Source organism: Phyllobates terribilis, unplaced genomic scaffold (assembly GCF_046119375.1).
Source record: "Phyllobates terribilis strain yellow unplaced genomic scaffold, ASM4611937v1 Scaffold_5__5_contigs__length_657084704, whole genome shotgun sequence".
Taxonomy (NCBI): Eukaryota; Metazoa; Chordata; class Amphibia; order Anura; family Dendrobatidae; genus Phyllobates; species Phyllobates terribilis.
The window spans coordinates 382,441,761-382,513,849 of NW_027362765.1; positions in this window are offsets into that span (position 1 = coordinate 382,441,761).

Sequence of the window (72,089 nt, forward strand, 5' to 3'; positions counted from 1 at the left end):
CTTCATGTTAATTGGCGTATGAAAAACTCTGAAGCGGTTGGCCATGATACCGAAGGTATTTTCTACAACACGACGTGCCCTTGACAAACGATAATTGAAAATTCTTCTTTCCTGAGTAAGACTTTTTTGGGGGAACGGTTTAATAAGATTGGGATGAAGTGGGAAGGCTTCATCGCCGACAAAAACAAAATTAAGGTTGCCTGTAGTCTCTGAGTTGGGAGGCAAGTGTAGGTCACAGTTGTGCAATCGCTCTCCAAAATGTGTGTGCTCTAAAATACCACCATCAGAAACCCTGCCATTCATGCCAACATCTACATTTATAAATTCACAATTGGCGTTAACAAGGGCCATCAGGATGATGCTGAAATAGCCCTTATAATTATAAAAATAGGATCCGCTATTTGGTGGCTGAGTGATCCGGACATGTTTCCGGTCCAAAGCCCCACCACAGTAAGGGAACTGCCACAGCTGCTCAAAATCAGAGGCAATCTTTTTCCATTCTTCCTCCGTGTTGGGAAACTGTATGTAACTACGTAGACTGTGGAAAATGGCATCACATGTCTCCGGAATTAGAACGCTGAGCATGGGCCTTGAAATGGCTGCAGAAAAATGCAAATCTTGGAGTGAGCGTCCAGTGGCCAGGAATCTCAGCGTGACTGCCAATCTCTCATCTGCCGGGATGGCAGCACGCATCGCTGTATCCTTCCGTTGAATATGTGGTGTAACTCTTTCCAGTAACACTTTAAATGATTCCTCTGACATCCTCAGATAGTTGCGGAAATCATGAGGATTCTTCTCCTGAAGCTCTCTTACACGTTGCATGTGGGACAATTCAGACCTCTTCTGCAGCCACTCTCTGGTCCACATGCGACGCTTTCGTTTGGAACGCCTCTGTAGCTCCCTTGCCTCATCTATACGCCGAGCTTCCTCAACCAGCAATGCAGCAACCACAATAGCACGCTGCCCGTCGTTCATGATGTGCAAACTGCAAACACAAAATGAAAACATGAGAACACTTTCAACAAAACAATTAACGCAAGTATTTAAACTGTACATGCAAAATATCATGGAAAACCGTGTTCTATTCTGTTAGTGAGTGTGACAGAAAAACTCTGAAGTGGTTGGCCAGGACAGCGTGTCTGAAAACATGCTGTTGTGGGTGTGTTTGCACGAGACCCCTAAAATATCGGCCCATGCAAAAGCATATATATATACAGATAGAAGCCAAGACCTCCCTCTCTGAAGAGCAATGATAGCAGATAATTGTTAGATGTCCTATAAATGAATTAAAAATGGAAACTCATTTGAGACCCCAAACAATACCTACCTCGCTAAAGATGTCTGATTTCTTCAAAGTGGAATCCCAGCTACAACGATCCGCAAAATCAGGACTATTCCAATGAACATATATCAACAACCCGGAGAGTTCTGCTAGGATCTGCAATCCAGCACGAGGTCAGAAACAAAGGATGGAATCGCTATTCTGTTGCCTTCTTTATGCACGGCCGGAAATGAGACCGCTGTAGCGACCACCAATAGGGGACGAGGGGCGCGGAAAAGTCCAATTTATGCACGCCTACGTGTCTCAGTTCTGAATCGCTAATGAGGTCGTTGGTTAGGTGTCACATACAGCGATGCACACTGCCCAGCGGGAGCGCAACGACCCAGGAATGGTCCAGGAAGCTTTGTAACGATCAGCGATCTCACAGCAGGGGCCTGATCGTTGCTACCTGTCACACATAATGAGATCGCTAGCGGAATCGCTATTGCGTCACAAAACTCGTGACGTAATAACGATCTCGCTAGCGATCTTGTTATGTGTGACAGGGCCTTTATACAGAGCTGGGAACAACGTGACCAACAATCAGTGGATGATCAGCACGCAATGATCCACTACCTCCAGATGAACTAATCATCCAGCACATCTGTTCGAGGGGATGAGTTTATGAGGATACAAGATTTCGCTGTTGGACAAAGGTTTCAGAAAGACACTTTAGTGGAAGAGTCAGCTTCAGAGGACTGGAGGAATATTTATCTGAAATAAAAAAATCACATGCGTTTCTTACCTCTATAATGGTTGGGTATGGTATGTGCCTCCATAGCTGAAAGTGGAGTGCAGGGGAGGACAAAATAGGGTAGTTATTGTAAATTGTTCTGTAGAAATGGGCTCACTTACCCAATTAATAATGAATTGTGCACTGAGTGAATGCAATACCTTGTCCTCAATTTACACCTGCAATGTTCTTTGCTGCCACAAGATGTCACTTCAGCATTCTAGAGAATAAAAAGGGGTTAAAAATAGGAAGGGAGTGTCCTGATACCGGTACACCCAAAGTAACCGGCTTAAATAAGAAAAGTCTGGAGGATTTGAGACACAGCAGGGAAAATCTGCAGAGGAAGCAACAGAGGAAGAGCTCAAGCAAGAACCTGGAGAAATGACCGGAGTTCGTGTTATTCCGAGACTGCGTTGCCATTTGGATTACAACTTTCCTTTAATTTACAGATTTTGGACTAAGAGGCTTTTCTACATCCACATTCAGAAAGTAATATTGTATCATTTCTTTTTGTTTTCTTTCACTTCCCCTTGGCTATTGCAGCTGAGAAGAAAAAAAGGAAATGTACGTCATAAACTATATGTATATTTAGTTTTAAATGTGTATTAGGAGAATATGACATACATATAAAATGCATGCACAGAAATTGAAGGAATTGTCCAGGACTAACATAGTGATAGGCTATCCGTAGAATAAGTCATCAGATTGAGAATGAAGTAGGGAGTTCTACACCCAGCACCGACACTGATGTAGCGCCCCGAGGGCTCGGCTGCTACAGGGGTATTGCACCTCCGCCAGAGGTGTGATATTCCACTCCCGGGTAAGGATGGTGTGTGGACCAGGGCTCGGTAGGCTGCATGCATCACACACACCCCATTTCCGAGGGACAGTTCAACGGTGCTCCCACGAGACAGTAATGCAGGCATGACAGAATCTGTCCCTGGCTGGAGTGGGGAGGGGGGAGGAAAACCCAGTGGTGTAGGAGCAGATAGAGGTTGGGTCTCTGGGCATAGGTGGGTGCCCATTGGTTGCAAGTCACCTGGCCTCATGCACAGAGAGGGAGGTATATATGGTGGGCACCATCTTAGAACAGTGTTCAGTCTGAGAGAGGAAGTGACAGAGCAGGGCCTCTGTGAAGCTCTGCTCCGGGGGAGGGCCTAGCCTGTGAGGCCAGAGCCAGCAGAAAAGACAGGAACAGAAAGGAAAGGAAGAAAGGAACAGAACACCAAGAGAGGCCCAGAGACACGAGGGCAGAAGGAACCCCAAAGGCCCAGGAGATTGCGGGTGACGGGTTGGCAGAACAGGGTACCGGATCCCAAGTTGGTGGAGGCGACTAATCCTCAGCCAAGGACCGGCGATCGCGATCATATCTTGGTGCGACCCCTCACTACACCTACTAGAAAGGCATACCACATAGGGTCAGGGAGGTGAGCACGAAGTCCTCCCAAGAGAAGACCCGCGGGAGCTGGACAGACGTAGTGTCACTGGTGGGGCACGGCCAGAGAAAGGAGTAGAAGGGGGTCCTGTGATACACTCTGGGGTTGACCGAGCCCCCCTGCCTGGTGGACGCAGCACGGCTTGGGCAGTCATTGCCCGGGGAATGACTTGGGACATAAAGAACTGTGAGTAAAGAACTTGAACTGCAACCCCACGTCTCTGTGCTTCATCGCCGCACCAGCACTACTAGTGCTGGGACGCCCGCACACCATCACTCCCATCATCCACATTCTCTGCCCTGGGGCTGCACTTTTCCCGTGGGGAGTCACACTACCTCAGCTGCATACACCATCAGCCCCAGCGGTCTGCCTTGCAGTGGCGGTCCGCACTGACCGCAATCCACGGGTGGCGTAGTCGGACAATTAACCTAAAACCCATAAAAGACTGCCACTGGTTTGACCACCCTGAACCACGGGACCGGGTTGCCGCCACGGAGACTTCAACCCCCCAGAGACCTGGTTCCGGGTAGCCCACACACGTGCGCAAACGCGGCCCAGGGGGCGAGTCACTGACACCGATGACCCCCACTGACACCTAGCACCCACACTAATATCGAGTACCCCCACTGACACCCAGCACCCATGACGCGCCCTGAGGTCCGTGGGGTACTTGGCAGCCAGGCCTCTTATGGATGCCGGGGTATATGACGGTGGCTGGCCCGGCCCGTGATCCAGGCCGGTCAGTAAAAAGTGGGAATCTTCTATTTATATGGGGTTTTGAAATAATGTTACCCAGAAAGAAAAAGATCAGAACCAAATCTTACTACAAAAATATATATTTTGATCAAACTGTTTATTCCATTCACCACTTCTAGGCAATATTTTTTCAAGCAGGTCCTTACATGTCCTTTGGACATGAATATAAACAATTAAAAACAACACAAGCAGTGATTGGAAAGTCAGATAATTATTATAAACAGGACTAAAGCACAATTAAGTTAGGCAAGTAATAACTAGTAGTGACCAACGGGTAACAGGATTTTAATAACGGTATAGATTTCTCCTGCTATTCTTTGCAAGAGCTAAAGTCCATGCTAAACAGAGTCACTTTGTAGTCTGTATGAAATATACTTCAGTTTCCGCACACAATTTTTCAGTGATGATTGACTCCTGAAGAAGAATGTAAATGAATGTCATGTTTTAAAGCAGGGGTGCGCAACATTTTTTGATCAGAGGGTCATATTGTCATATTGAACCAATTCCAAGGGCAGCAAAAAATTTAAAGGGTTACTGAGATGAATACATTATCACAAACACTGTCAGTACATAAATACTCAATACTTGGTTCTGGTGATGTATTTGAGGAGGATTGAGGAGGATTTAGCAAGTTTCTGCTGCAACAAAACCAATATCAATACAGTGTAACTTACATTGAGTTTTTGGAGGAGAAACTCTCCAAATCCATCTCCGAACTCCAAGTTTTGAGGATTTTTGAGTTTTAATATAGCCACGTAGAACATCATCTAATCACTTATGAATTACTACACATGTAGAAGATTAGAACCATTATCACTACCATAATCTATCACCAGAGCCACTGTCGGTACATGAATACATCACCAGAACCACCATTAGTACATGAATTCAGCAGCAGAACCATAATCAGTATATGAACGCAGCACCAGAACCAGCATCAGTACATGAATGTATCATCAGAACCACCATCAGTACATGAATGCAGTAGCAGAACCACAGTTAGTACATGAATTTATCACCAGGACCCCGGTCAGTAGATGAATGCAGCACCAGAATCATCGTCAGTACATGAATGTATCACCAGAACTACAGTTAGTACATGAATGCAGCACCAGAACCATCTTTTCTGACTGATGTCATTCTCATCTCTTTTGTCTATATATAGTAAAGATACCATGATGAAATTTCACACCCACAGCTCATATCTACAGATTTCCATCTTCTTCGGCCTTCTGCCACACTTACTGAAACAGTGCCTTTAAAAATAAAAGTATTGTTATAATGCCTCTTATGAACTATGACCCCAACACTGTGCTCCCTCATACTGTCCCCATCTTCAGTGTCCCCCTACGTTGCTACCTCTCCATACAGCCCCCCCCACACTGTCACCACTACATACTGTACCTCCATGCTCCCACCTTTCCATACTGTCCCCTAGCGCTATCACCACTCCATACTGTCTTCCCATGCTCCCACAACACCATACTGTTCCCTCCACCACTTCATACTACCCCCTCGCAGGGCCACCACTCTATACTGTTCCACCATGCTCCTACCTCTCTCTACTGCCCAATCTCCATAACATCCACACACACTGCTTCCTCTCTATACTGTGGCCCCTTTCACAAATTTCCTCCCAGTACACTATAATGTGCCCTCATAGTAACAACCACCACTTACAATAATAGTGAGGACATTTAATCGTCAGCTTCTCCATGTAGCACTTACCATTCAACTACTTCCCCGCCATCTCCGCTGCCTCTACAGCACTGCGATGACAGCAGCTGTGTGATGAGGTCAACAACATGATGACCTCATCAGCCTGCTACACAACGGGGCTGGGAGCTTCTCTGCCCTTTCCTGGCATTCAAGTGTATTTGTGTTAAAAAGACACAAATACATTTAAATATAGGTAAGATCTCCGCAGGCCACAAGAAATCCTTTGTTGGGCTGCATGTGACTTGCAGGCCTATTTTAAAGTATGACCATTGTTTATTTATCCTTTTCATAAATAGCACAAGTGAAGATAAGAAACTTTAATACATCGTATCAGAGAAATCTGCTTCTTTCTCCTCCTAGACTGATATTTCACCCTCAATCTGCATGTAAAATCTATGTTCAGTGAGTACAGAACTTTTCATTACAAGATAAGATGCGACAGTTGCTCATAAAGTTCTATGGGAAAGAGAGGAAGGAGGAGCTAGCGGAACACACAGACATTCTAGGGAGGAGCTAGCGGAACACACAGACATTCCGCTGCAAGTTCTCCGGAAGCAAAGTTCTTTCAGACTTTTCTGTTATTGATAAGACACAGGAAATATGGAGGGAAATTAACTGTTTGCAAATAGTTTTTCAGTGCGGAGAGAGGAATTACTGTAGAAGCTGACAGAGCTCTCTGGCTAGAGCTTTTCTCCACTGAGAACAAAGACCATATTTAAAATAACTAATCTTTTCTTACTCAAATATCTACTGGGGAGGGGAACTATGGAGAGCCCCAAACACATTAGATCATTGACTAAAGGCTCGTTTATTCTGGCCTTTTGCTGATTGGTGATGGTTTATTACTTATTTAGACATTCCGCCCGAGCTTCTGATGTGCCATAAAGTGTTCTGAGTGCATAGACTGTCACAGTTCTCAACAGGACATGTTTACACAGGAGGAGGTCGAGCTGAGAATGATAATTTTTAAGCAAACTTGATCAATTAAGGACCGGGCTACTTATTAGATTTTTTTCATACATGATGTATAAAAAGCTGTCAAAATTTTTCTCATTCAGATATTCTAATAGAATTGCATATTTTTTCGTAGTACATTGGGCCTAATTTTTATGTATGTTTTGGACTTTTTTTTTTTTTACCAATATTGGGTGATATCAGTGGGAAATTAAAGAAGGAAGTGCATGTCTGTTTTTCACTTTTTTTATTGGTTACAAAGGACAAGTAAATACATTTTAGAATTTATCTTTTCCATAACAATTATTTTTATATATCATAAATGTTTTTTTAGTGATAGGGGAAGGGCTAGTAACAACAACAATTTGGACTGGCCTTCAGATTTTTATTTATTTTTTCCCTCCTGTTTATTTATTAATTTTTCACATATTGTTCCCTCCATAAGGTCATAAAAGATATTTATGGGATATTTAAATACTTTTGTAAAATCTGACATTCCTTGTAACTGGCGCTGGTATATTAGCCCCAGTAACAGGGACTGACTGGATCTCTTGTGACCCAGCAGCTCCTGCTCCCTCTCTACACCCTGAGATTACATGACCGCTTGGCTCGGAGGAGCGCTTTTTGTTCATTGCTGTGTATACTGTGATCAAGAAGATTGAGACAGAAATAAACCATCTCTACCTTCTCTAAGGCTGCGTGCCCACTATGCGTTTTTCAAGCGTTTTTGCCGTGGAATTTCCGCAGCGAAAACACTTAAAAAACGCTTGGTAATCTGTGCCCCATGGTCCCCAATGATAATCCGCATGTGCTGTGCACATGCTGCGGAAATTTCCGCTGCGGATTATCATTGCGGAAAAATACGCAGCATGTCCATTAATTTTGCGGACACGCATTGACTTGCATTGGACCGCGTGACATCCACATCACTGGACCTGTACATGCGGATATCACACGGTTCAATGTGCGGATGGTACCCAGGTCTGGAGAAGAGGAGACTCTCGTTCAGACCTGGGTACCATAGAACCTGTTAAAAAAAGAATTTAAAATAAAAAATAAAGATTATACTTACGTTCCGATGATGTCCTACCGGTATTTTCTCCCCTCCGTTTGGTCTGCTGTATGGATCGCGGTGTTGTGAAGGACCTGCCATGATGTCATTGAGTCATGTGACCCGTCACATGACTCAATGATGTCACCGCAGGTCCTTCACACCAACGCGAGCCGCCCACGACACCGGACGGAGCAGTGAAAACAGCGGGAGGACATCGGAAGGTAAGTATAATTTTTTTTTATTATTTTTTACCATTCTTATTCTTTTTTTTTTTAACTAACTTGGTCACACTACTATAAATCCATGTCGTTTGCATGGATTTATATAGTGTGAACAAGTTGTCAAGTACCGTATATTCCGGCGTATAAGACGACTTTTGAAGACTGAAAAATCTTCTGTCTAGTCTGGGGTCGTCTTATACGCCGGTAATGTTTTTGAACTTTCAGAAATTGACATGCGGGGATACTCTGGGGGTGTTAATAAGCTGCCGTGGCCGTATCCCTGCCATGTGGGAGTTAATATAAGGTGGAGGGAGTTAAAATACGGCGGCGGTAGGTCCAGACAGTCAGCGCTTCTGTGCTGAAACTGATAGCGCAGCGTATTCCCAGCAGCGGAGACAGACAGAACCTAGCGAACTTTTCTGACACATCGCAGTGTCTTCCCAGCTCCGGACACAGCGCAGGGCTTCTGTGCCGACAGCTTTCACTTGTCACAGAAGCGCTGCGCTGTGTCCGGAGCTGGGAAGTTTTAAACAATCACACAGCCCCATACTGCTTCCCCGCAGCCTCCCACCCCGATCCTCCGCTCCCCTCGCCACCTCCCATCCCGATCGTAAGTTAGGACCGGGCGGGGAGTGCAGCACAAAGGAGCGGGGAGCGAAGGACCCGGGCGGGGAAGCCGGCAGTGAAAAGACTTCACCGCCGGCTTTCCCGTTCTTTGCTGTGCTTTCCCGCCGGTTATTTCAAATGAACAGCTGAGGTATCAGGTGATGCCGATCAGCTGTTCATTTGAAGTCGCCGCGGTGCCCTCAGAGGGTTCATGTGAGTTCATGCTTGACTGCATTACATGAACTCACATGAACTTTCCCACGGTCTCACAGGTCAGCCTCACCTCCCAGGCCAGTCATGATTGGTGTGTGCGGGTGTCTGTGCGTGTGTCTGCGAGTGTGTGTGGGGTGTCTGTGCGATGTCTGCGGGTGTGTGCGGTGTCTGTGAGATGTCTGCGAGTGTGTGCGGGTGTGCGCGGTGTCTGTGCGATGTGTCTGTGCGATGTCTGCGAGTGTGTGCGGGTGTGCGCGGTGTCTGTGCGATGTCTGCGAGTGTGTGCGGGTGTGTGCGGTGTCTGTGCGATGTCTGGTTGTGTGTGCGGTGTCTGTGCGATGTCTGCGGTGTCTGTGCGATGTCTGCGGGTGTGCGCGGTGTCTGTGCGATGTGTGCGGGTGTGTGCGTGCAGGCAGACATAGGCCGATGTGACACTACTACTCCCATCGGCCTATGTCGGTCCCCCGTCCACTCCTGCCAGCAGGATCAGCTCGATGGGAGCAGTAGTTCCCATCAGCCTGATCCTGCTATATAAATTGCCCTACTGTTTCCCCAATAAATGTTAAATACATGTCATTGGTGGCCAGTGGTTACCTACAATAAATTAGTTCATACATTACCTGTCCCCGCCGATCGCCACCTAAAATAAAGTAAAAAATAAAAAACTACACCTATACTCACCTAGACACCTAATTCCCCGAAGCCATCGATCTCCTGTAATAAAATATAAAATAATAAACCACAACCTTATCCTTACCCCTCCGTAGTAGTCCACAAGTGTCCCACGAAGATCTCCAGTTTAGAGCAGCCACATAGAATGTGACCGCTCTGAACCGCTGCCGCCGCTAGAATGACGGGGCCGTAAGGCAGCCCCGTCATTGCATAAGCGGGTTCGCCGGAGTTCAGGCAGCGCTGCTCCGGTTAGCTGCTTTACGGCCCTGCTGTATCGTGAGAAATTCCCACGGTACAGCAGTGCCGTAAAGGAGGTCTCCGGAGCTGCGCTGACTGAATGCACTCCGGTGACCTCAGTCAGTGGCTCCCGCTGCCGGGAGCGGACGTGTTCCCGGCAGCGTGAGCTTACAGCAGCCATGCACAGCTGTCACGATCTCCAGATGTGACAGCTGTGCATGGGAGATCAGCACAGGAACGTGGACAGGTAACTATTTTTTTTTTAGTAAACTAAGAATTAAATAAAATGGTGTGGTTTATTTCAAATAATTTTTTTTTTTCTGGGTGTAGTGTGTTTTTTCTTTTTAACACTTTGTAGGTTAGTAATGGGGGTGTCTTATAGACGCCCATCATTACTAACCTGGGCTTCATGGCAGCTGGCGCTGACATGAACCCCAGCCCTATTACCCCCTGCCACCGCACCAGGGCAGCGTGGAAGAGCGAGGCTAAGTGCCAGAGTTGGCGCATCCTATGGATGCGCCATTTCTGGGGCGGCTGACGGCTGGTGTTTCTAGCCTGGGAGGGGGCCAATATTCATGGCACCCTTCCTGGGCTATTAATATCAGCCCCCAGCTGTCTGCCTAGCCTTTGCTAGCTATTAAAATAGGGGGGACCCCACGTCATTTTTTTGGGGGGGTCCCCCATTTTAATAGCTAGTAAAGACTAGGTATTCAGCTGGGGGCTGATATTAGCAGCCTGGGAAGCTCCGTGGGTATTACCCCCTTCCCAGGCTTCAAACATCTGCCCCAGCCGTCTGCTTAACCTCCGCTAGAGACTAAAATTAAGGGGAACCCCACGCTAATTTTTTTTTAAATAAATCCTTTATTTTAACACTAAATGACAAGTACAGTAATAAACACTGTCACTGTACTTCATATATATGTGACTGACATGTTTCTATCTATCTAATCTATGTATGATTCTCTATTCCTTCTATTCTAAATTGTCGGGTACAGATGCTGAATTGCCGGCCAGCTTTTTTAAAGAGACGGTGCATGAAAACACTATTATTTTTTTAAATAAATCCTTTACACTAAATGACAAGTACAGTAAGCAACAATGTCACTGTACTTCATATATATGTGACTGACATATTTCTATCTATCTAATCTATGTGTGAAGCTCTATTCTTTCTGTTGTAAATTGTCGGGTACCGGTGTATGCCGCTGATGAAAATGGATGATAGTAATGTTGTTGTTGTATGCCTTATGTTTATGAGTGACAGTTTTCCTGCTATATACCTGCATGTCATAAGAATTTAAATTAAAAAAGGACCATGTTAAATTCAAATCTGTTTTTTTTTAATTTTTACCGGTGTTTGGTATGCGTTGGAAAAAAGGTAGTCTTATACGGTGAATATATCCTAAACTCTATATTTTAACAGGAAAGTAGGGGTGTCGTCTTATACACCAGGTCGTCTTATACGCTGGAATATACGGTACTTTTCCAAGTGATGTTAAAATCGCTTGGAAAGTGCTTGATAACCCGCATGCAAAAACGCTTGACAAACGCTTCTACCTGGCGGGGAAAAACGCATGTAAAAACCGCATGCGTTTTTCCTGCCAGGGAGAAGCGGAAAAAATTTGCAGCATTTCTGCATCGTGGGCACATAGCCTAAGGGGAGTCCGCTTGTATCGGACAGCTGACTCCCTATTCCTGCACCAGCACAATCATGTGCAGCTGCTCGGCTATGCGACGATGTTTTAGATTGTCACTGCAGTGCATAATATGGACCACACGGACGTTTATCATCTATGGGTGGTTAAAGATCATTTATTCTGACAAACAGACACTTTACTTATTCATCAGCTGATTGACAGCCTGTTTGCTCTGGCTGATTAAATTAAATTTTAGTGTCGCTCGGAAATTTCCACCACCCACTGATGACATATGAGTAGTGATACCACAAATGATAGAAAATTCCCCTTGATGTTTCCACATTAGTAATATCATTTCCATCTTCACGTTGGAACACACCTCTAATACACATGTATTGTAATGCAGTAGAAGCATTAAAGACAATGTGGCAGCAGATTTTTTCTATGTAATCTGAGAGCAGCATGATGTAGGGGCAGAGACCCTGATTCCAGGGATGTCACTTATGAGGCTGTGTGCTGATGCTTTAGTAAAATCACTGTTTTATCAATACGAGATTATCACTACGGGACTAGGTGTCTTGTGCCATCTAGTCATTCTGCTCTGCGAAACCCCGAACCCACCACTGATTGGCAGCTTTCTGCCTATGCACAGTGTACACAGAAAGTTGCCAATCAGTAGTGTGGGTGGGTTATACACGGCTCCGCATTTGAGCAATGCTAGATCTGCAGCAGAGAAATTCTATCAAAATGACAGCCAGCAGCCCATTGAGTTTTTGGAGGAGAAACTCTCCAAATCCATCTCCGAACTCCAAGTTTTGAGGATTTTTGAGTTTTAATATAGCCACGTAGAACATCATCTAATCACTTATGAATTACTACACATGTAGAAGATTAGAACCATCATCACTACCATAATCTATCACCAGAACCACTGTCGGTACATGAATACATCACCAAAACCACCATTAGTACATGAATTCAGCAGCAGAACCATAATCAGTATATGAACGCAGCACCAGAACCAGCATCAGTACATGAATACATCATCAGAACCACCATCAGTACATGAATGCAGTAGCAGAACCACAGTTAGTACATGAATCTATCACCAGGACCCCGGTCAGTAGATGAATGCAGCACCAGAATCATCGTCAGTACATGAATGCACTACAGTTAGTACATGAATGCAGCACCAGAATCACCTTTTCTGACTGATGTCATTCTCATCTCTTTTGTCTATATATAGTAAAGATACCATGATGAAATTTCACACCCACAGCTCATATCTACAGATTTCCATCTTCTTCAACCTTCTGCCACACTTCCTGAAATAGTGCCTTTAAAAATAAAAGTATTGTTATAATGCCTCTTATGAAATATGACCTTAACACTGTGCTTCCTCATACTGTCCCCATCTTCAGTGTCCCCCCACGTTGCTACCTGTCCATACAGCCCCCCCACACTGTCACCACTACATACTGTACCTCCATGCTCCCACCTCTCCATACTGTCCCTTAGTGCTACCACCACTCCATACCGTCTATCCATGCTCCCACAACACCATACTGTTCCCTCCACCACTTCATACTACCCCTTCGCAGGGCCACCACTCTATACTGTTCCACCATGCTCCTACCTCAATCTACTGCCCAATCTCCATAACATCCACACACACTGCTTCCTCTCTATACTGTGGCCCCTTTCACAAATTTCCTCCCAGTGCACTATAATGTGCCCTCATAGTAACAACCACCACTTACAATAATAGTGAGGACATTTAATCGTCGGCTTCTCCATGTAGCACTTACCATTCAACTACTTCCCCGCCATCTCCGCTGCCTCTACAGCACTGCGATGACAGCAGCTGTGTGATGAGGTCAACAACATGATGACCTCATCAGCCTGCTACACAACGGGGCTGGGAGCTTCTCTGCCCTTTCCTGGCATTCAAGTGTATTTGTGTTTAAAAGACACAAATACATTTAAATATAGGTAAGATCTCCGCAGGCCACAAGAAATCCTTTGTTGGGCTGCATGTGACTTGCAGGCCTATTTTAAAGTATGACCATTGTTTATTTATCCTTTTCATAAATAGCACAAGTGAAGATAAGAAACTTTAATACATCGTATCAGAGAAATCTGCTTCTTTCTCCTCCTAGACTGATATTTCACCCTCAATCTGCATGTAAAATCTATGTTCAGTGAGTACAGAACTTTTCATTACAAGATAAGATGTGACAGTTGCTCATAAAGTTCTATGGAAAAGAGAGGAAGGAGGAGCTAGCGGAACACACAGACATTCTAGGGAGGAGCTAGCGGAACACACAGACATTCCGCTGCAAGTTCTCCGGAAGCAAAGTTCTTTCAGACTTTTCTCTTATTGATAAGACACAGGAAATATGGAGGGAAATTAACTGTTTGCAAATAGTTTTTCAGTGCGGAGAGAGGAATTACTGTAGAAGCTGACAGAGCTCTCTGGCTAGAGCTTTTCTCCACTGAGAACAAAGACCATATTTAAAATAACTAATCTTTTCTTACTCAAATATCTACTGGGGAGGGGAACTATGGAGAGCCCCAAACACATTAGATCATTGATTAAAGGCTCGTTTATTCTGGCCGTTTGCCGTTTGGTGATGGTTTATTACTTCTTTAGACATTCCGCCCGAGCTTCTGATGTGCAATAAATTGTTCTGAGTGCATAGACTGTCACAGTTCTCAACAGGACATGTTTACACAGGAGGAGGTTGAGCTGAGAATGATAATTTGTAAGCAAACTTGATCAATTAAGGACCGGGCTACTTATTAGATTTTTTTCATGCATGATGTATAAAAAGCTGTCAAAATATTTCTCATTCAGATATTCTAATAGAATTGCATATTTTTTCGTAGTACATTGGAACTAATTTTTATGTATGTTTTGGACTTTTTTTTTTTTTACCAATATTGGGTGATATCAGTGGGAAATTAAAGAAGGAAGTGCATGTCTGTTTTTCACTTTTTTTTATTGGTTACAAAGGACAAGTAAATACATTTTAGAATTTATCTTTTCCATAACAATTATTTTTATATATCATAAATGTTTTTTTAGTGATAGGGGAAGGGCTAGTAACAACAACAATTTGGACTGGCCTTCAGATTTTTATTTATTTTTTCCCTCCTGTTTATTTATTAATTTTTCACATATTGTTCCCTCCATAAGGTCATAAAAGATATTTATGGGATATTTAAATACTTTTGTAAAATCTGACATTCCTTGTAACTGGCGCTGGTATATTAGCCCCAGTAACAGGGACTGACTGGATCTCTTGTGACCCAGCAGCTCCTGCTCCCTTTCTACTAGTGTTGAGCCACCCCCGTAGTGTTCGAGTTCGATTCGGTTCGTCGAACACCCGTGTGTTCGCCGAAATGTTCGTCGAACTGTTCGTCGAACACCTTCGAACACCGTTAAAACCAATGGCAGGCAAACAAAAACACATAGAAACACATAGAAAACACCTTCAAAGGTGTCCAAAAGCTGACAAACTGCTCAGAAGACACAACTAACACATGGAAAAGTGACAAGTACATATAGTCATGAGAAAAGAAAAGAGGTGGAGGAGACACAGATATAGGCATGTCATGCCCTTCTAAAATCCAAAAAGTGAGAAGCCGACACGTTCAGTCCGCTCCTGCCCGTGCCACCTCCGTGTCGCCGGGTTTGTGCCAGAGCCGCGGTGAACCTTGACGGCCAGCCCCCCTCTCCCAATACTGGTGCCTGTCCGCTGGTGGGTCGAGCGAGCCCCCCTGTGGTGGAGGCAGCTCTAAGCTTTTTAATTTAAATTGTCTCTCTAATTTGAATGAATACACTTTAAATCCATTTACAAGGATCTATTGGAGGGCAAGTCTCATGCCAGCAGCCGCGTAATTCAAGCTCCAGTAGCGTCCACTAAAGCTGCTGCAGTTAAAAAGCTTTTATAAGGATCGAGCTCGGCTGTCCACCGCAAGGCATCCTACTGCCAGTCCGAGCCCCTATGCCTTGGGGTGCCTCCTGATGCTCTTCACTGAGTATCCCGGGGGCCCGAAGCATTTCCTTTGAAAAAATTAAGTGTCCAAACTACAGGTGGTGTAGCTTGCTTAACAGCCGGGATAATCCGCTGACTAGCAGACACTGCTACTAGGCACAAAGTATTTCCTGGGCTAGATGCAGTTAAAAATTTGTAATTAGATACTCTCGTTGGATGCTGAGAAAGCATTCCATAGAGTCTCCTGGCACGCCATATATGATTCTCTTAAAAAGCTTGGGGTAGGGGTCTAGGGGACCCTTTTATAGCCAAAATCACGGCCCTGTATCGCAATACGTCACCTAGGCTGAAGATAAATGGAACTGTAGCACCCTGAGGACTCGGTTGCTACAGAGGTATTGCACCTCACCCAGAGGTGTGATATCTCACTCTCAGGTAAGGATGGAGTGTGGATCAGAACCCGACACCTGCATGCATTACACCACATTGCCGTGGGGCAGGGCGACCAATATGCCCCTGAGATGGGCTCGACAGTCGCTGTCCCTGGCTGGAGTGGGGGGAGGGAACACTGAGGAAGGGGAACCCTGTAGTGCAGGAGCAGGGAGGAAGCAGTTCCTGGGTGCATTGAGAAGGGAGTATAAAAGGTGGGCACCATCTTAGTTCAGTGCAGAGAAGTCTGAGCAGAAGTGGCAGGGAGCAGGGGCTCTGCATGAGCTCTGCTCCGGAGACGGGCCTAGTAACAGAGGCCCAGGCCTGGAAGAGGGAGAAGGAAGGAAGAGGAGCGGAGAAGGCTCCAGGAACGAGGAATGAAGGGATCCCAGGGGTGCGGACGGGCGAGTCGCCACCGCACGCCCGAATCCACCTGCATGGAGGGGTCAGGCCAAAGGGGGAGACCGGTCCCCGAAACTAGTGGAGGCAGGAAACGACCCTCAGCTAGAAACCGGAGGCTGTGACATTTTATGTGGCGCAGCCCCTCGCTACACCCGCTAGGAAGGCACCACATAGGGTCAGGGAAACTGGCGCCAAGTTTACCAAGAGGAGGCCCGAGGCAGCCGGACAGAAGGGTTGGTAAGAAAGGCCAGACAAAGGACACACAAAGGTGGTCCTGTGAAGCGCTCCAAAGTTATCTGGGAGTTGTCTGAGCCCCTCACCTGGTGAGCACAGTACGACTTGGGCAGCCGTTACCTGCAGACGTGGTCTGGATAATAAGAACTGTGAGTAAAGGCCCTGGACTGCATCACTGACTCCGTGTCGTTACTGCTGCTGCCCTGCACCATCACCCCCATCCTCCGCATACACTGCCCTGAGGCTATACTCCTCCCGTGGGGAGTTATGCTACGCTCTGCTGCACCCACAACACCAGCCTCAGCGGTCTGCCCTGCAGCGGCGGTTCACTCTGACCGCAATCCACGGGTGGCGTAGTCGGACATTTAAACATCAAAACCACATAAATAGTTCCGCCACTGGTTTGACCACCCTGAGCCACGGAACCGGGTCGCCGCCACGAAGACTACAACCACCAGCATCCACCAAAAAGGGTCCGGCTCCGGGTGTCCCAAGGCCCAGGGGGTGCATCAGAACATTTTCATCACCTTTCACAATCACCAATGGGACAAGGCAAGGATGTCCTCTGTCCCCTCTCTTATACATCCTAGTGACGGAGCACCTGCTCTCATCAATTCGCCATAACCCCAATATTAGGTGGATTGAGGTGGGAGGCACCGAGTACAAGTGCTCTCTATTTGCTGATGATGTACTAGTATATATCAGTCAATCACATATATCCATCCATGCTGTTATGGCTGAAATAGATCACTTTGTTACATGGTCAAATTTTAAAATCAATGCAGCGAAGTCTGAGGCCCTCGATGTCTCCCTCCCCAAATCCATATAGGATTCCATCCAGTCCAACTTTCCCTTTGCCTGGCCCTCACAGGGTATCAAATACTTAGGAATTCCTATTCATAGAGACCTCTCCCATCTATGTTATCTTAATTTTGGGCCCTTTATTGAACAACTCCATACAGACCACGGTTGGCAAGTTAGAACTGTAAGATTCACTACGTGAACCACCGGTGTTTTGTGGAAAAGCACATGTACACTGTGTTCCAAATTATTATGCAAAAAGTGTTTAGGAGTGATAAGGGAAGAATTTGTTTGTTTGTCAGTTAAACTCATTGATGGTGATGTGTGTCAGGGCTCTTTATATCACTGTAAGCAATTGCAGACACCTGTGCTAATTAGTTTGGCAGGTGTGTCCAATGAAAGGCAAGACTACTTAAGAAGGCTGTCTCACATTATTAAGCAGCCTACATTTTCTGCCAAAATGGGAAAGAAAAAGGATGTGTCGGCTGCTGAGAAGCAAAAAATTGTGGAGTGTTTAGGTCAAGGCATGACTACAATCAACATTGTGCGATGATCAGGATGAAGTGTCTTGGCAATCAAGAAGTATGTAGCTGATTCACAGTACACACGTGTGCGTGCTGATAAGGGCAAATTGAGGACTCTTTCCTACAGGCAATTACGTCAGGTTAAAAGAGCAGCGGCAAAAAAGCCTTGTCATAGCAGCAGACAAGTTTTTGAAGCTGCTGGTGCCTCCAACGTCCCCCGAACAACAAGATGCAGGGTCCTTCAGAGGTTTGCAGCTGTGCATATGCCATCCTGTCGACCTCCTCTATCCACTTCACACAAGCAGAAACGGCTCCAGTGGGCCAAACATTACATGAAGACTGATTTCAAAACTGTTTTGTTCACGGATGAGTGCCGTGCAGCGCTCGATGGTCCAGATGGATGGAGTGGAGGATGGCTGGTTGATGGACACCCCACGCAAACACGGCTACAGCGCCAACAAGGAGGAGGTGGAGTAATGTTTTGGGCTGGAATCATGGGGAGAGAGATTGTCGGCCCCTTTAGGATCCCTGAAGGCGCTAAAGATGAACTCCATAATGTATGTGGATTTTCTCAAACAGCACTTCCTGCCATGGTTCAAGAAGAAGAACCATGTATTTCACAGCAAGATCATTTTTTTGCATGATAATGCACCATCTCATGCTGCACATAAAACATCTGCATCTCTGGCTGATATGGGCATAAAAGGGGACAAACTTATGGTGTGACCCCCATGCTCCCCTGACCTCTACCCCATTCAGAACCTCAGGAGCATCATCAAAAGGAGTGTCTATGATGGCGGGAGGCAGTTCACATCTAAGCAACAGCTCTGGGAGGGTATTCTGTCCTCATGCAAAACAATTGAAGCAGAAACCATCCAAAACCTGACAAATTCAATGGACGAGAGAGTTCAGAAGCTCCTTTCAAACAAGGGGTCCTATGTGAAAATGTAACATCACCTAGAATAAAGTTTTAAGTTGAAAACTGTTTGATTTCAGTTTCTAATAACCTGCTAATGCTTATAATTTCAAAAATGACCATTTTTTTGGTCTTTATTAAAATGAAAAGGTTGATCGAAAAGTTTGGGGGATCTAAGAGTGTGGCAACCCAGTAGTCATGATTACTTCGAATTCTGACAATATGAGGGTCATGTTGCAGGTAGTGCAGCAAGAAGGCACTTATGTGTCTTGCGCATCTCGGAGCCCCAAAATTATTTTCCGGGCTAGATGCAGCTAAAAATTATTATTAATTTTAAATCTGGTGGAGCTTAGTATAGATGGGCTAATAGGATCAGTGCTGCACACTGCTACAAAGCCCAAATTATTTTCCAGTCAAGATACAGATAAACATGATTAGTAATTTGAAAGCTTAAAACGGTTGGTGAGGTGATTTTAACCAATCATCAAGCTTTTACTCTGCCCAGGATGACACAGGGGTAGAAAAGTCGTTTCGGATCCATGATTTGTTCATCTTTATGAACGTGAGTCTGTCTACATTATCAGTGGAGAGCCGCGTGCGCTTATCTGTCAGCACACCACCAGCAGCGCTGAACACACGTTCAGACAGAACGCTGGCTGCGGGGCATGACAAGATCTCCAAGGCGTAAGTGGCTAGCTCCGGCCATTTATCCAGATTGGAAGCCCAAAAAGAGCAAGGGTCCAGTGACACAGTCATGGCTTCAATGTTTACTTGGAGATACTCCTGTACCATCGTCTCTAGGCGTTGACTATGTGTCAGACTTCTTGTCTCCTGTGGCCTTGCAAAGGATGGGCTAAAAAAGTGGTGAAATGATTCCGCAAAATTGATGTTACCAGCAGATACTGTGGTTCTGTTACGGTTTGAGTGCTGAACACTTGACGGTCCCACGGTTGGCAAGTTGGAACTGTGAGATTCACTACGTGCACCACTGGTGTTTTGTGGAAAAGCACATGTAAGATTCTGCAACAGTCTCTGCTGATACTCCTGCATGTGTGCATACCTTTCTATGGCAGGAATAATTTCTGCAAATTTACTTTTGTACCGGGGATCTAACAGTGTAGTGCAGCAAGAAGGCACTCATGTGTGTTGCGCATCCAGGAGCACCAAGTCCCTGTTGTGTTGGTGGCGAGGTAACAATCATGCTTCCTTCCTCTGTCCTCTCCCCCCAACCTCGCACAACAGAAATGTGATCAAGGTCTCCCTCATCTGATGAGTCTTCCATCAGTTCGTCCTCCACTTCTTCCTGGGCTCCTGCACCTTCCTCACTAGTTTGGTTGCTACCATGCGCCCTGGTAAAACCATCTCCCCCACCCTCACATGCCTGCCGCCTTGGTGCTGCCGACCGTCTGGACCTTGCAGATGTTAGCCCTTCCGCATACAACTCCTCCTCCTCTACTTCCTCCACCTCCTCTTGTGCCACCACCTGACTCCGAATTCTGTTTAACATGTGCTCCAGCATGTAAATCACCGGAATAGTCATGCTGATAATGGCATCGTCAGCACTAAACATCTTCGTCGCCATTTCAAAACTGTGCAGAAGGGTGCATAGGTCCCTGATCTGAGACCACTCCTCCAGCGTGATTTGCCCCACCTCCGGATCTCGTTGGCCCAGGCTATACGTCAGAACGTATTGCACCAGGGCTTGTCGGTGCTGCCACAGTCGCTGCAACATGTGCAGAGTTGAATTCCACCGGGTAGGCACATCGCATTTTAGCCGGTGAAGTGGCAGGCCCAACGACTTCTGTAGAGATGTAAGTCGCTGAGCTGCGGGATGTGAACGGCGGAAGTGAGCACACAGCGACCGTGCCCTCTGCAGAAGGCCATCTAGTCTGGGATAGTGGGCTAAAAATTGCTGGGCAACCAGGCTCAACACGTGAGCCATACAAGGCACGTGTGTGACATTGCCCCGGCGAAGGGCCGCACCCAGGTTTGCAGCATTGTCGCACACGGCCTTCCCTGGTTTCAGGTCCAGCGGAGACAACCATTCATGAAATTGGTTCTCCAGAGCTGACCACAACTCCTCAGCTGTGTGACTCACATTTCCCAGACATTTCAAAGTAAAAAAAGCCTGATGACGTTGAGCCCTACTGCCAGCATAGTAAGGAGGTGTGCAGGATCCCTTCTGCGCAGTTAGAAAGCTTGTGGCATGACCAGACAGGCTTTGAGTGCAGGTGGAAGACCGAGAGGAGGTTGAGGAGGCAGAAGCAGTGGAGAAACTTTGACATAAAGAGGATTGACGCACAACTCGTGGGGACGGCAAGACTTGGACAGCAGCCCCTTGTCCTGCTGTCACCATAGTTACCCAGTGCCCAGTCAGCGACATGTAACGCCCCTGTCCATGCCTACTCGTCCAAGTGTCTGTGGTGAAATGCACCCTGTCACACACAGAGGTTCTCAAAGAAGCGGTGATGTTGTGTGCGACATGCTGGTGGAGCGCAGGCACACCTTTCTTTGAGAAGTAGTGCCGACTGGGCATCTGGTACTGGGGCACATAAGGTCTCGAAAATCCTCTGTGTCCACCAGGCGGAAAGGCAGCATTTCTGTAGCCAAGAGCTTGCAGATGGTGAAATTCAACCTCTTAGCTTTCTCATGGCTAGGAGGAAATGGTCTTTTACTTGTCCACATCTGAGGGACCGAGGGCTGGCTATTGTGCTTAGACGGGGTTGATAAGGGTGTCCCCGGCAAACTGCCGGTCTGTGAGGAAGATGCAGGCGGACATGTTAGGTTGCCTTGATCCAAAGGTGGTGCTATCGATGTCGGACAGCGCTCAACACCAGCTGGTGTTACCACCTCCAAAGAAAATGATGACCTGCCAATCACGCTGGCTGTTGCGGGTAAAGAGGTGGCAGGTCTGTGCCCCAAAACAGGTGTGACTGCTGTCCCCCCAGTCACATAGGATGAAGAGGCCGCGGATACACAAGATATGGCAGACGGTGGTTGGCCCGGCCGGCTAGGCCGCATTGTAGCACACTGAGCTTCCCACTGCAACTTATGCTTCATGTCCATGTGCCGGTTCATGCATGAAGTACTCAAACTATGTATTTTTTGGCCTCTACTTAGCTTTTGCTGACAAATGTTACAGATAACACGAGTTGGGTCATCTTTATCGATCTGAAAAAATGCCCAGGCTATGCAAGGCTTAGCACCCATGCGACCTGAAGAGCCACCACGACTTGTGGTGAGAGGCAGAGTTGTGTTTGAGGATGCAGTTGTTGACGTGCTTCCAGTACTACGTCTCTGTCCAGGAAGGCGCAACCTGACCTTGTCGTCACTAGCATCTTCCTCCACCTCCTCTGCTGACCTCATCTCTTGGCTGACTGTGGGTTGACAGTAAGTGGGATCTCCAACCTCATCATCATCACCCTGTGCGTTATCACACCCGTCGTCCTCAGAGCCAACCTGTTCCTGCCCTGACAAAAAACTAAAGTTGTCGCTCCAATCAGGTATTTGAGTCTCATCATCGTCTTCCTCATTGTCTCCACCAACAGGAGTTACAGTTTGGGAATGAGGGTCTACATTATGGTCAGAACCTTCTGCGTCTGGTCCTGGATCCGATTCATAAAGATTCTGGGCATCAGTGCAGATCATTTCCTCGTCTGGATTCACAGAAGCGCTGGAGTCGACCTCTGATTCCCAGGCTATAGTATGAGTAAACAGCTCTGCAGACTCAACCATCTGTTCTACCTCATACTCAGACGGGCAGCTGGAGATTTGGGAGCTGTGAGGAAGCAAGTGCGATTGGGGTGACACCTTTGAGGACTGGAGTGTTTGTGATGTTGAAGTTGATGTGGAGGAGAGCCCACTTAAAGGAGCACTTGATATCCGTTGAAGCACCTGCTGTTTTTGTGCCTCATCTGGAATTTGTAGCGATTGGCGTGGCCGTAAGAAAGGGATCTTATCACATTGTCCGCTAAAAGAAGTAGACATTTTAGTTTGGCTGGAAGATGGTCTTTCTTCTGCAGATGTTACTGTTGCTTTAACACCTACCCCACGGACACAACCTTTTTTCCCCTTCCCAACACGCCTATTCCCCTTTCCACCAGCAGCAGGCCTTTTTCCACTCATTTTGGTGGTTAACTAATTCACAACTCTGGAGTTGTTTGCACAAAAAAACAATGGATGGGAACCGAGCAGAGCTGAGTGGCCAAACTGTGGTATTAGGCCAAAACTATTGGCTGGGTTAGATGCAGAAAAAAATTATATTCAATTTGCAACCTGATGGAGGTCAGTATAGATGGACTAATAGAGAAAGTCCCACACACAGCTAGAAGCCCAAATATTTTTTCAGAGGTAGATGCAGAAAAAAAATATATTCAGTTTGCAACCTGATGGAGGTCAGTATAGATGGACTAATAGAGAAAGTCCCACACACTGCTAGAAGGCCAAATATTTTTTCAGAGCTAGATGCAGACAAAAAAATTATTTTTAATTTGCAACCTGATGGAGGTCAGTATAGATGGACTAATAGAGAAAGTCCCACACACTGCTAGAAGGCCAAATATTTTTTCAGAGCTGGAGGCAGATAAAAATTATTTTTAATTTGCAACCTGATGGAGGTCAGTATAGATGGACTAATAGATAAAGTCCCACACACTGCTAGAAGGCCAAATATTTTTTTCAGAGCTAGATGCAGAAAAAAATTATATTCAGTTTGCAACCTGATGGAGGTCAGTATAGATGGACTAATAGAACAAGTCCCACACACAGCTAGAAGCCCAAATATTTTTTCAGAGGTAGATGCAGAAAAAAATTATATTCAGTTTGCAACCTGATGGAGGTCTGTATAGATGGATTAATAGAACAAGTCCCACACACAGCTAGAAGCCCAATATTTTTTCAGAGGTAGATGCAGAAAAAAAATATATTCAGTTTGCAACCTGATGGAGGTCAGTATAGATGGACTAATAGAGAAAGTCCCACACACTGCTAGAAGGCCAAATATTTTTTCAGAGCTAGATGCAGACAAAAAAATTATTTTTAATTTGCAACCTGATGGAGGTCAGTATAGATGGACTAATAGAGAAAGTCCCACACACTGCTAGAAGGCCAAATATTTTTTCAGAGCTAGATGCAGACAAAAAATTATTTTTAATTTGCAACCTGATGGAGGTCAGTATAGATGGACTAATAGAGAAAGTCCCACACACTGCTAGAAGGCCAAATATTTTTTCAGAGCTGGATGCAGATAAAAATTATTTTTAATTTGCAACCTGATGGAGGTCAGTATAGATGGACTAATAGAGAAAGTCCCACACACTGCTAGAAGGCCAAATATTTTTTCAGAGCTAGATGCAGAAAAAAATTATATTCAGTTTGCAACCTGATGGAGGTCAGTATAGATGGACTAATAGAACAAGTCCCACACACAGCTAGAAGCCCAATATTTTTTCAGAGGTAGATGCAGAAAAAAAATATATTCAGTTTGCAACCTGATGGAGGTCAGTATAGATGGACTAATAGAGAAAGTCCCACACACTGCTAGAAGGCCAAATATTTTTTCAGAGCTAGATGCAGAAAAAAATTATATTCAGTTTGCAACCTGATGGAGGTCAGTATAGATGGACTAATAGAACAAGTCCCACACACTGCTAGAAGCCCAAATATTTTTTCAGAGCTAGATGCAGAAAAAAATTATATTCAATTTGCAACCTGATGGAGGTCAGTATAGATGGACTAATAGAATGATGCTATGCCCAAAAGATTTTACTTCACTAGGTGCAGTAAAAAAATTTGTATTCTATACACAGGTGGTATATCTTGCAACACAGATAGGCTACTCCACTGACTAACACACTCTGCAATAGGCCAAAAAGGATTAGCTTTGCTAGATTCAGCCAAATGCTGTGAAAAAAACTTGCACAGCACTGGCACAGACCTGCCTGGCAAAAACTGATTGGAACTGATGTAACCTAGTCCTGAAAAGGACTGCAATTACAATTAGTCTTTACTCCCACAATCTATCTATTTAAGAGCACAGACCTGCCTGATAAAAGTCGTAGGAAATGCTGTAACCTAGTCCTTAAAAGGACTGCAATCACAACTATTCCCTACTCCCAAGCTATCTGTATATTTGTGCGAAAATTGGCTTGAAATTAACAAGGTATAGCGCACACAGCAACAGCGGTGCCGTCTAACACGCAGCTGCAGCAGTGAGAAAATGGTGGCGACGGGGAAAATGGCTGGGTCTTATAGGGCAAGGACATGTGACATATACAGCCAATGACACATGCCCTTGCTTGTGTGAAAAAAAAGCACTTCGCTCCGTGTGTGCGCTGCTGATAGGCTGACAGACTGCACCTCCCCACTGTAAATGCGGGAAAGAGAAAAAAAAATGGAGATCTTCATTGTTCCTGCAGAGATCCATCCCCTGCCCCTCCCCCCACCCCGCTGTACACTCAAACTGCGTATTAACATTAATTTTCATCATTACTGAGAAAAAATCCAGTTATGATTTTGGTGCACGAACAGTTATCGAACATAACCTTGAACAGCCGAATTTTTCTCAAATCGTTCGTGTTCGCCGACCGGCTCGAACACCGCCCAAAACAGCTCGAATTTGAGATTGGCGAACAGTTCGAGTAGAACAACGCTCATCTCTACTCTCTACACCCTGAGATTACATGACCGCTTGGCTCGGAGGAGCGCTTTTTGTTCATTGCTGTGTATACTGTGATCAAGAAGATTGAGACAGAAATAAACCATCTCTACCTTCTCTAAGGCTGCGTGCCCACTATGCGTTTTTCAAGCGTTTTTGCCGTGGAATTTCCGCAGCGAAAACACTTAAAAAACGCTTGGTAATGCGTGCCCCATGGTCCCCAATGATAATCCGTGCTGTGCACATGCTGCGGAAATTTCCGCTGTGGATTATCATTGCGGAAAAATACGCAGCATGTCCATTAATTTTGCGGACACGCATTGACTTGCATTGGACCGCGTAACATCCACATCACTGGACCTGTACATGCGGATATCACACGGTTCAATGTGCGGATGGTACCCGGGTCTGGAGAAGAGGAGACTCTCGTTCAGACCTGGGTACCATAGAACCTGTTAAAAAAAGAATTTAAAATAAAAAATAAAGATTATACTTACGTTCCGATGATGTCCTACCGGTATTTTCTCCCCTCCGTTTGGTCTGCTGTATGGGTCGCGGTGTTGTGAAGGACCTGCCATGATGTCATTGAGTCATGTGACCCGTCACATGACTCAATGATGTCACCGCAGGTCCTTCACACCAACGAGAGCCGCCCACGACACCGGACGGAGCAGTAAAAACAGCGGGAGGACATCGGAAGGTAAGTATAATTTTTTTTTATTATTTTTTACCATTCTTATTCTTTTTTTTTTAACTAACTTGGTCACACTACTATAAATCCATGTCATTTGCATGGATTTATATAGTGTGAACAAGTTGTCAAGTACTTTTCCAAGTGATGCTAAAATCGCTTGGAAAGCGCTTGATAACTCGCATGCAGAAATGCATGCAAAGACGCTTCACAAACGCTTCTACCTGGAGTGAAAAACACATGTAAAATCTGCATGTGTTTTTCCTGCCAGGGAGATGCGGAAAAAATTTGCAGCATTTCTGCATCGTGGGCACATAGCCTAAGGGGAGTCCGCTTGTGTCGGACAGCTGACTCCCTATTCCTGCACCAGCACAATCATGTGCAGCTGCTCGGCTATGCGACGATGTTTTAGATTGTCACTGCAGTGCATAATATATTCTGACAAACAGACACTTTACTTATTCATCAGCTGATTGACAGCCTGTTTGCTCTGGCTGATTAAATTAAATTTTAGTGTCGCTCGGAAATTTCCACCACCCACTGATTACATATGAGTAGTGATACCACAAATGATAGAAAATTCCCCTTGATGTTTCCACATTAGTAATATCATTTCCATCTTCACGTTGGAACACACCTCTAATACATATGTATTGTAATGCAGTAGAAGCATTAAAGACAATGTGGCAGCAGATTTTTTCTATGTAATCTGAGAGCAGCATGATGTAGGGGCAGAGACCCTGATTCCAGGGATGTCACTTATGAGGCTATGTGCTGATGTTTTAGTAAAATCACTGTTTTATCAATACGAGATTATCACTACGGGACTAGGTGCCTTGTGTCATCTAGTCATTCTGCTCTGCGAAACCCCGACCCCACCACTGATTGGCAGCTTTCTGCCTATGCACAGTGTACACAGAAAGTTGCCAATCAGTAGTGTGGGTGGGTTATACACGGCTCCGCATTTGAGCAATGCTAGATCTGCAGCAGAGAAATTCTATCAAAATGACAGCCAGCAGCCCAGTAAGTGATACATCGCTGGAATCAGGATCTCTGCCCCTACATCATGCTGCTGTCAGATTATACAGAAAAAAACGGCAGACAAATTCCCTTTAACAATGATTAACATTAATAAAGCATCTTGAATTATTTCCAAATGGAGATCTGAGGACTTTTCTTGCAATTACGAATATAGAACCAAGATGACATATAAGTGGTTAGAGATGAACGTAGAAGATGCTGGCCGTGGATGAAAAGTCCCAATTAAAATAATTCTCTAATAAATATAGTTCTTAGATCATATACAGTCTGAGCGACAGTCACCAAACTAAAGAGGAAAACACCTACAAGATCAATGAAAGAATTGGTTTTCCTTTGCCAAGACATCAGGTTGAAGAATACACAAGCCTCCATATGAAGAGGATCCCGGCCATTACATGTCCTGTCCATGCCCTGACATCTGGCAGTTCAGTGTTTTCATAGTAGCGACAATGTAGGTAAAAAGTTTTTTTTTCTTCTGCTTTTATTTTCTCCACACTGTTGTGAAGATCCAAGTCGCCAAAATTACTGGCGCCTAATGTCTTAAATTAATTACCATTCAAGTGGGCGGTTTTTGTTTTTTTCAGCTCTGTGATGCATCATAGTGGGATGAAAGGAGAAAACCACAAAGCTGAAAGAAGTGGAACATGCAGATGAATGATAAAAAAAAAGTAAAACATTAAGCGCCAGTAATTTTGGCGGTTTTTATCTCCACAACGGAGAGAAGAAAAAAAAACATAAAAAAAAGTTATATCTACATTCCTGCTACTATGAGCAAGACTGGAAAATTTATAAGGTCAAAAATTGTGAACGGTTATCTTTAAATCTTTCCTGTTTAGGGCACGGTTCCTTCCACGCAGCATCCGGACAGTATGACCAATGAACAAACAATGGCTTATTTAATTTAGCTATGAAAAAAGTCTCTTTTTTTGGTAGTAGTTCAAGGTTTCTTGTTACATTTTCAGTGTAGAGATCCTTTCTTATAGCAGCAGGACAGTTTGGACTGTGAAGAAGCAATAACTTATTTTAGTTGTCAAAACAAAAAAATCTGTTTTTTGGGGAGCAGTTTAAGGTTTGTTGTTATACGGCTTCTTCCTAGCAGCAGCGCAATATGGAACATGGTGAACTGGCAGGAGATGTCTGGCTGTATAGTGGCAGTTGCAGCAGCACAGTATGGAACATGGTGAACTGGCAGGAGATGTCTGGCTGTATAGTGGCAGCAACAGCAGCACAGTATGGAACATGGTGAACTGGCAGGAGATGTCTGGCTGTATAGTGGCAGTGGCAGCAACAGCAGCACAGTATGGAACATGATGAACTGGTAGGAAATGTCTGGCTGTATAGTGGCAGTGGCAGCAACAGCAGCACACTATGGAACATGATGAACTGGCAGGAGATGTATGGCTGTATAGTGGCAGTTGCAGCAACAGCAGCACACTATGGAACATGATGAACTGGTAGGAGATGTCTCACTGCATAGTGACAGTGGCAGCAACAGCAGCACACTATGGAACATGATGAACTGGTAGGAGATGTCTGGCTGCATAGTGACAGTGGCAGCAACAGCAGCACACTATGGAACATGATGAACTGGCAGGAGATGTCTCGCTGCATAGTGACAGTGGCAGCAACAGCAGCACACTATGGAACATGATGAACTGGTAGGAGATGTCTGGCTGCATAGTGACAGTGGCAGCAACAGCAGCACACTATGGAACATGATGAACTGGCAGGAGATGTCTGGCTGTATAGTGGCAGTTGCAGCAACAGCAGCACAGTATGGAACATGATGAACTGGCAGGAGATGTCTGGCTGCATAGTGACAGTGGCAGCAACAGCAGCACACTATGGAACATGATGAACTGACAGGAGATGTCTGGCTGTATAGTGGCAGTGGCAGCAACAGCAGCCCACTATGGAACATGATGAACTAGTAGGAGATGTCTGGCTGTATAGTGGCAGTTGCAGCAACAGCAGCACACTATGGAACATGATGAACTGGTAGGAGATGTCTGGCTGCATAGTGACAGTGACAGCAACAGCAGCACACTATGGAACATGATGAACTGGCAGGAGATGTCTGACTGTATAGTGGCAGTGGCAGCAACAGCAGCACACTATGGAACATGATGAACTGGCAGAAGATGTCTGGCTGTATAGTGGCAGTGGCAGCAACAGCAGCACACTATGGAACATGATGAACTGGTAGGAGATGTCTGGCTGTATAGTGACAGTGGCAGCAACAGCAGCACAGTATGGAACATATTGGACAGAAAGGAGATGTCCGGCTTTGTAGTTGCAGCAGTAATGATGAAGTTATACAGAATGAAACATGGTGGTCAGGCAAGACATGTTAGTCTATATAGTGATAGCAGCAGCCTAACAGTATGGAACATGATGGACAGTCAGGCAATGGAATAAATGAGCCAGTGATAAAAAAGCCAGTCCCCACTGTCCGCAATGGCAGACCTAATTATTGCCAGTAACTGGAGGTGAATACAAATCCCCACAGATCCACAGCTGGTTAATTTTCACTAATGTAATGTTTTTCATGTTTGGAGAGGACAAAGTTGTCCACTTCAGTGGGACAATAATACCTTCCATGCTGAATACTCTCTTTAAAAGTGCATTGGAGGCTGGATGAGACAGTACACTGACAGCAAACTCCGGCCAGCGGTCTAATCTGCTGATCAAATGTCTAGATGGTCAGAGTCCAAGGTATCTGCTCTGATAAAGGGTCAGCAGAACCTGCCATATTCAGGTAGTGTGTGTCTGCATTTCCTGATGTGTATCAGGTTGGCTCAGCAGATAAAAAAATCAATTGGTCAGTCATGTTCAAGAAATTGCTTTAGCTTCTGCTTTTTGGCTATGTAAGTATGTATCATAGACTGTCATGTACCTGCCCCTAAAGACAACAAATTGCCTAATGTGAATATTGAAATGCGGCTTTATTGCATTTTATGATGACACGTAAAATGCATAGAGTATGTTGTAACTAATGAAAAGTGTGATAGGTACTGATGCTGCTGTTTGGGTACCGCAAGGTAATGCCTAAGGTAACTCTGGTACATCAGCTCAGGGGTAGGGAAAGCATAGGACATAGTTTAGGGCTTAAGATAGAGATAGATAGTGACTGTAGACATAGGTTCGGTTTTAGGGCCCAGAGCAGTTACAGATAGAGCAAGATAGGCAGTGGTGGGCCTTATTAGTATATAAGTGATAGGAATTGTGTCTGATACAGTTAAATGTTTGGGCCCAGCCAAGGATGGGAGGAGGATGGGTCAAGTAAAAAGGGAAACTACTTCCTGGTTTAGTCAATTAGAGTAAGTGTAAGGTTTGTGTCAAGTTCAAAGTGCAGTGGGTTGGAGGCATATGAAGTACATATCGTTCTGGCAGCATGAGGTCATACCAAATTTCCTGCAGACCTTCCTTCAACACCCGGGGCCTATGGCCCAAACTAGGCACCGATGAGTGTGCCTTAATCCCTTCCATATAGAGGAAGCCGGATCGGGAACCGCGTGAGGGAAACGCAACGGATCTCGGGAATTCTGTGGTACTAGATGGTGAGTCCCTAGGGCTAACAGGAGCTATTAAAGTAGGTACACGCCGAGCTGAATGTGAGAGAATGCTTGAAATGTACTGTGTTGATGAAACTGGAGGATGCTGTGCCTGATACTGCATGTTAAAGTCTGATGTACTTGAACTGTCCAGTAAAGTTAAACTTGTTAAAACTAACTGTGGGTCCACTGATGTGTGTGAGCTGGTCCTGAAACTGAGGACGTGGAGACAGTGAATGTCTCTGGCCTGCAAGTACATAGCCCATATTGTTGATGTATTGTATTGTAAGATGCATGTAGCAAAGAATTAACTGAGGAGGTCTTTCTAAAGACATCTGTATGTATCAGGCCATTATCTGATACCATCAATTGACTATCCAAAAAATATATTTTTTTTGGTGATACTTATATGTGAGCTGTTGGAGTTGTTGCGGTTCAGAAATGTAGTAAAGTCTCTTAGTCCAGTTTCTATACCTTGCCAAATTATGAGCAGGTCATCAATGTATCTGTACCAGCATTGCGCAAGCAATATATATACATCCAACATACACTGGCACATTAGCCCCTTCACCCGAAAGTCATTCCGAAACGTGCGTTAGGGCACCAGGGTGGACCTCGTGGGTCAAGGTTAAGGTAGTTTAACATTCATTTCATGTTTGTTTTGTGGTCACCAGACATGCAACTATTATCTGCTGATCTTATATGGTCGCATATGGACATGCATAATACAACATAACTAACATATCCAGCATAGCTTGATTTATGTGTGTGTTTCGCCTCGTGGAAACAGTCACACCTACGCTACTAGCAACTTGACAGAGTCACTGGTAACGTACTGTAGGGAAGATATTTAACACTGAGATTAATAGCTGCTGTAATTATACATAGGAAAAAGCTTCCAGCGCACGAGTGGGTTATTCTACCATCTTAGTGCTAGGATGATTAAAGATTAGAGAGGGAGAAGGTCAGAGAATAAAATTCACAGCCTTTCAGAGCATTTACTGTGGGGTGGGCATGGAGGTGAAAGCTCTGAGCTGTTTTGGTCATAACGAAGGAAAGACAAACCTGGGATTGTTCGTTCCTGAAGTGGGCGGTTAAACGTAGCAACAAGGACTGTGCCATACGTTATGGTTATGTTTTGTTTTTCCTGTTAGGCCAAAAAGGCCATGTTTGTTGTTGCTAACATGGCTGCAATTTATGCAGTGCTCTTAATAAACTCAGCAGAAGATTTAAATAGACAGTGTTCCTGTGTATCTCTATGTGCATCCAAATGAGTCGATCTACCACAGTTGGTGTTAGACGTGCGGGCAAGATCCCCAGGAAGCAAGGGCGATGGCTGCAGTGAGCATGGAACAGCAGGCAGACAAAATGGAGGAGCTGATCAAGCACCTGGTCCAAAGCCAACACCAGCAGCAGCTGCAACAGCATCGGGAGCAGCAGCAGCTCCAACAGTAACAGCATCAGGAGCAGCTGCAGGAGCAACAGCTGGGACAACAGGAGACAAGTAAACTGCTTATGCAACAGCTGCAGCAGCAGCAACAGCAGCAGCAGCAACAGCACCAGCAACAGAGTCGTCAACAGCAGCAGCAGATTGATTTACTCACAGAGGTGGTTCGTGGCACGACAGCAACTCCATTGTCAGCTGATGATTTCTCTGTCCAGAAGGCAGTGAGGAGAGCCTTACAGAAAATGACCCCGGGTGATGACATAGAGGTGTTTTTAACCCCCGATAGAAACTCCCGGCGCCATAACTGGTAAGCCACAAAAGGCCTACTATGATTTGGCTTTACAGAACACCAAAGAAAATGGAAAATTGAAAACAGAAATTTTGGCAGGTGACAATGTCTGTCAAGACAGAACGGGTCCAACGCTGGGCACTGATATGTGACAAACCCCCTCATTCACAAATCAGTCCAAAAGTGGTTCCAGCCGGAGCCTTCTACCCCAGAGCAGGTGGTGAAATGGACCAGTTTGTGCACTCCCTTCCGAGCCCAATGCAGACTTGGGTTGCCCAGGGAGATCCCCAGAACACCGATGAATTGGTCGGACTGGTCGAAAGGTATCAGGGGATCAAAGGGTCCGTGGGGAGGCAACCCATTCCATACTGGGGGCCGAAGGTTAAAAAGGTGGTGGGGCGTCCAAAGTATAAGGGGGCGGCCCTCATCAGGGGATGTAATTTGCTGGAGATGTCACGGTCCAGGTCATATAGCTGCCCATTTACCCCTGACCACAGAGCAAATGGACTGTAGCTTGGGATGCCGGTGTTTGTTCAGCACATATTGTTAGAACCCTGCTGTTAGTTTTTTCTATTTTGCTGGTCACATGACTTTCTGCCTATATTATCCAGCTCCGCCCTTCTGGCTTTGCTGGACTTCAGTGTTACTTTTACTCTTAAGCTAGCCAGGTGCCTTGTACCTTTCTCTGTAGTTTGCTTGGTCTTTTGACCACTTGTACTTCTGTTTGTTTGTTTGTCTTTGCTCTGCTATAATTTCTGCTAGGAGGTGTCCAAGTATATCCCAGTCCTTAGTTCTTGTAGGGACCCCTCCCTTATATCTATAGGTCTACATTCAGACTAGCCGAGGACTTAGGCGGGTCTATTCACAAGGAACAGGTCCCCCGCTGCATCGTAGGGAATCAGCTTAGTCCTATTGTAGGGACAGTTTTTCTATCTTTCCTTAGTGTTTGTAGCAGATCATAATACATATCCAGCTTGTAGCGTGGACTGTCCACCCGGCAAGGGGCCCCAAACTTGTTCTGTCAAAGTGAATGGCCTGCAAATGACTGAACTACTAGACTCAGGGAGTTTGGTAACCCTCATGAGTGACACACTCCCACTCCAATTGATCCCTGGGAAGAAGGTTGGCATCCACTACATTCATGTGGATGCTAAAGACTATCCGGTGGCCAGAATGGTCATTGAGACTGCCCGAGGTACTGAGTCCCATAAGGTCGGTGTGGTCCAGAATTTGTTGCACCAAATTATCATAGGTCAGGACTTTGTATTGTTTTGGGGCTTGTGGGGGAGGGACCAAGACCCCATTTGCTCGGGTAAGAAACGGGTTGGACCTAAAGTAGTCACACCAAACTCAGAGTCTGACGAGTTTCCCTTTTGTGTAGTGGGTGAAGTGGATAAGCTAGTATACCTTGAGGCAGACATTCCTGTGATAGGGGTGAACAGAGAAAATTTAAAGTTCACCCAACATAGGAATCAAAGTCTAAAAGAGGCATTCAATAAGGTAACAGTCATAAACAGCATAGCACAGGAGTTGGGGGCTGACACCAGGTTCCAGGACCCTATAGACAAAGTGTGTTGGACAGGGCCCATTCACATGTCTTGGGTGGCCATCTGGTGCTGGACAAAACTGAACAACTGGTCATACAGAGGTACTATTGGCCCAGAAGTCACTGTGAAATCTTAAAATATTGCAAGTCCTGTCCCACCTGCCAGTTAACTGCTACCAAATCTTTATTCCAAAATCCCCTCATGCCACTATCCATCAAGGCTAGGCAAAAGAGATACCAAGTTGAAATTCCATGTGGGCTGGACAGACCAGAAGGTGACACTAAGGGTGTCCCTGTGGCAGAGACATTGTCACCAGCCCAGAAACAACAGTGCCAAGAACTTCTTAAGTGGAACCGGTACCTGTTTTTGGAGTTACCAAGACGTATGCAGGTTGGTGAACAAGGAATTCTTACTGAACCACATGTGCAGGTGAACCAAAAGCTGTATAGAATCCCCGAAGTCAGCTGCAAGGTGATTTAGAAGGAAGGGGCCAAAAATCACGCGTATCCGATACCCCGTGACGACCTCATATCGAAGCTAGGGTCAGCCAGATACATCATCTCCCTGGACCTAATGAAAGGTTACAGGCAAATCCTCTTCTCTGAAAGTGCCAAGAAGAAGACAACCTCTTTTACACCTGATGGTTGCTTCTAGTATACAAGAAGCCCATTGGGCCTGCAAAGAGACCCAGCTATCTTCCGGAGGGCCATAGACGGGATCTTAGCCTCTCACAAAAAGTGAGATGGCGCTCCAATAGTTGAAACTCAGGACTACATCTCTCATGTGAACACAGGCCTGGGAAGCGGCATAGTAACGTAGATGCCAGTTTAGACTCCCCTCTTTGGTGACTGAAGGTGCCAAAACCTACAGCTTTGGGCAGAGGGGGGGAGTATGTGACAAAGTCACTGGCAAAATACTTGGGGGAGATATGTAGCACTGAGATTAATAGCTGCAGTAGTTATACATAGGAAAAAGGTTCCAGCACATGAGTGGGTTAATCAGCCATCTTAGTGCTAGGATGATTGAACACCTGTAGAGAGGGAGGAGGTCAGACGATAAAATTCACAGCCTTTCCATATGAAGGAAAGACAAAGGTGGGATTGTTTGTTCCTGAAGTGGGCGGTTGCCTGTCGCAACAAGGACTGTGTGCTGTATATGTAGCAGAGCCATGTATAATATGCAGATGATGGAGATCGTGTGCACTGTATACATAGCAGAACCGTGTATAAAATGCTCGTGTGCGCTGTATACATACACACGTGGTCAAAATTGTTGGTACCCCTCGTTTAATGAAAGAAAAACCCACAATGGTCACAGAAATAACTTGAATCTGACAAAAGTAATAATAAATTAAAAATCTATGAAAATGAACAAACGAAAGTCAGACATTGCTTTTCTGCTTCCACTGAATTTAAAAAAAAATTAAACTCATGAAATCGGCCTGGACAGAAATGATGGTTCTTCTTAACTTAATGTTTTGTTGAACAACCTTTTGAGGCAATCACTGCAATCAAACGATTCCTGTAACTGTCAATGAGACTTCTGCGCCTCTCGACAGGTATCTTGGCCGACTCCTCATGAGCAAACTGCTCCAGTTGTCTCGTGTGTGAAGGTTGCCTTTTCCAGATGGCATGTTTCAGCTCTTTCTAAAGATGCTCAATAGGATTTAGGTCAGGGCTCATAGAAGGCCACTTCAGAATAGTCCAATGTTTTCCTCTTAGCCATTCTTGCGTGTTTTTAGCTGTGTGTTTTGGGTCATTATACTGTTGCAAGACCCATGACCTGCGACTGAAACCGAGCTTTCTGACACTGGGCAGCACATTTCTCTCTAGAATCCCTTGATAGGCTTGAGATTTCATTGTACCCTGCACAGATTCAAGACACCCTGTGCCAGATGCAGCAAAGCAGCCCCAGAACATAACAGAGCCTCCACCATGTTTCACAGTAGGGACAGTGTTCTTTTCTTGATATGCTTCATTTTTCCATCTGTGAACATAGAGCTGATGTCTCTTGCCAAAAACGTCCATTTTTGTCTCATCTGTCCATAGGACATTCTCCCAGAAGCTTCGTGGCTTGTCAACATGTAGTTTGGCAAATTCCAGTCTGGCTTTTTTATGATTTTTTTTCAACAATGGTGTTCTCCTTGGTCGTCTCCCACGAAGTCCACTTTGGATCAAGCAATGATGGATGGTGCGATCTGACAGTGATGCTTCTTAAGCTTGAAGTTCACCTTTAATCTCTTTAGAAGTTATCCTGGCCTCTTTTGTTGCCATTCGTATTATCCATCTCTTTGATTTCTCATCAATTTTCCTCCTGCGGCCACGTCCAGGGAGGTTGGCTACAGTCCCATGGATCTTCTTAAATGTCTGAATAATATGTGCAACTGTAGTCACAGAAACATCAAGCTTCTTGGAGATGGTCTTGTAACCTTTACCTTGAACATGCTAGTCTATAATTTTCTTTCTAATCTCCTGAGACAACTCTTTCCTTTGCTTCCTCTGGTCCATGTTGAGTGTGGTACACACCATGTCACCAAACAGCACAGTGAGTATCTGTAGCCCTATATACAGGCCCGCTGACTGATTACAAGATTGTAGACACCTGTGATGCTATTAGTGGACACAACTTGATTTTACATATCCCTTTTGTCACATTATTTTCAGGGGTACTATCATTTCTGTCCAGGCCTATTTCATGGGTTTCATTTTTTTAAAAATTCCGTGGAAGCAGAAAAGCAATGTCTGACTTTCATTTGTTCATTTTCATAGATTTTTAATTTATTATTACTTTTATCAGATTAAAGTTATTTCTGTGACCATTGTGAGATTTTCTTTCATTAAATGAGGTTTACCAACAATTTAGACCACATGTGTAGCATAACCGTGCATAATATGCAGATAGTGGAGCTCGTGTGCACTATATATGTAGCAGAGCCGTGTATAATATGCAGACAGTGGAGGTCGTGTCGTGTGCGCTGTACATTTACAACCCTTGGCAAAAATAATGGAATCACCAGGCTCAGAGGATGTTCATTCAGTTGTTTAATGTTGTTGAAAAAAAGCAGATCACAGACATGGCACAAAACTAAAGTAATTTCAAATGGCAACTTTATGGCTTTAAGAAACACTAAAAGAAATGAAGATTAAAAATGTGGTACTCAGTAAGGGTAATTTTTTTCAGACCAAGCAAAGGGAAAAAAAATATGGAATCACTCAATTCTGAGGAAAAAAATATGGAATCATGAAAAACAAACACACAAAAGAACACTCCAATACATCAGTAGTATTTTGTTGCACCACCTCAGGCTTTAATAACAGCTTGTAGTCTCTGAGGCATGGACTTAATGAGTGACAAACAGTACTCTTCATCAATCTAGCTCCAACTTTCTTTGATTGCTGTTGTCAGATCAGCTTTGCAGGTTGGAGCCTTGTCATGGACCATTTTCTTCAACTTCCACCAAAGATTTTCAATTGGATTGAGATCCGGACTATTTGCAGGCCATGACATTAACCTTATGTGTCTTCTTTCAAGGAATGTTTTCACAGTTTTTGCTCTATGGCAGGATGCATTATCATCTTGAAAAATTATGTCATCATCCCCAAACATCCTTTCAATTGATGGGATAAGAAAACTGTCCAAAATATCAATGTAAACTTCGGCATTTATTGAAGATGTAATGACAGCCATCTCCCCAGTGCCTTTACCTGACATGCTGCCCCATATCATCAAAGACTGTAGAAATTTGCATGTTCTCTTCATGCAGTCATCTTTATAAATCTCATTGGAACGGCACCAAACAAAAGTTCCAGCATCATCACCTTGCCCAATGCAGATTCGCGATTCATCACTGAATATGACTTTCATCCAGTCATCCACAGTCCATGATTGCTTTTCCTTATGCCCATTGTAACCTTGTTTTTTTCTGTTTAGGTGTTAATGATTACTTTTGTTTAGCTTTTATGTATGTAAATCCCATTTCCTTTAGGCGGTTTCTTACAGTTCGGTCACAGACATTGACTCCAGTTTCCTACCATTCGTTCCTCATTTGTTTTGTTGTGCATTTCCTGTTTTGGAGACATATTGCTTTAAGTTTCCGGTCTTGACGCTGTGATGTCTTCCTTGGTCTACCAGTATGTTTGCCTTTAACAACTTTCCCAAGTTGTTTGTATTTGGTCCAGATTTTAAACACAGCTGACTGTGAAAAAACCACATCTTTTGCAACATTGCGTGATGATTTACCTTCTTTTAAGGGTTTAATAATCCTCTCCTTTGTTTCAATTGACAACTCTCGTGTTGGGAGCCATGATTCATATCAGTCCACTGGGTGCAACAGCTCTCCAAGGTGTGATCACTCCATTTTAGATGCAGACTAACGAACAGATCTAATTTGATGCAGGTGTTAGTTTTGGAAATAAAAATTTACAGGGTTATTCCATAATTTTTTCCTCAGAATTGAGTGATTCCATAATTTTACCCTTACTGAGTACCACATTTTTTATCTTGATTTCTTTTAGTGTTTCTTAAAACCCTAAAGTTGCCATTTGAAATGACTTTAGTTTTGTGCCATGTCTGTGATCTGCTTTTTTTCAACAACATTAAATAACTGAATGAACATCCTCCAAGCCTGGTGATTCCATAATTTTTGGCAGGGGTTGTAGCAGAGCCGTGTATAATATGCAGAAGGTGGAGCTTGTGCACGCTGTATATGTAGCAGAGCCGTGTATAATATACAGACGGTGGATCTCGTGTGCGCTGTATATGTAGCAGAGCAGTGTAAAATATACAGACGGTGGAGCTCGTGTGCACTATATATGTAGCAGAGCCGTGCATAATATAACCAGGCTCTATCATTGTCCACAGAAGTCTGGAAAGATTGTGCAGGATAACAGCATGGCAGAATTGTGTTTCCCAATCATTTGCTTTAAATGGAAAGCTGCCAAGAAAGGAAACCTTAAAAAAATCCTGCATTATAATATGTATTCAAAAATGCTAAACAAAATATAGAAGCACGTTTTGTCCAATGAAGCGTTCGGCCTCCATGATGGAACCTAAATGCCCCAACTGTCTGCAGGTGGGAGGTCGGCACTTGCATTCATTATTGTGTTCGGCTCCTATGAACCAACCAATGGATTCAAGAAATGCAGCATTAAAGGAACTTCGGTGACAAAGAGCGTCCTATGTGGAGACGCCCCCTCTTTACCCGCCTAAACTTGTCAGTTATTGCAGGGGGAGAAAAAAGAGAAGTAATAAGTGATGAGGAGGAGGAGGCTGAGCTCCGGAAACAGAAGATCTATGTATTTTCAGTTTCAAAATTAGGGGGGAATTTTTTTTTTAGTTTCTTAGCAGATACCTCAGTTTACTGGTTTCCTCTTCACTGGTTTTCATGATCTTTTAGACAGTTTCTTAAAGTTAATACCACTTAGTTTAATTGGTATAAAGAACGTGAAAAATCCAGGGGAAAAAAAATAATTAAAATCCTTTTTATTAGAAAAATGTAAAAAATATAATGGCACTACATGTCCAGCGGGCACACTGACCGACTGACGCGTTTCAGCTTATGGACATAAGTAAAGCTTCATAAGCTGAAATGCTTCGGAGGCCGAAGACAATGTGTGTAGAGAGGGAAGGAGAAAAGAAGAGGCGCCGAGGACCGGACGGCGGGCAGTGGGGGTGCTGGAACAAATGAGCGGTGAAGTATTATTTTTTTTTTTCATCTTACACTTATTATGCTCTGGGGTCTGAAGCCTGATAAGGGACAATAAATTTGTCACCTGGGGTCACTCTTAAAAAGGGGAAAAGCAATTGGGGGATATGGAATGTTCGTGACGCCACCTGTGGTGTCTGGTGAGGATCACCAGCGGTGCGACAGTCCTCTGAGGCCGGTGTTCAGGCAGCTTAGTTGGTGCGGCTCTCCACAGGTGGAGCGGGGCCTCAGGGTAGCGTAAGTGTAGGGATGCAGGACAGAGGGGACCCAGCCGGGTCAGAGTAAAAATAGGCACGCACACCGGAGTTCACTTCAGTACCTTTACTGGTGGTGTTTCAGGCATGAGCCGGGGTACTTCAGGGTGAAGGGTGCATATCAGGACTCTCCCCAGTGAGCGGGTGTAGGGCCTCCTGTTCCTTGCCTTTCCTTGATAAGTTTCTGACCTGCCTGGAGCTAGGCCTAACTTGGTCTCTGTGTTGCACCTGCTGTCCTGGTGATAGGGCCTTCTGTTCGAGATCACACTCCCTGGTCTTAGTGCTTAGGCCTAACTCGCCTAAGCACTGCAGCAAGCACGCTGTGCTTCGCCGCTCTTTTGGCGTCGGCACGCCCTAGGCTCACTAACTTGAGCTTAATGAGTCTGAACTGACCTGACAACCTCTCTGGCTGCAGCAGACTTTGTTCATGCAGGAACTAACTGAGCTCAAGTCTAGACTCTCTCTCTAGAGGAACTGACTGCCTAGCTCCACCCTCCAGTATATATATCCCTATCTGGGCTCCCTCTGGTGGTCTGAGGTGGTAGGGTGGAGGTGTGTGAATGTTGTGAGGGCCTCTTGTGGAGAAGTCCATCCATGCACCCCTCTGGGATCTGTGGCACCATTGCACAGCAGGGCGCCACATTCCCCCCCTAGCAAAGCTCAGTACTCCCGGACTGAAGTACTTTTATAAACAGTAAACAACAATAACTCTTCCCTTTATGGGAGGCACTTTTCTTGAATGCTGCAGTATAAAACATTAGAAATAATAACTATATGTACAGTACAACAAGCAACCTCAGAATTCAAGTCTCTTCCTGTGAGGTCCCCTGACAGGGTGTCCATCTCACAGGTAAGTACAGAGTAGCTTGAGGGACCTGTCCAAAGCAAACCCTCAGCGTAGGCCCTGGGGTGACTGCAGGGTATGGCGATCCTGAGTTGGACCTCCAATTCTGCCACGTCAGACAGGTTTTTGTTCTGAGGTCACCTAAAGGGGTACTCCAGGGAGTGCAACTATTTACAGCAAACAGTTTTTGGGCTGCACGCAGTCCTCAGCCACAGAGTTCTTTAGATACCCTTACGGGTAGTTAGAGGCAAACAAGAAAAGTGTCCATATCACCTAAATTGTCCATTAGTAAGGCAAAGCACAAATTAAAATACATACATGTAAATACACAATATAATACCCCAGGGGCAACTATTTACACTGCCAGAGTTTTACTTTCTATTCTCTGTATCTGACAGGGGTCTGACCTAGCGTGCTGCATGTCGACCTACGTGGTATTGGGATGCGTGAGACACTAATGTTTGCACTACCTCCCATTCTGTCAGTTCTAAGTGTGGGGGAACTGCAGGGCTGCCTTAACCTCTCTATGGGACTGGCAAGTATACCATTGGCTGGGCCTTCTTGCTCTGCTCCAACCGGGGATCCTTCTTCTGGGGATTCTTCTTGAGCAGGCTCTTCAGAAGCACTTACAGGTTCTACTTGCTGTGGAGGGTCTTCTGGCTGTTGAAAGAAGTGGATCACAGGTATTATCACTGCTCCTCCTAGTTGAGGCCAATCTGCCGGGAAATCTCCTAAGTCAGTATGTACTACTGCTTCTTTAGGCTCCTCCGGTATGATGAGAGGCATTTCTTCTTGGGGCTTTAGCAGGTCTGGACACAACTTCAGGTGGTCTCTAGATACCGTTGCAGTCGTTCTTCCTCCATCTTTGCTAATTAAACAGGTCTTCTTGTTATCAAATCATGAATTTAACACAGTGTAGGGTTCTCTCTCCCACTGGTCATCAAGTTTGTGGTTTCTCCTCTTTCTCTTTAACACCACTTCTCCTGGTGTGAAGGGTTCTGCGGGCGCACTTTTATTGTAGTGGGCTTCCTGCTTGTCCCTTACCCGAGTGAGACTGTCGTCGACACAGGCCTGTACTCTTCTGTACTGCTCCTGTCTGGTCGTGTCCCAGTCCTCAGTGGACATATCTGCTTCTGGTTCTACTACACCAAGCTCCAGGTCCATGGGCAGCTTCCAGGGTCTTGCTCACATGAGATATGCTGGAGTACAATTGGTGGAACTCACAGGTATGTGATTGTACAGATCTACCAGGTCAGGTAGTAGGTCTGGCCACTGATTTCTCTCCTCGAGTGGTAAGGTCTTCAGCAGGTCGATGACGATGTTGTTCATCTTTTCACAGAGACCGTTGGTTTGGGGGTGGTACGGTGTAGTCCTGATCTTTTTACACCCGTACAGATGGCAGAACTCCTTGAACAGTTCGGCTTCGAAGGCTGAGCCTTGATCTGTCAGCACCTGCTCAGGGTATCCATGTGGTCTGTAGAAGTACACTTGGAACGTCTTCGCCGCAGTCTCTACCATCAGATCCTTGACGGGGGCGACCACCAACCAGGAACCGGGAGTAGTGATCCACCATGGTCAGGGCATAGGAATATCCTGAGCTGCTGGGTGACAGCTTGACATGATCCAGGGCCATGATCTCCAAGGGTCGAGTTGTCTTGATGGGTTGCAGGGGTGACTTCTGGCTGCTGTAGTCTTTTCTTCTGAGGACACAGGGTCCACAATTCCGGCACCACCTCTCAATGGAGCTGCGCATTCCCACCCAGTAAAGCCGACACTTCAGCAGGGTTTCTAGCTTTTTCCAGCCAAAGTGCCCCGCTTGGTCGTGGTAGGCCTCCAACACCATCTGCATGTCTGTCTTGGGTACCACTATCTGCCATACCATCTCATGGGTCTTCGGGTTGACGTACCTTCGGCACAGCTTCTCTCTATAGATGAACAGCCGGCTTCTCTCATTCCACAGCTGCTTGGCTTGAAGAGACGCATGCTTCTCCAGGGAGGAACCTTCTTGGGTTATCAGTTTTTTGATACAGCTGACAACTGGGTCGCTGTCCTGGGTCTCCTTCCAGCTGTGGTGAGGCAAAGGGTTTAACGTCTTACCATGATGCCTCCTGGAGGCTCGTTGCTCGTGGACCATCCCATTCCGGTGAAAGGCAGGTAGCTCAATCTCCTCCAGGTCATCCACTTCTTCTTCAGTGTCCGACTGGTGAGGCATCCTGGACAGGGCATCGGCGTTGGCGTTCTTGCGGCCCGCCCGGTACTTAATAGTGAATTGGTAGTTTGACAGCTGAACCATCCATCGTTGCTCCATGGCTCCTAGCTTGGCTGTTTCGAGATGAGTCAAGGGGATATTATCAGTGTAGGCAGTGAGCTTACTGGAGGCTAGGTAGTGCTTGAACCGTTCAGTGATGGCCCAGACCAGGGCCAGGAACTCCAACTTGAAGCTGCTATAGTTCTCTGGGTTTCTCTCGGTCGGGCGGAGCTTCCTGCTTGCATAGGTGATCACCTTCTCTCGGCCATCTTGCTTCTGACTCAGTACTGTTATGATCTGCTACAAAACTAAGGAAAGAGAGGGAATCTGTCCCTACAATAAGACTAAGCTGATTCCCTACGACGCAGCGGGCAACCTGTTCCTTGTGAACAGACCTGCCTTCGTCCTCAGCTAGTCTGAACGCAGACCTATAGATATAAGGGAGGAGTCCCTAAAAGAACTAAGGACTGAGACAAAATTGGACACCTCCTAGCAGAAGTTGTAGCGGAGCAAAAAGACAAACAGACAAAAAGTACTTAGAGGTACAAGGACCAAGCGAACTATAGAGATAGGTACAAAGCACCTGGCTAGACTAAGAGTCAAAGTAACACTGAAGTCCAGCAAAGCCAGGAGGGCGGAGCTAGAATAAATAGGCAGCCGGTCACGTGACCACAAAATAAAAAAAAACTAACAGGAGGGTTCTAACAGTACCCCCTCTTCTATGAGGATCCTCCGGATCCTCCAGGCCCAGGTCTATCGGGAAACCTCCTGTGAAACGCTCTGATGTCTAGGAGCAGAGACATCATCCGCCCTTACCCAGGAGTTATCCTCGGGACCGAAACCTTTCCAAGCGACGAGATACTGCAATCTCCCTCTATGCCTTCTGGAATTCAGGATACGAGAAATTTCATATTCACCGTCTTCCACCACCGGAGGAACTGTGACAGTGGCATCCCTATCCGATACATCAGCTTTTTTCAACAAGGAAACATGAAACACCGGATTAATCTTCCAGGAGGTGGGAACCTCCAACCTAACAGCAGACTGGTTAACCACCTGAAGCACCTTAAATGGTCCCACAAACTTCGGACCCAATTTCTTAGAGGGAATCCTCAACCGCAGATTCTTTGAGGACAACCAAACCATGTCCCCAACCGTAAACAAAACCTCTTGACGTTTCCTGTTAAAATACTTCTTGGACTTCTTGTTAGCCTCTTGAAGGTTACAACGTACATCAGTCCAAACTCTCTCCAAATCACCGGAAAAATTCTCCTCCTCCGGCACTGCCGACACCAATTTGGAGAACGAACCAAACGACGGATGTCTCCCAGTACAACAAAAAAACGGAGAACACCCAGCAGAGGAGGATGTATGGTTGTTAAGAGCAAATTCAGCAAGTGGCAGAAACTCAGACCACCCCTCTTGATTGTCTGCCACAAAACAACGTAAAAACTGTTCCACATCCTGGTTCTTTCTGTCTGTGCATTACACTCAGAATGATACCTAGATGAAAATGACAAATGGACTCCCAACCTGTCACAAAAGGCACGCCAAAAACGAGCCACAAACTGGGGTCCCCTATCAGAAACAATGTCGGTGGGAACGCCATGGAGTCTGACAATTTCCTTAACAAAAGCCTTAGCGAGTGTCTTAGCGCAAGGTAGTTTAATGAAAGGAACCAAGTGTCACATCTTGCTAAAACGGTCCACGACCACCCAGATGACAGTGAAACCCTCGGACACAGGAAGGTCAGTAATAAAATCCATAGCAAGATGCGTCCAAGGTGCACTAGGAACCTCCAGAGGGCAAAGCAACACCGCAGCAGGAGCATGTGAAGCCTTTGATCTAGCACACACCGTACATTGACACACCCACTTAATGACTTCCTTCTGCCACCCAGGCCACCAAAAACTGCGACCTACAAGTCTCTTAGTCTCAGAAATTCCTGGATGACCTGCTAACCGAGACTCATGATACTCAAACAAATCCCTCCAAAAGGTTCTAGGCACAAACAACCTCCCATGGGGAGTGTTAGATGGGGCATCCTCCTGGGCTTTCAGAATCCCATCTTCCAAAACGGAGTCCAATGCTGCTATCACAACACCATCCTGTAAAATGCTCTCCTCCTCCTCAGTACCAACCATGGGAGAAAAGCGGCGAGATAAAGCATCGGCTTTAACATTCTTAATATCCGGGATGTACGTAACAGAAAAATTAAACCGCAAAAAAAAAGTGCCCACCTAGCCTGACGGGCATTCAAGCGCTTGGCAGCATCTAGATAGATCAGATTCTTATGATCAGTGAAAACCTGAATGGGAAATTTAGCACCTTCCAAGAAATGACGCCAATGTTCAAATGCGAGTTTAATAGCCAGCAATTCCCGATTACCAACATCGTAATTAAGTTCGGTTTCAGAAAATTTTTTCGAAAAAAAGGCACAGGGATGAACTTCATCCTTGTTCTCCTGAGACAAAACTGCACCGACCCCCACAGAAGAAGCATCAACCTCAACCAAAAACGGCTTAGTCACATCAGGCTGCATAAGGATGGGAGCAGAGCTGAACCTCTCCTTGAGATACACAAAAGCTTCAATGGCCTCAGTAGTCCAGTGGACCGTATTCGTACCTTTCCTGGTGAGATCGGTCAGTGGCTTTAAAATTATAGAAAAATTCTTAATGAATTTTCTGTAATAATTGGCGAAACCCAAAAATCTCTGTATCGATTTCAAACCAATAGGCCTAGGCCATTCCAGCACAGCCTGAACCTTCACCGGGTCCATCTCAAAGCCCTCGCTGGAGATAATGTAGCCCAAAAAAACTAATTCTCTGCACAGCGAACTCACATTTCTCCAGCTTAGCAAAAAGTGAATTGTCACTTAATAACTGCAATACCTCACGTACACTCTGCCAATGAGACTCCAGATCCGGCGAATAAATCAAAATGTCATCCAAATACACAACCACATTCTTACCAATCAAAGGTCTCAGGATGTCATTAATAAGGTAAGGTTCTGAAAAAACGCTGGTGCATTGGTAAGACCAAAAGGCATAACCAGATTCTCAAAATGACCCACCGGAGTGTTAAAAGCAGTTTTCCATTCATCACCCTCCTTCATTCGCAACAAATTGTATGCCCCCCGGAGATCAATTTTAGAGAACCACTTGGCCCCCACTAACTGGTTAAACAAGTCAGGAATTAACGGCAGTGGGTAGGAATCGCGTGCGGAAATTTTATTAATTTCGCGAAAGTCCAGACATGGACGTAAACCGCCGTCCTTTTTTATTACAAAAAAAAATCCAACAGCCACAGGTGACTTAGAAGGTCTAATGTGACCAGCAGCCAGGCTAGTCTGTATGTATTCCTCCAAGGCCTTTGTCTCAGGGATAGTCAGATTAAATAAACGACTCTTGGGAAGAGTAGCTCCAGGAATAAACTCAATGATGCAATCATAATCCCTATGAGGAGGTAAAATTTGCGACTCCTCCTCCGAAAAAAACTTCCAAAAATCCTGAATAGGTACAGGTAATTCCCCTTTTTCCACAGCAGCAATGCGACCGTCAAAACATTTATCATAACACTTAGGACTCCAAGACTTAATCTCATTAGTAGACCAGTCCAGTAAAGGATTGTGCAGTTTTAACCAAGGCAAACCTAAAACTACTGGAGAAGGTAAATTATCCAATACCATCAAATCCAAATTTTCTTGGTGAATACCATTGATAGTGAGGGTAAATTCAGCAACCTTGTGAGTAATACATTTCAAAGGAGTGTTATTAACAGCAACCACAGAAATAGGAGATGACAAAGGTTTGGATTCTAATTTAAGTTTTTCCAAAAATCCCTTATCAATCACATTCAGTGTTGAACCACAATCCACAAATACCTGAAATTCAATCAACTCCTCCTGCAATGAGGAACTCCCTGAAAGAAATACTCCCTTAGAGTTCAAACAAGCAATACGGGCGTAACTGACCTTTTTTTTTCTTTGTTTATCCGAAGCTCACAATTCTTAACAAAATGGTCAGATTTACCACAATAATAACACAATCCCTTGGAAAACCTGCAGTCTTTTTCCTGAGAGCGGAGTGACATCGCCCCAATCTCCATCGGTTCTCCGTCGTCCGAGCAGACCCTCTGATGACTAGAAGCTGCCATAGCATGGAGTTTTCTCCTCATTAACTCTGGCACGCAGTCTCCTGTCCACACGTATAGCTAATTGCATGGCTTCTTGCAAGGTTCAAGGTGCAGGGAAAGCAATCAGCAGATCCTTAACCCTTTTGTGCAATAATTTTCAACATCACCTGGCCCCTGCTTCAAACGTCTCAGTTCTGTCTCAGCAGATGAGACTCGATCAAGATCGTCATACAACAACCCCATGGCAGAAAAAAATCGTCCACTGATCTAAAACACGGATCATTAGGTTGGAGAGAAAAGGCCCATCCCTGTGGTTCCTTGCGCAAAAGTGACATGATAAACCCAATGCGCTGTGATTCATTCCCAGAGGACCTGGGTCTAAAATGAAAATATAATAAACAAGAATTTTTAAAGGAAAAAAAATCTTGTTGTTTACCATAAAAAAAAATCAGGCAGTCCTACCTTCGGTTCCACAAAATGCGCTCCAGGACAGCTACTCACGTGTTGCTGGAGTTCGGCCACCTCAAGAGACAATCCCTGCAGGCGTTGAGCCAATTCCTGAACAGACACCATGCTGATCACCGGATTTCTTTCCTAGAGTTTTTTTTTTTTTTTTTTTGGGCTGGACTTACTGTTATGATCTGCTACAAAACTAAGGAAAGAGAGGGAATCTGTCCCTACAATAAGACTAAGCTGATTCCCTACGACGCAGCGGGCAACCTGTTCCTTGTGAACAGACCCGCCTTCGTCCTCAGCTAGTCTGAACGCAGACCTATAGATATAAGGGAGGGGTCCCTAAAAGAACTAAGGACTGAGACAAAATTGGACACCTCCTAGCAGAAGTTGTAGCGGAGCAAAAAGACAAACAGACAAAAAGTACTTAGAGGTACAAGGACCAAGCGAACTATAGAGATAGGTACAAAGCACCTGGCTAGACTAAGAGTCAAAGTAACACTGAAGTCCAGCTAAGCCAGGAGGGTGGAGCTGGAATAAATAGGCAGCCGGTCACGTGACCACAAAATAGAAAAAAACTAACAGGAGGGTTCTAACAAGTACAGCTCCTAATCCTTTGTTGCTGGCATCTGTGTACAGCAGGAACGGTTGGCTGTAGTCAGGGTAGGCCAGGATCTCTTCGCCGGTCAGGATCTCCTTCATCACTTTAAAGGATTCAGCTTGCTCCTTACCCCACTGGAATGGGGGATTTCTGCCTCTGGGGGACTGTCCTACCAGGAGGTCTTGCAGAGGCGCCGCTTTCTTGGTATAATCCTTCACAAGCCTCCGGTAATACCCGACTAGTCCCAGGAACTGACGTACAGTACCTCCTTGAGACTCTTCGGCTCCGGCCATTTCTGGATGGCAGTGACCTTCTCCGGGTCTGGTGCTACTCCCTCTGGACTAACGATGTGCCCCAGGTACTGTACCTTTCGCTTGAGCAGGTGGCATTTTGAGGGCTTCAGCTTCATCCCATACCGGGACAGCGACTCAAATACTTCCGTCACGTGCTTCAAGTGGTCCTCGTACATCTTGGAGTACACAATCACGTCATCCATGTATAGTAGTACAGTCTCGAAGTTGCGGTGTCCCAGGCAGCACTCCATCAATCTCTGGAACGTTCCAGGGGCGTTGCAGAGCCCAAACGACATACTGTTGAACTCGCAGAGTCCCATCGGGGTGGTGAAGGCCGTCTTCTCCCGATCCTCCTCAGCAACTGCTACTTGCCAGTACCCACTAGTGAGGTCAAGGGTGGAGAAATAATTTGCAGACTTCAAGGCAGCCAGGGATTCCTCTATACGGGGTAAAGGTTATGCATCTTTACACTGTGTTCCAAATTATTATGCAAATAATATTTTCTCAGATTTTCCCAAATTACCTATATGAATTGCAGTCATTGTAATTTTCCAGTCAAATAACTATTAGAGCACAATTGAAAGGTTTTTGTACAAACTGCCTATGATAACAGGATATTTTTAAAAAAATAAAAAACTCAAACTGCACTCAAAATGCATGTTCCAAATTATTATGCACAGCAGAGTTTTCAACCTTTTCATTTTAATAAAGAACAAAAAAATGGTCATTTTTGAAATTATAAGCATTAGCAGGTTATTACACACTGAAATCAAACAGTTTTCAACTCAAAACTTTATTCTAGGTGATGTTACATTTGCACATAGGACCGCTTGTCCGAAAGGAGCTTCTGACCTCTCTCGTCCATTGAATTTGTCAGGTTTTGGATGGTTTCTGCTTCAATTGTTTTGCATGAGGACAGAATACCCTCCCAGAGCTGTTGCTTAGATGTGAACTGCCTCCCGCCATCATAGACACTCCTTTTGATGATGCTCCAGAGGTTCTCAATGGGGTTGAGGTCAGGGGAGCATGGGGGCCACACCATAAGTTTGTCCCCTTTTATGCCCATGTCAGCCAGAGATGCAGATGTGTTATGTGCAGCATGAGACGGTGCATTATCAGGCATGAAATGATCTTGCTGCGCAATGCACGGTTCTTCTTCTTGAACCATGGAAGGAAGTGCTGTTTGAGAAACTCCACATACATTATGGAGTTCATCTTTACCCCTTCAGGGATCCTAAAAGGGCCGACAATCTCTCTTCCCATGATTCCAGCCCAAAACATTACTCCACCTCCTCCTTGTTAGCGCCGTAGCCGTGTTTGCATGGGGTATCCATCAACCAGCCATCCTCCACTCCATCCATCTGCACCATCAAGATCATTTTCATGCATGATAATGCCCCGTCTCATGCTGTACATAACACATCTGCATCTCTGGCTGCTATGGGCATAAAAGGGGACAAACTTATGGTATGGCAACCATGCTCCCCTGACCTCAACCCCACTGAGAACCTCTGGAGCATCATCAAAAGGAGTGTCTATGATGGCGGGAGGCAGTTCACATCTAAGCAACAGCTCTGGGAGGGTATTCTGTCCTCATGCAAAACAATTGAAGCAGAAACCATCCAAAACCTGACAAATTCAATGGACGAGAGAGTTCAGAAGCTCCTTTCGAACAAGGGGTCCTATGTGCAAATGTAACATCACCTAGAATAAAGTTTTGAGTTGAAAACTGTTTGATTTCAGTGTGTAATAACCTGCTAATGCTTATAATTTCAAAAATGACCATTTTTTTGTTCTTTATTAAAATGAAAAGGTTGAAGACTCTGCTGTGCATAATAATTTGGAACATGCATTTTGAGTGCAGTTTGAGTTTTTTATTTTTTAAAAAATATCCTGTTATCATAGGCAGTTTGTACAAAAACCTTTCAGTTGTACTCTAATAGTTATTTGACTGGAAAATTACAATGACTGCAATTCATATAGGTAATTTGGGAAAATCTGAGAAAATATTATTTGCATAATAATTTGGAACACAGTGTATGTGTAATGCGATTTACTTGTCTGTAATCTACACACATTCTCATGCTTCCATCCTTTTTCCTGACTAGGACCAGGGGAGCTGCCCAGGGACTACAACTATCCCTCACTACCCCTGCCTTCTTCATGTCGTGCAACATCTCCTTCGCCTTCTGGTAGTGTGCTGGTGGTATAGGCCTGTAACGTTCTTTGATGGATGGATGGTCACCTGTGGAGATATGGTGTTGTACCCCTTTAATCCTCCCAAAGTCAAGTGGGTGTTTGCTGAATACCTGCGCGTATTCCTGAACCACCCGGTGTACCCCCTGTTTCTGATGGGCAGGAGTGGAGCTGTTGACACCAATCCTCCACCTGGGTTGCCGGGTCATTATCCTCCACTTCATCTGGTGAGGTTCAGGACTCTGCCGTGTGTATGGAGTTATTATTTACTGTGTACAGTTTGGCATCAGTGGCATAGCGTGGTAATCTGACCTCGTCTTCCCCATAGTTGAGAAGACGGACGGGCACCCTCCCATTGCGTAAGTCCACTACACCTCAGGCAGTTAAGAATGTAGGTCTATGCTCTGAGCTAAAGGGCTCTACTACCGCCTGGTAGCTCCGTCCTTTGAGACCTACTGCTGCTCTACACCAGATCAGCATTTCACTCATCGGGGGAATCACAATGGGTACTGGGTCTGTCACCCGTACATTACCAATTTCACCACCTGTTAGCTTTACCTGTTGCTGATACATAAGGGCTCGGATCTCTTTCTGGAGCTCCCTTCTCTGCCCTGGTCTGGAAGTGTCAGCTATCTGTTGGAGCAAAAACAACACTTCTCCCAAACAGTTACTAACAATATTAGTGCCAAGTACCATATACAGTTCTGTATCATCAGAAGCAGTCTCTACTACATTGAGTCCTTGGTCCTTCAGCTCCACTCTCCCCACCTTCACTGCCACATCCTTAACCCCGACTAGGTTAAGGGGGAGGCCGTTTGAGGCATATACGGAAAGATTTGGATCTGGCGGGTGGAGATCGTCTATGGACCAGAACCTTTTGTAGAGGACATCAGGCATGATGGTTACCTGAGATCCAGTGTCCAGCAAGGCAGGTGTCGCGATGCCGTCCAATATAATGGACAGGAAAGGTCTTCCTCCCACAAACCTGCGGTACCAGTTGGATGGGCCTGGGGGGTCTACTCCTGGGTGTCGGCCCTCAGCCCCAGGGTTTGCTCGTTTAAAGGACAGTTCCGCACGGTGTGGCCTGCCTTCTGGCAGCGGTGGCAGATGAATCCTCCTTGAGGGTGTCGTTGGTCCTTCCATGGGGTGGCGTTGTCCTCCTCCGGGGCGGCGTTGTCCTCCTCCTCCTTCTCATCCAGGGGACGTCCTCAGGGCTGTCGGCTAGCAGGATCCTTCCTTCCGTCTCAGGCTCCGTCCGTAGCTGCAGAGCACTCATCACAGCGGTCAGGTTTTTAGTCAGCTGACGTACTTCTGAGCGCAGACTGTCCAGCTCACTAGGGGGCGCTGCTTGCACCTTGGCTTCAGCGGCCAATGGGGAAAAGGTGAATGCTGCGGGCACTGGGGTGGCCCCACCCTGGTAACATTGGATAGCAGTATCTGTTGTTTCCAGGGGTTGCAGTCCCTTTGTGGCGCCCCTGAGGGTTCGGTCGCCACAGGGGTACTGCACCTCATAAAGAGGTGTGGTATCTTCTCCTGCAGGTAAGGATGGAGCATCACACAGGACCCTAACCTCACACTCAACACTACACTACTCCAGTCCTGTAGGGGGCCAGATAGCACCATAGTGCTGCCTTGGGCCGGGATAGTGGAGACTGGGGGAACCAAAGATAGGGGGAACCATGTAGTGGATGAGGGTGGAGGAAACACTTACAGGAAGCACATAACATAATCATATAAAATAGGTGGCCATCTTAAGTTCAAGGTCTTTTGATTGTGAGGTCTTCAGCTGGAGACCAGCAAGGTCCTCGCTCTCTGGCCTTGAGGCGAGGAGCAGGCAGAGGTAACTAGAGCACTCTGTCCTGGTCAAGGTCCCTGAACTAAGAAGGCCTTGGAGGGGAGCAGAGGAGAGAGGCTCCACAGGCGAAAGGATCCCAGGGGGATACGGACGGAGCGGAGTCGCCACCTGTATTCTTCACTCTGGCCTAGTAAGAGGGACTCCTGCCGCAAAAGGGGTGACCGGCCCCAGATATCTGACTTTGCACTTTATGTCACTGTTGGAGAAGTTCGGAGGCTGAGAGGTTTCCCAGGGGGATTCAGATGAAGCGGAGTCGCCACCTGTCCCTCATCACCTGCGTTTATCCAGTGGAACCCAGCCTTACACCACGTTCACACCACATACAGTCAGGAAAGGACTCAGTGGGAGAACTTACTACCAACAAAGGAACACTCTGGAGTGGGGTCTTGACAGGTGCTCCTGATCTGCCTGTGGAGTGCCGAACCCCAACCTGGTGGCCGCGGCGCGCCACGAGAGGCAGAGAGAAGCTTTGCAGCTGCCCCGTTATTAACGTGAGTAAAGACCTGGATGACTTCATCTACTGCCTCCGTCTGTCTTTATTGAGCGGCACCACACCCACCATACCTCCACACCGCTCCCCATACTCTGCCCTGTGTGGAGCCATACCAACACAGCTGCCATAACACCGGCCTCAGAGGACTGCAGCAGCACTGGTGGCCTTCACCAGACACCACAGGTCGAACTTTACCACTCAAACCACAAAGCCCATTTTTTATGTGATAGCCCTGGGCACGGACCGGGTCACGGCCACGACAACACTACACTGTAACATTGGCCCGGCTCCGTGTGAAAGACTTTGTCCCCTTGAAAAGTCTAGCTCAGGGGGGGCGTCACACCTTTACAGCCATGTCCTTAAGGGTGTCAAAGGTGGCATCTGGATGATCCAAGGACCACCAACGCACAGTCCTGCTCTCCTCTTGGGACATCAGCCCCCGGATAAACTGTTCCTTCAGCATTTTGTTTTCATCAACGATGCTGGTTGGACTAACCTGTTTCAGAGCTCGCAGGGCCCCTTGTAAGTGCCAGGCATAGTCCTGAACACTGTCCTCCAGTTTCTGAGAGCAGTTGTTGAACCTCATCCGGAGGTCTGCCTCAGTGCGATTCTCAAAGACAGTCTGTAACTTTTTAAAGATTGCGGGAACTGACTCCTGGTCTGCGGCCGACCAGGTTTTTACCTCTCGCTCCCCAGCACCAGTTAATTGTCCCAAAACAACAGCGGCTCTTTGTCTGCCCGTCATAGAGTACATGTCCAGTATACCGCATATTTTCCGCTTAAATCCAGACAGGGCATCTGGTTTGCCGCTGTACTGGGGGAGCCACTTCGCTCCAGGGATGTTCCGTAGGGACATGGGTATGACAGGGGTTACAGGCCCTGCTAGTGGAGCGGCTGTAGCGGCCTGCGCGGCGCCGGGCGCGGGTTGATCGTCAGGGCCGTTAACCGAGGCTCCGGCGTTGCGCTGCTCTTCAGACATTCTCGCGCCCCCCTAGCGAACCGTGGCCTACCTTCTTTCCTTGTCTTCCGGAAGGCCGCAGCTCCGCAGGTGATGGTTTTCCTTCAGGACCTCGCGTCGCTTTATGTCCTATGTCAGAGCGCTTGCTGGGGCTCCTTCCAGGACCTGACGCTTCCTGGTCTGACGTCGAGGTGTGGGGCGTGTCCGGGGCTTTGCGCGCTTCAGCAGGTACGCCTCTTAGTTTCCCGCGGTTACGCCCTTTTTCCCGCGCGGCGACACAGTAATGGCGGAGTCCTTCGCCACAGTTCAATACACAGTTCTTATTAAAGACGCACAGTACCCGGTGGCAACGGGCACAACACTCTATCGTTGCAGCGGGCACAGAATCCTGTTTGTGACGCCAGGAAAAGATGACGAGCCCAGGGGATGGGGACGACTCGGCGGCCGGGCCTTGATGCCTGGTCTTGGGGGATGTCGCGGTAGTCGGCTCCCGGGCCCGTACCCTGGGGTCACTCTTAAAAAGAGGAAAAGTTATTGGGGGATATGGAATGTTCGTGACGCCACCTGTGGTGTCTGGTGAGGATCACCAGCGCTGCGACAGTCCTCTGAGGCCGGTGTTCAGGCAGCTTAGCTGGTGCGGCTCCCCACAGGTGGAGCGGGGCCCCAGGGCAGTGTAAGTGTAGGGATGCAGGACAGAGGGGACCCAGCCGGGTCAGAGGAAGAATAGGCACGCACACCGGAGTTCACTTCAGTACCTTTACTGGTGGTGTTTCAGGCACGAGCCGGGGTACTTCAGGGTGAAGGGTGCATATCAGGACTCTCCCCAGTGAGCGGGTGTAGGGCCTCCTGTTCCTTGCCTTTCCTTGATAAGTTTCTGACCTGCCTGGAGCTAGGCCTAACTTGGTCTCTGTGTTGCACCTGCTGTCCTGGTGGTAGGGCCTTCTGTTGGAGATCACACTCCCTGGTCTCTGGGGCCTCCGTAACTCCTGGCCCTGGTATAACAGTCAGCTTCTGGTGAACCTGGGACATATAGTTCACCAGGGGTTCCGGTTATTCCTGCTGGGGATATAGGCCCCTGTAGGCGCGGACCCGGTGTCCGGTGTAGATAAATCAGGGTGAGCTGGTTAAGCGCCTCTGCCCCCTATGTTACTACCCTTGGGGCCCTCACTAGGCTTCACACGTACTATAGGCCTAACTCGCCTAAGCACTGCAGCAAGCACGCTGCGCTTCGCAGCTCTTTTGGCGTCGGTACGCCCTAGGCTCACTAACTTGAGCTTAATGAGTCTGAACTGACCTGACAACCTCTCTGGCTGCAGCAGACTTTGTTCATGCAGGAACTAACTGAGCTCAACTCTAGACTCTCTCTCTAGAGGAACTGACTGCCTAGCTCCACCCTCCAGTATATATATCCCTATCTGGGCTCCCTCTGGTGGTCTGAGGTGGTAGGGTGGAGGTGTGTGAATGTTGTGAGGGCCTCTTGTGGAGAAGTCCATCCATGCACCCCTCTGGGATCTGTGGCACCATTGCGCAGCAGGGCGCCACAGTTGGAAGACCATTTCCGGTGACTACCTCTTGAAGCTCATCAAGAGAATGCCAAGAGTGTGCAAAGCAGTCATCAAAGCAAAAGGTGGCTACTTTGAAGAACCTAGAATATAAGACATATTTTCAGTTGTTTCACACTTTTTTGTTAAGTATATAATTCCACATGTGTTTCATTTTCATAGTCATAGTCATAGTCAAGGACCCAGTCGTTCCGCTCTCAGCCCCGCACTGCAATGGTTGGTCATAGCTAGTGTCACCATCATCTTCATAATCAGCATCACAATGGGCATCAGTGTAGCCTTCTAGAAGTTCCCTTCCACATCCAAAATCTTCTCATGCTCAAGTCCTAGTTCCTCATCCTCTTGCAAGTGACACTGTCCTTCTGGGTCCCCAACAACCCTAGGACAGCGAGCAAGGTGTGGAACTATTCTTCCTCTATCATTTCTTGCATCAATATGAGCGGTTGCTCTAATATAAGCATGAGGGGGATCGCATGTGATTCCACAGTTGCCTCTACTGTCAAATTTGGTGGCCTCTTCAAAAGGCCTGAGTACGTGACACACTTCCCCGATGAGCTGCCGATACCCGATATCAGAGTAACTCATGCTCCCTTTCGTCTGTTGCATCATGTATTTACTGACTACTTTATGCTGCTCGTACGGACAGTTCAGCATGTGCAAAGCAGTATACCATTGAGTTACAACCTCACAGATCATGGATTGTAAAGTCACAGACCGTCGCTGCATAATGGCTGAAGTGCACAGACACTCCTATTATAAAAGAAGTGACTATGAGGAGTTAAAGCAATTTCCTGCCCTGTTGGGGATGGGATGACGTCCACTGAGTAGGATGTGGAATAGCTAGATAAGTGTGGCCAAGTGTTTGAACATGACTTGCCCAACCATAGAGGTTTCACTACCACTTGGCCTCACTGCAATGGTGCACTGTCATTGCTGCTTTGCAAAATGTTGACTCAAAGGGGCCCGCAAAGACATCTTTGGCCACTAGGCAACATTTCTACTCCGCATGTTGATAGTGGAGTGCACCTGGTTTTGGCTCCCACTCCTGAGAAAAAATACTGTCCAAATACTGATAGTGCGGCCGTGGCCTAAGAGAAATAATGTTGGTTAGGCGTCCTTCTAGGCTGAACACAAACTATCAGGGGCATCCACTACATGCTAATACAGTGTCTGCACCATCAGCGACTTGGGCGGGTGGGAGTTCAGTTAGCTCTCGTGGATGACTGGGCTGTTATTGTTATTTCCTGGCCACACAATCACTTATAGGTAACTGATGATGGAAGAGAGAAGGAGTTGAGGTGACAAGCAGAAGATGATCAGGATGTTAAGGACAACGACCAAGTAGGACGATAAGGACCAACCAGGAGGTGGAGAAAGACAGTCTTGCTCACATTGCCAATCAGTTTGCTTTTCCTAGTGAGCAGGACAGAGCGCAGCATGTGCCGAGAGCTGTATTGCCTGGTTGATGTGTCCTAGAAGTTATGGGTTAAATAATTTTATATCTCACCAAGGGCAACATCTGCAAGGAGTTTGTATGTTCTCCCTGTATTTGCGTGGGTTTCCTCTGTAGAATCTGGTTTCCTCCCACATTTCAAAGACATCCTGATAGGGAATTTAGATTGTGAGCCCCAATGGGGACAGCGCTGATGTGGAATTACTGGTGCGTAAAATAGTGAGTAAAATACATAAAATAAATATCTTTATCGATACAACATTTTTGGCTGTGGCAATAGTGAATAGTCTTCATGTCTGATGATTTTTTTCACAGCGTCTTTAAACTGCGTAATCTAAGGGGAACATTTATTTCATTTCCTGTTTGTTAGTCTGCAGAATTTTCTGCATGACCCTGTAGAAATCTTGCAGAGCAGACAGGGTTAATCTGCTGACAGTTAATTCTCTGGGAAGGAAAGTGCAGCTCAAGCCCCTGGGAATCAGTAGAAAGTGCTGCACACAGCACAACAAGCAGTGTGCACAGCAGAGCTGAGTGCGGGACATGTGCACAGCAGAGCTGAGTGTGGGCGATGTGCACACGGTCTATTGCTTATATACTGTTTAAATTACGACCTTTTAAGACTTTTTTTTCACGCTAAACTCACTATTTCCTGATGAAGGAGCTGAAGAGAATGAAATGTAGTTTTCAGGTTTTTATTTCTCCTCTCTGTTGCGGAGATATTGGCTTCTAAAGTTAATATGCAAAGTTCCCCGGAATGACGTTATCCAGAGAAGAGTCTCTAACGCCCCTTGGTCAATGGAGTCATTTGCATATTAACTTCAGAAGCCAATATCTCCGCAACAGAGAGGAGCAATAAAGACCTGAAAACTATGTTTTATTCTGCTCTTCAGCCCCTTCATCAGGACATAGCTCGAGCTCATGTGCGCTGTATATGTAGCAGAGCCGTGCATAATATAACCAGGCTCTATCATTGTCCACAGAAGTCTGGAAAGATTGAGCAGGATAACAGCCCAATCATTTGCTTAAAATGGAAAGCTGCCAAGGAAGGAAACCTTAAAAAAATCCTGCATTATAATATGTATTCAAAAATGCTAAACAAAATATAGAAGCACGTTTTGTCCAATGAAGCGTTCGGCCTCCATGATGGAACCTAAATGCCCCAACTGTCTGCAGGTGGGAGGTCGGCACTTGCATTCATTATTGTGTTCGGCTCCTATGAACCGACCAATGGATTCAAGAAATGCAGCATTAAAGGAACTTTGGTGACAAAGAGCGTCCTATGTGGAGACGCCCCCTCTTTACCCGCCTAAACTTGTCAGTTATTGCAGGGGGAGAAAAAAGAGAAGTAATAAGTGATGAGGAGGAGGAGGCTGAGCTCCGGAGACAGAAGATCTATGTATTTTCAATTTCAAGATTAGGGGGGATTTTTTTTTTTAGTAGCAAAAACCGCAGTTTACTGGTTTCCTCTTCACTGGTTTTCATGATCTTATAGACAGTTTCTTAAAGTTAATACCACTTAGTTTAATTAGTATAAAGAAGTGAAAAATCCAGGGGAAAAATATAATTAAAATCCTTTTTATTAGAAAAATTTAAAAAATATAACGGCGCTACATGTCCAGCGGGCACACTGACCGACTGACGCGTTTCAGCTTATGGACATAAGTAAAGCTTCATAAGCTGAAACGCTTCGGAGGCCGAAGACAATGTGTGTAGAGAGGGAAGGAGAAAAGAAGAGGCGCCGAGGACCGGACGGCGGGCAGTGGGGGTGCTGGGACAAGTGAGCGGGGAAGTATTATAATTTTTTTTTCATCCTACATTTATTATGCTCTGGGGTCTGGAGCCTGATAAGGGACAATAAATTTGTAGAGAATAACTTCACTGCAAATCGAATCTCCCTGCAAAGTCCGAGCGATTTGGTAGATTTGAATCTTGCTTGATGCGCTCATCTGTGATGGTGATCCAGAGCTGCCAGTAATGGTGAACATCGTCCTGGACAGTTCAGCACTGGCACTGGGGTTCACGAAGAAACAGGCTGGAAGAAGTTGGAGGCCTCACTATTTTGTTAGGTGCAGGCAGCAGTGATGTTATCAGGCACAGACACCAGGGGGCGCTTCCAAGAGACCCGGAATAACCAGTTTCTATTTCTATGATATTGCTTGTGGAGCTGAATCGAAACCAACAGCCGGTGACCCTCCTCCCTGTTTACTAATCATACAGAGATTAACCAGATCTCCAGGATACGGTGAATAATAAGACAAAACCTGTCGGACAGGACTATCGAGGCCCTGTGTTACCTACAGACTGCACAATACAAACCTCAGTTCTAGGAAAGGGAATCTTTTATGACTTATTTTTTGGCATTTTTTCTCTCCTTTTTCTCAGTAATATTTTGTTTTATTCAACATCAGGGCAGAATTAGTAGCCCCGGCCTCCGCTCAGTCTCCTTTCTTCCTCCTCCTGTTCCTGATATCTTAGACATTATTCACACATCGGTACTTTTAAGCCAAAAATAGAAATCTCTCCACAAACCACAGGAGAGCCGGGACTCGTTCATTCCACGCTTTGGATGAATTGTAAAAGTTTTCTAATAGAGAACGTAGAAATGGTAAAAACAAACGATGCCATAAAAAATAAGGCAGAATTATACGTGTGACAGAAGTAAGAGGATGGCACGAGATGAAGTTTCATCTGCAGAATCACATATCGTGCCCTTTTGCTCCTTCCCTAAATTGTATACATGTCTTTAAGACGTAGGTACTATTGAATATGACAGCAGCAAAACTGGAATTGATTGATTCTTACTTATATACTGAGATCATATTCCTCAGGACTTTATCATCTCTGTCCCCAGTGGGGCTCACAATCTATATTCCCTATTATTGCATTTTTTTTAAGTGTTGGTGTTATGTTCTGCTACCAGAGCTAAGGAAAGAGAGGAGATCTGTCCCTACGATAGAACTCAGCTGAATCCCTACGATGTAACAGGGAACCTGATCCTGCGATCAGACCTGCTAAAGTCCTAAGCTAGTCTGTACGAAGACCTATAGATGTGGGGGAGGAATCCCTACAAGTACTAAGGACTGGGAGGAATATGGGACACCTCCTAACAGAAATAGTAGCAGACAGACGAACAAACAAAATATAAAGAACATAGAGGTCAGTAAACCAAGCAAACTAACAGAGCAAGACACAGAGCACAGGCTAGCTAGAAAGTAGATATACAATGAAGTCCAGCAAAGCCAGAAGGGCGGAGCAGGATTAAATAGGCCAACAAGGTCATGTGACCAGCAAAGGAAAAAAAAACCTAACAGCAAGGTTCTAACAGTACCCCCCCTTCTAAGAGGATCCTCCGGATCCCCTAGGACCAGGCTTATCAGGAAATCTCCTGTGAAACGCTCTGATAAGTCTGGACGCGGAAACATCATCCGACCTCACCCAAGAGTTATCCTCGGGTCCGAAACCTTTCCAGGCCACAAGATACTGCAAACTACCTCTATACCGTCTAGAGTCAAGGATGCGAGAAATTTCATATTCCCCGTCCTCCACCACCGGAGGAACAGAGGCAGAGGCGTCACCATCCGACACAACAGCTTTTTTTAACAGAGAGACATGAAAGACCGGATTAATTCTCCAGGAGGTAGGAACCTCCAACCTAACAGCAGATTGGTTGACAACCTGAAGCACCTTAAAGGGCCCTACAAACTTGGGACCCAATTTCTTAGAAGGAATCCTCAACCGCAGATTCCTAGAGGACAACCAAACCATGTCACCAACAGCGAACAAAACCTCCTGTCGTTTCCTATCAAAGTAGTCTTTAGATTTTCTGTTAGCCTCCTGAAGATTACCACGCACATCCGTCCAAACTCTTTCCAAATCACCGGAAAAATTCTCCTCCTCAGGCACGGCAGATCCCAACTTGGAGAACGACCCAAACGACGGATGTCTCCCAGAACAACAAAAAAAAGGCGAACAACCAGCAGAAGAAGATGTATGATTGTTCAGAGCAAATTCGGCAAGTGGCAGAAACTCAGACCACCCCTCTTGATTGTCTGCCACAAAACAACGCAAGAACTGCTCAACATCCTTATGCAGCCTGATGTTACTAGGCCGTTTTTGGTTGAGGTTGATGCTTCCTCTGTGGGGGTTGGCGCAGTATTGTCTCAGGATAACGGGGATGGATTACATCCCTGTGCCTTTTTTTCAAAAAAATTTTCGGAGACTGAATTGAATTACGATATTGGTAATCGGGAATTATTGGCTATTAAACTCGCATTTGAACACTGGCGCCACTTCTTGGAAGGTGCGGAATTTCCCGTTCAGGTTCTTACGGATCATAAAAATCTGATATATCTTGACGCTGCCAAGCGCCTGAATGCCCGTCAGGCTAGGTGGGCACTGTTTTTCTCGCGGTTTAATTTCTCCGTTACTTACATCCCTGGTACTAAGAATGTTAAGGCGGATGCCTTGTCTCGCAGTTTTTCTCCCATAGTCGGTGCTGAGAAAGAGGAAAACATTTTACAAGAAGGTGTTGTGATAGCTGCTTTAGACTCCGTTTTGGAAGATGAGATTCTTAAAGCTCAGGAGAATGCCCCATCTAACACTCCTCATGGGAGGTTGTTTGTGCCTGGGACCTTTAGGAGAGATTTGTTTGTTGAGTGTCACGAATCTCGGTTGGCAGGTCATCCCGGAATCTCTGAGACCAAGAGACTGGTGGGTCGCAGTTTTTGGTGGCCTGGATGGCAGAAGGAAGTCATTAAGTGGGTACGCCAATGTACTGTATGTGCTAGATCTAAGTCCTCACATACTCCTGCTGCGGGGTTGCTTTGTCCTTTGGAGGTCCCCAGTGCTCCTTGGACACATTTGGCTGGACTTACTGTTATGTTCTGCTACCAGAGCTAAGGAAAGAGAGGAGATCTGTCCCTACGATAGAACTCAGCTGAATCCCTACGATGTAACAGGGAACCTGATCCTGCGATCAGACCTGCTAAAGTCCTAAGCTAGTCTGTACGAAGACCTATAGATGTGGGGGAGGAATCCCTACAAGTACTAAGGACTGGGAGGAATATGGGACACCTCCTAACAGAAATAGTAGCAGACAGACGAACAAACAAAATATAAAGAACATAGAGGTCAGTAAACCAAGCAAACTAACAGAGCAAGACACAGAGCACAGGCTAGCTAGAAAGTAGATATACAATGAAGTCCAGCAAAGCCAGAAGGGCGGAGCAGGATTAAATAGGCCAACAAGGTCATGTGACCAGCAAAGGAAAAAAAAACCTAACAGCAAGGTTCTAACAGTTGGAAGAAACCTGCAAACACCCAGAGAGAATGTACAGACTCCATGTAGATGTTGTCCTTGGGGGGATTTGAACTCAGGACCCCACACAGGAAAGAAACATTGCTGCTAACCACTGAGCCATTGCCTCACACTTCCTCTATTCTTCCGTTGCTGCCTTTGTCTTCGCTCAGTAGACACATTACAGTCTCTAGGCGCCTCTGCTTATCCCCCCTGGGCTCCTCTGATCTGCGCTGTCCTCTCTCCTCTGTCAGCAGCCTGATTATAGTGTTCTTGTTTGTGAAGCTAAGGTATTAATTTAACATTGTTAAGGTAACGGTAGAGGAGTAGAGCAAAACACTAAAAACGTATAATGCAGGATTAAAGATTTTTGCTCCCCCATCTGACAGCAGCATGATGCAGAGACCCTGATTCCAGTGATATCCCTTTATTGCTTGCTCTAATTTTGATGAAAAATTGTTTTTTTCTGCTGCAAATCTGCCAGTTCTCTGAATGCTGAGCCCTGTATAACCACACTACTTATTGGCAGCTTTCGGTGTACTTCTGGTGTATGACATTGCTCCTCATTTCATCACTTTCCTTTAGCCTCCAGATCATTTCAAAATCTATTTTCTTTCCTCTACTGTACATTTTGTTTTCCACATCAGTTTCGTAACCTATAAGATTGTATTTACACAGGGCGGTAGTCCATTATGTTTATCAAAAAATGTGCAGCAAAACTATAACATATTCCATATAGTGTGATGAGAAAATATCCACTTTCTAATGTTTCACTGTCATCTTATTTCTAAGGTGCTAATTCTCAATACAGCTCTATAACGGTCTGATCCTTGTTTTTTCTGATTCAGAGCTAAATTTCTCCTGCAGAGACATAGATTGAACATATAATGACAACACATAACCTCCACTAGAGGGAGCTTGCTGCATACAATGTCTAATCAGTCCCTCTATTGGTGGCTGAAAAGAAATCTAGTGATGAGCGAGCATACTCGCAAGTACTCGGTGCTCGCCCAAGCATCTCAGTACTCGAGATGCTCGGAGCTCGTTGAGTACTTGCGAGATGGTCGGGCGGATGCTCGGGTCTCCTCCCTGCATGTTTGGCGCTCTTTACAGAGCCAATGAACATGCAGGGATTGTCTGCCACTCACTGAAATGCCATAGCCATGTTGGTTGTGGCATTACAGTGATTGGCTGGCCGCACAGCGTTATTAGGTCTATATCAGACCTGGCACCGCCATGCTTGTCAAAGTCACTCCGGATCAGACAGTGTAGGGAGAGCTGCTGCTGAGCTAGGGAGAGATTTGCTTGTGTATTAGGTAGTGTAGGTAGAACAGAAGTATATTACACATATCCATCTCAACAAACAGTCCTTCTGAGGACTAATCCATCTGCAGAGATATCAGGCAGGCAGGGTATATAGGCAGGCAGTGTATATAGCAGACTGCAGTACATATAGCACAATAGGCTCCATTCCAGTTCTGTCTGCTGCTGCTGCTGCTGTTAGACATTTCTACACATAGGCCCAGGTCTCAGGGGCCAGGAATATATTTTTTTTGGATCTTAATCCTCATTATTTGCTTAAAAAGCAATCCAGAGAACACCGTTTTTCTGCGCCATTTGATAGTTGGCACTGCAGAATACAGCCAGGTCCTTTCCATGTTACAGCGCTAGAAATCCAGCAACTTAAAACTGTGGTTTGTCCGTCACACAGGTCATATATAATTGCGCTGAAAATTCTGCCATTTCTGGCCTCCATTTAAATTTTGTTGCACTGTGTCAGTGAAGCTATTGACACCAGATTTGCTATTAAAAATAGTTACCTACAGGCCAGGTATTTAAAACTGTGTTTTTTCTGTCACACAGATCACATATAACTTCGCTCCAAATTCAGCCATTTGTAGTGAGCGTGGAAGATAGTGTCATCCATTTAAAATGGGCAAGGCACGTGGCAAGGGACGGGGAACTGAACGTGATGGTGATGGTGAATGCAGAGGCCGAGGCCATGGGCAAGCTGAAATTGTGCCACAACAAACACCCACATCTTCTCGCCCGACCTTCCTGTCCCAATTCCTAGGGGACCGCAGCACACCACTATTGAACCCAGAGCAGTGTCAAAAGGTTGTTGTTTGGATAGCAGATAATGCTTCCAGTCACTTTGCCACCATCGAGTGCCCGGAGACAACTGATCCCACACTTGGACACTCCGAAGAGCTGTTCACATTTCCATTTATAGATCCGGGCCTCTCGCCTGGTCCACTTGAAGTGGGGCTAGAGGAGATCGCATGTAGCGTGCCCAAATATTTGAGCAGCCACGGTCACACAAAGGCGACGGTGGGAAAGTGTCACAAGAGGTGGACGATGACGAGACACAATTGCCAGAAAGTCAGGAGGAGGACCAGGGTGCGGAAGTGGAAGACGAGGTGGTGGATGATATAGTAACTGACCCAACCTGGCAGGAGGACATGCAGAGCGAGGACAGCAGCACACAGGGGGAGGGAGGCAGAGCACCCCAACAGGCAGGAAGAAGCCGTGTGGTGGCTGCAGAGAGAAGGCAGGCAACTGTTCCCCGTAATAACAACACGAAAGAAGTTGTTAGTACAACTGTTAGGTCTTCCCGAGTCTGGTTGTTTTTTAAATACTCTGCCGATAACAACAAAAAGGCCATTTGCACCACCTGCCAGGCCAGCATCAGCAGGGGTGGAAAAACTAGCAGCCTGACCACCACCAGCAGGATCAGGTACATGGAACAAAGTACCCGACTTTGTGGGCCGAACCCCAGGGACCAGGAACAGTGTCTGCGGGTGGCACCACTGCTTCTCCCGCTGTTGTGCATGCAAGCCAATCCCCTGTCCATGGTACATGCGAAAATACCTCCTGCCCTGCACCTTTCATTGCACACTCTCAAGTAGCAGCATCAAGAAGCAAATCCACGTCCTTGTCCCAGGGCTGCGTTCAGTTATCCATGCCCAGTCCTTGGAACGCAAGCGAAAATACGCAGCCAATGCCCCACAGGCCACACTACTAAATTCTCACATTTCGCGACTGCTTGCGCTTGAAATGTTGCCTTTTAGGCTCGTGGAGACAGAAGTATTCCGCAACCTGATGGCAGCAGACATCCCTTGGTACTCGGTCCCCAGTAGCCACTATTTCTCCCGGTGTTCCATCCCCGCATTACACAAGAACGTGTCCCAAAAGATTAGCCGTGCCCTCAACAACACAGTTACCAGGAAAGTCCACCTAACTATGGACAAGTGGACAAGTGCTTGTGGGCAGGGACGATACATCTGACTGACGGTACACTGGGTTAACATAGTGGAAGCCGGCACCCAGTCGGACTTTGGGACGGAACACGTCCTCCTGACACTAAGGATTGCGGGTCCTAGGTCAATCAGGGTTGCCCCCACAGTCTACAGCTCCTGCACCTCATCCTCCTCAGCATCCTCCTCTTCAGCCTCCATCTCCGAAATGACAATTTTAGTCACAAGCTTGAAGCACTGCAGCACTGCCTCGGCCAAGTGGCAACAAGCTGTGCTGAAGCTAATATGCTTAGGTGACAAACCGCACAATCCTCTCTACACCGGAACCGGAAGTGAGAGCGCGCACGGGGTGTGAGCACGTGGGCTGTAGTGAGGCTGTGGTGAGCGACGTGCGGCGTGGTCCGACTCGGCTCGCGGCCCTCCGGCGAGGGAGCCAGGCGGAGGTGACCGAGTGGACCGGGAGGACCGGTAGGAGGCGACCGGAGGGACGAGCGCAAGAGAGCGCTGTGATAGCGTGCAGCGCCGGCCGGCGGAGGGCGCCAGGTGGCGGTGACCAGGAGGTGACCAGGAGGACCGGTAAGAGGCGACCGGAGGGGCGAGCGTGCTGTGATAGCGTGCAGCGTCCCTAGAGGAGGTGAGTGAGGGGCAGGAGGCCGCGATAAGCGGCCCTACTGAACCCGAGTGTGTACTGTACTGTATTGTATTTGTATTTGTACTGTAATTGTATTATATTTAAGTTCTCCCCCCCGGCCTTATTTAAATTAATCCCCTGTCCATATTTGATCAATCTCCCCCCTATCCATATTTAATTCAACTCCCCCGGCCATCTTTAGTGATCCCCCAGTCCATATTTAATTGATCACCCCCCGTCAATATTTAAATTGATCCCCCTGATCACCCCCCGTCCATATTTATCTGATCCCCCTGACCACATTTAAATTGACCCCCCGTCCTCATTTAATTGATCCCCCCGACCACCCCCCGTCCATATTAAATTGATCCCCCCGACCACATTTAACTGATTAACCCCCCCAGCCCATAATCAATTGATCCCCCTTGTCCATATTTAATAGATTTCCCCTGTCCACTTTTACTGATCCCCCAGTCCCTATTTATTTGCCTTATCCCCATCCATATTTAATTAACCCCCTGTCCATAATTAATTGATTGATTCTCCAGTCCACAATTAATTATTTCCCCAGTCCATATTAATTGATCCCCAGTCCCCAGTCCATAGTTAATTGACACACCGTTGATACTTAATTAATCCACCTGACCTACTCAGCTGATTCCCCCGTCCATACTTAATTGATACTTAACTGATCCCCCATCCATACTTAACTGATCCCCCGCCAATATCTAATTGATACACTTGCACATCCCTAATTGATCCCCGTCCATACACCTTTATATAAATAATTGTGTTTTGTACTTGTATATATATACTGACTGTATCCCCATATTTAGAATGGCGTCCATGTTGGCCGGAGCCGTGCAGTGTACATCTTGCGCAATGTATGCATTCCGTGAGCAACCGCTCAAGGATCCATACTGCTGCGAGAGATGTGAGCATATCGTGCACTTGGAAGCCCAAATCCTGGATCTAAGTGCTCAGATAGCGATACTGAGGAGCATCGACAACATGGAACGGAGTTTGCTGCTCACCGAGCAGACACTCAATGGGTCAATACTGGGGGTGGAGCATAGAGGGAAAGAGCAGGCTGAACAGGCAGGAACCTCTATAACAGTTAGGAGGGATAGAGGGAAGAAGTATAGGAAGGCTGGTTCAGAACCGGCATTATTGGAGCACGACAGATCCTCTGACCGCCGGGGGAGTGTATGCTCCAGTAATGAGGGGGAGGGGGGAAGTGTAGGGCAGGCAAGACAGGTCCTGGTAGTGGGTGACTCTATTATTAGGGGGACAGACAGGGCAATCTGTCACAAAGACCGGGATCGCCGAACGGTGTGCTGCCTCGAGTCCGGCACATCGCGGATCGGGTTGACAGGTTACTGGGTGGGGCTGGCGAAGACCCAGCGGTCATGGTCCACATCCTCACCAATGACAAAGTGAGTGGTAGATGGAGGGTCCTTAAAAATGATTTCAGGGACCTAGGTGGGAAGCTTAGGGCAAGGACCTCCAAGGTAGTTTTCTCAGAAATACTACCAATCCCGCGAGCCACACAGGAGCGCCAACGGGAAATTAGGGAGGTGAATAAGTGGCTAAAGAGTTGGTGCAAGGCAGAAGGGTTTGGGTTCATGGAGAACTGGGCTGACTTCGCGGTCGGCTACAGGCTCTACCGTAGGGACGGGCTGCACCTCAATGGGGAGAGTGCGGCGGTGCTGGGGAAGAAGATGGCTAATAGGTTGGAGGAGTATTTAAACTAGAGACGGGGGGGGGGAACCAAGGAAATAGGTGGGATGTGAGGCAAGCAAGGGGGAAGGGGAGAAGTGAATATAATGAGGGTGGAGAGGGGGGTGGGGATAGTACAGTTAGATCGTTAGAGAAGAATAGGATGCTAATTAACCCCAAAGTTTTATCTTGCATGCTGACCAACGCAAGAAGCCTGACTAATAAGGCGGATGAGCTGCGGGCGCTTATATCGGAGGAGAGGTATGACATCGTAGGTATAACAGAGACTTGGCTAGACGATAGCTACGACTGGGCGGTAAATTTATTAGATTATAGTTTATTTAGAAGGGACCGGAAACAGGGGAAAGGCGGAGGAGTCTGCTTATATGTAAAGTCATGTCTAAAGCCCAGACTAAGGGAAGATATAGGAGAGGGAGAAGAGGGGGTCGAGTCCATGTGGGTAGAGATAGAGCGGGCAAAAAATAATAATAAAATATTACTGGGGGTCTGCTATAAGCCACCAAATATAACAGAGGAGAATGAGAATCTGCTATTAGGACAAATAGACAAAGTAGCAAAACATAATGAAGTGATTGTTATGGGGGATTTCAACTACCCGGATATTGACTGGGAAACAGAAACCTGTAGATCTCAGAAAGGAAAAAGGTTCTTGACAAATATTAAGGATAATTATCTCTCCCAACTAGTGCAGGAACCAACGAGAGGGAAGGCCGTGTTGGACTTCATATTGACTAATAGGCCTGATAGAATAACTGAGGTACAGATAGGGGGGCACCTAGGTAATAGCGATCATAATATTATCAATTTCGAAATGCCCTTCAGTAGGGTTATCAATAAGGGAACAACAAAAACAGACTTTAGGAGGGCGAAGTTTGATCAGCTGAAAGAAAACCTTCAACTTATAGACTGGGACAAAGTTCTTAATCAAAGGGATACGAATAGTAAATGGGAAACCTTCAAAAGAATTCTGAATACTCAGTGCGAGAGATATATACCGTATGGGAATAAAAGGGCCAGAAATAAGAGGAAACCAATATGGTTGAACAAGAACGTAAAAGGGGCGTTAAATAGCAAAAAAGAGGCATTCAAGAGATTAAAACAGGAAAACAGTAAGGAGGCACTAATGTGTTACAAGGAAAAAACGAGAACCTGCAAAAAACAAATAAAAATAGCAAAGGAGGAAACAGAGAGACGTATTGCTAGGGAAAGTAGATCAAATCCCAAACTGTTCTTTACGTATATAAATAGTAAAAGGATTAAATCGGATAATATTGGACCGATAAAAAGTGATGAAGGCAAAATCATAGAGAAAGATGAGGATAAAGCTAATCTATTAAATAATTTTTTTTCAACAACTTTCACAAAGGAAATAGAACTAACAGGCGAAATGAGAAGTGACAAACTTAATCCTCCACTAAGTATGACAAATCTAACCCAAGTTGGGGTACAGAAACGACTCAGTAACATTAATATAAACAAATCACCAGGATCTGATGGCATACACCCACGAGTACTAAGGGAACTAAGTAATGTGATAGACAGACCGTTATATCTTATATTTAAGGACTCTGTTGAGACTGGGTCTGTACCACTTGATTGGCGACAGGCGAATGTAGTGCCAATATTCAAAAAGGGAGCAAAAAGTGAAACTATCGGCCGGTGAGTCTGACGTCCGTTGTGGGCAAAATTTTTGAAAGCTTCATTAAAGAGGCAATTACGGAGCATCTTGATGCTAATTATCTTTTAACCCCGAACCAACATGGATTCATGAGGAATCGCTCCTGCCAAACAAACCTGATTGACTTCTACGAGGAGGTTAGCTCTCGATTAGATCAGGGGGAACCAGTAGATGTCGTGTATCTCGACTTCTCAAAAGCGTTCGATAGCGTGCCACATAATAGGCTGGTATACAAAATGAGAATGATGGGGCTGGGGGAAAATGTCTGCAAGTGGGTAGCTAAGTTAGCTAACTGACTAAAGGATAGAAGGCAGAGGGTGGTTATAAATGGAATATACTCAGATTGGGTAAGCATCACTAGTGGGGTACCACAGGGGTCTGTACTAGGCCCAATGTTATTTAATATCTTTATTAACGACATAGTCAACGGGATAAATAGTAAAATGTCAATATTTGCAGATGACACAAAGTTATGTAAAACAATTAATACAAAAGAGGATAGTGAAGACCTACAGAGGGACTTGGATAAGCTGGGTAGGTGGAGCATTAAATGGCAAATGAGGTTTAATGAGGAGAAATGTAAGGTCATACATATGGGAAGGAGAAATGGAAGTCACCAGTACTCACTGAATGGGAAATCATTGGGGAATTCAGAGATGGAGAAGGACTTGGGCATCTTGATTGATAGCAAACTAAATTGGAGTGCCCAAAGTCAGGCCGCTGCTGTAAGGGCAAACAGGGTAATGGGATGTATCAGAAGAGGTATAGCTGCAAAGGATGAGAACATTGTTCTTCCACTGTACAAAGCACTGGTCAGACCACACTTGGAATACTGTGCTCAGTTATGGGCCCCAATATATAGAAAGGATATAAATGAGCTTGAAAAGGTACAAAGGAGGGCAACAAAATTAATAAAGGGAATGGAGGGACTGCAATACCCAGAGAGGTTGGCAAAACTAGGACTATTCAGCCTGGAAAAGAGAAGGTTGAGGGGGGACATAATAAATGTGTACAAATATGTTAGGGGACAGTATAGAGACCTTGCCCGGGATTTGTTCAAAAGGAGGGATATTACGGTAACAAGAGGGCATTCACTAAGACTGGAAGAGAAAAGGTTTCAGCACCAGCATAGGAAGGGGTTCTTTACGGTAAGAGCAGTGAGAATATGGAATTCACTGAGTGAGGAGACGGTAATGTCGGATTCACTACACCAGTTCAAGCGGGGACTGGATGCATTTCTAGATACCAGGCAGATTTCAGCATATACTTAAAAATAGAATAAAATAGTATGTTGATACAGGGATTTATTCTGACTGCTGGTTTCAGAGTCGGGAGGGAATTTTTCCTCAGGTGAAGATTGGCTAAATCATTTGGGGTTTTTGCCCTCCTCTGGATCAACTTTAGCAATTAACAGGTCGAACTTGATGGACGCAAGTCTTTATTCGGCTTTACAAACTATGTTACTATGTTACTATGTTGTGAACAACTCTGAAAGAGCAGGCAGATTTGTGGCTCACATCGCTGAACCTACAGCCAGGCATGGTCGTATGTGACCTACAACTTCTGCCACCCTTGCCATGTTTCAGAAGTGTTTACAGCTGGTGTGTGATGTCCCCACGCATTGGAACTCTACACTGCAGATGTTGGGAAGGATTTGTGAGCAGAAGAGAGCAGTTGTTGAGTACCAGCATCAACAAGGCCGTCGGTATTCAGTTCAGACTCCACACATAAGACCTCAGGAGTGGATATGGATGTCAGACATATGTACCATATTCCAAAACTTTGAGGACTCCACCAAGATGGTGAGCGGCGATTACGCCATAATTAGCATCACCATCCCGCTTCTCTGTCTTCTGAAATGCTCTCTGCTCACAACCAAAGAGGATGCATTGCAGGAGGAGCACGATGAGATGGAGCAAGGAACCACAGCCCAGCCTCATCTCATCCTAACGAGGATTGGGTGAAAATTAGGAAGAGGAGGAAGAACAGGAGCTAGTTTCATGCTCTATAGATGGTACTACCTGCACAACTGTCTTACTGTCTGTTCAGCGTGGATGGCCTGAGGACAGAGAGGAGGAGGAGGAGGAGGAGGAGAGCATGGTCAGTCGTCCTCTTGGTGAGGATAAGGAAGTTTTGACTGTTAGTAGTCTGGCACGCATGGCTGAGTTTATGTTCCGCTGCCTTTCCCAGGACCCTCGCATTCTCAAAATTTTGGGTGACAGTCATTACTGGTTGGTGACACTTCTAGACCCATGCTCCAAGGAGAAGTTTATATCTCTTATTCCTGAGGCGGACAGGTCTACAAAAATGGGCCAGTACCAGAAGACCCTTGTTGCGGAACTATTAAAA